The 72,089-nt window shown below is 38.9% G+C and overlaps 1 protein-coding gene and 2 long non-coding RNA genes across 5 annotated transcripts; 1 reads left to right on the forward strand and 2 right to left on the reverse strand.

Annotated features, from left to right (window-relative positions):
* Positions 1-1,577: 1,577 nt before the first annotated feature.
* On the reverse strand, positions 1,578-58,775 carry dtx3lb.2 (deltex E3 ubiquitin ligase 3L b, tandem duplicate 2). Of its 3 annotated transcripts, XM_055183803.2 has the most exons (7): positions 58,655-58,775; positions 54,890-54,953; positions 22,166-22,412; positions 12,437-12,561; positions 10,851-12,353; positions 7,650-7,867; positions 1,578-6,299 (listed from the first exon to the last, which is right to left on the reverse strand). In XM_055183803.2, exons 2-7 carry the CDS (start codon positions 54,917-54,919, stop codon positions 6,227-6,229), a joined length of 2,196 nt encoding a protein of 731 aa, XP_055039778.1. In that variant the 5' UTR covers positions 54,920-54,953; positions 58,655-58,775; the 3' UTR covers positions 1,578-6,226. The 3 variants fall into 3 exon arrangements, with proteins under 3 accessions (XP_055039778.1, XP_055039780.1, XP_055039779.1); XM_055183805.2 differs by lacking the exon at positions 22,166-22,412 and having other exon boundaries at positions 58,655-58,734; XM_055183804.2 differs by lacking the exons at positions 54,890-54,953; positions 58,655-58,775 and having other exon boundaries at positions 21,409-22,307.
* LOC129427375 (uncharacterized) lies at positions 13,452-19,501 on the reverse strand. Its single transcript, XR_008638603.2, has 2 exons — positions 13,932-19,501; positions 13,452-13,770 (listed from the first exon to the last, which is right to left on the reverse strand). It is a non-coding gene; the product is annotated as an uncharacterized lncRNA (long non-coding RNA).
* Positions 45,588-51,886, forward strand: LOC129427374 (uncharacterized). Its single transcript, XR_008638602.2, has 5 exons — positions 45,588-45,753; positions 46,990-47,114; positions 47,197-47,258; positions 48,161-48,223; positions 51,793-51,886. It is a non-coding gene; the product is annotated as an uncharacterized lncRNA (long non-coding RNA).
* Positions 58,776-72,089: the final 13,314 nt, after the last annotated feature.

Consider the following 72,089-nt stretch of genomic DNA (forward strand, 5'->3'; position numbering starts at 1 on the left):
TTCTTTCACCTATGCTATAATACCCGCTGTGTTGTGTCTAGAGTGAGGGAGGAAAAAGTAAAGCTAAGAGTCATACCTACCTGAAGAACCTGTGGAATTCGAACCTAAAGTAAAAGTATACGTACCTGTACTGTCCTGAGTAACCTTACCTGAGTAAACCGTAGGTCCAGTCTTGCATGCCGAGCAAAGTCCCCGTCCACCTGGCACGTCCTCCGGCTCAGGCGAGTGACGCCCTTGAGGTAACCTACAGGTAAAGTAGAGTGGTGGTCACTACAACAATCTGCCCTCCAAACCAACGAGAGGCCTTGACACACAGTGAGTCTCCCTCTAACCTGTTTCTTATGTGCCTATGACCATAGTTGATACCTGGTACAGGAGTGGACTTCAGCCAGCTGCGGAAGGAGAGGAGTGGCCTCGGCGCCCTGCGGAAAAAGGAGCCGAAGAAAAGGAGAGTAGTTCATGGACACGGAGCAAGCCCTTATACTTACGGGAAGTCGCGGGAACAAGTCGTGAGACGACCGAAGGAAAACCGAGCAGGTAGTTGTCACAAAAACCCTGTTAAATCCTCTAACCACTGTCTGATCTGACTCCAGGAGAAAAGGAGCGCGCCACAGGTAGAAGGACCAAGGAGTGAAACTCCGCCCCCTCCCCCCTTCATTTTAAATAATTTTTCTCAAATTAAGAAAAAAACTTTATTACAATTTACCAGATTGTCCAACGTCCTCACTCACTTTCTTCCAAGAAAGATTCTTTTAATTTCTGTTTCTGTAAAAGTATGAAAATGTGTCGTACAGCTGCGTGTGCTCACATACAGTGATGATAATTATGTTCTCCATTGTTGTTTTCTATTTCTGCCTCAGCTCGCTACGTCGTAATTACGTCACGCCGCCAGATGTCTAATCGCACCTTTGCATTAACTTAACATGTAAATTACTCGTACTTAACGCTTCATACAGATACACCATTATAGCTACAGACATGGTAGGTCTCTGACTAAATACTGATAATAATAATAAAAATCAGTGCACCACTTTTAAAATGTACTCACTACAGTGGCATTGTAATGGTGCACCATTTCTGAGATTGAATTCTAAGACACAGTGCCATTACAATGTTTCTTCTATTAAAATTTGATAAATAAAGTGCTTTTGCCATTCTGACACCAAACACTACTGACCTAAAACTGGTACTTGCTTTTTCGTATTTTGCTCTATGAACTGCACCTGTGCCATTGTTTGATTGCCAGGTGCGATCATTGCTCTAGGCTTGGGGTGGTTGTAATGTAATGCCTCATCAATGTATATATCTCCCCAAATAAAGGATCCCTCAACCCTGCCCCAAGCAAATTGCACCCTGCCTATCAGTGTAGAGATTCTAGGATGTAACCTGCATGTGGCCCACCCCCAAGGCCAAGCTAGAACAGCATATGGACTGATGTTTCCTATGCCACATGCTTATTAGAGAGATAAAAATTCTTAACACAAGCTTTTATTTTTGTCTCATTTTTATTGTTATTTAAATGATTGCATTAAAATAGCTGACAACTTTACACTTAGTCTATTAAAATTTGACATATATTTCTTAACATTATATTTATTGAGTTTTATAATAGAATAACAATACAACTTACAAGGTAATTCAAACATATCTTATTTTTTCTATACTTGATACATATCTCAAACCATGTCCCTTGTCAGTCCCATATTTGACCATGTTATACATTTCTATTTCTATTTAACTTATATTCATATTTTCAACAGATGTTAGGGTCATAAAACAATGAATATTTTAAGAAAACATTTTAATTATTAAACATTAACAGCTAGAATAAAACTACACCTAAAATTGAATAATTATATATGTATTACATACTTTATTCAAGGCATTCTGTAATCAAACTGTTTTTCAAAAAAAAAAAAAAAATCAATTTTATATAATCAGCACTAAATTGTAATTAACAAGTTGATAAGTGATCTTGGTCAATTTTGTGTTAATCACAAACTGACTACAGTCCTGGGGTCTCATTTATAAAACGTAGGATCCTGCATAGGATCCTTACTAAAAGTCTACGTATGCACAAAAGCCAAAAAATATTAAGACTTGTAAAACAAAGCAATGTTCCTTTTATAAATCACAGATCACCTGCAAGTTGTGCGTACATCCTCAGATCCCACCCTGCAAGCCTATTCTCCCATTAATTTTGTTTTTTATAGATCACAACCTTTGCGTGGGAACTGGCATACACACAAAATGGGTCTGGAAATGTGCTTTATAAATGAGACCCCTGGTCAGAATTTAAAATCTTTTCATTGAAGAAAAACAGCAAAACATTTTATTGAGTTAAAACAACATTAAAGCTCCACTGTGTCCTTTTTTTTAGTTAATTCTTAGCAAAAACCCATGTTTTCTTTCAAAAGTATGTGCTCATTCATGTGTAATTACTTCCACTCCACTAATCAAAGTATTCTCGTAAGTGTAGAATCTGCTATTTAAAATACATACTGTCGAATCGCTCTCTGGCTGAATCCATGTTGTGCCTCCATCTTTGAAATACATTCGCCGACGAGGGACATTCCTGAAATTCAAGCTCTTTCAGACTACACTCACGCTGGCCGCTAGCTGAAGTCTCCGGAGGTTGCATGTGTAGGCGGTATACATCATCAAGACAGTCTTATTTCAGAATATTAACAATTATAAAGCTGACAATTATTCTTATTTAATTGTAAATTGATGTAATATGCTTATGACTTGCAAATGTAATGCTCAGTTAATTTAAATAAACCAGGCTTGATGACGTATGCAGCCTGCGACCTGCGTAGACTGAATCCTTCGGAATTTACAACAGCCGCACGCCGTGATAAACCTGCAATCTATTGCTTTGATTTGAAAGCCTGTTGAAGACATATTCTCGAGGACATTAAAACAAGTCGCCAAGGAAGCGAAACTGGGATTTTAAACGACAACGCAACAGGAAAAACATCAAGACCAAAGTCAATATTGGAGTTAGTTTTCCAAGATGGGGCTCAATGGACACTGAAGTTGCTACTTTCTATCTTCTCTACAGGTAATTCAGCATATTCGTTTACATCTATACAGTCTATGTTGTAAACTTGAAGTTTTATAGTTCCTTGGCTAACTATAGCATGGTTATGCAGTTAGTGTAAACACGCATGTGGTTTAATGTGTTCGAACAGCCACACACCGTCTCTCTGCCCATTTATGTAATCTGAGGTACTGAGATAAATGTTTTTCATCTTTTCTGACCTCTAACACAAACACACGGTGACAGCCCTATTTTTAGCCTTTCATTGATAAACCGCCGCTGATCTGCGCGTCTTTTGTTTCATTTTACAAGCGTGTGAAAGTTGAGCGATCATATTTCACCAATATCAGAGAAAGCTCTTACATATACAGTGGGGCAAAAAAGCATCCAGTCAGCCACCAACTGTTCAAGCCCTCACACCCAAAAAGATGAGAGAGGCCTGCAACCCCCGTCAAAGGCACACGTCAACCACGAGAGACAAAATGAGAAAAAAAATCCAGAAAATCACACCGTCCGACTTCCCAAGAATTCATCTGCAAACCATGGTGAAAAATAAGCATTTGGTCAACAACAAAAGTTTATGTCAATACTTTGTTATATACCCTTTGTTGGAAATGACAGAGATCAAACGTTTTCTGTAAGTCTCCACAAGGTTTTTACATATTGTTGCTGGTAGTTTGGCCCATTCCTCCATGCAGATCTCCTCTAGAGCAGTGATGTTTTAGGGCTGTCGCTGGGCAACTCAGATTTTCAACTCCCTCCAAAGATTTTCTATGGGGTTGAGATCTGGAGACTGGCTAGGCCACTCCAGGACCTTGAAATTATTCTTACAAAACCACTCCTTCTTTGCCCGGGCGGTATGTTTGGGATCACTGCTATACTGAAAGATCCAGCCACGTTTCATCTTCAATGCCCTTGCTGACGAAAGGAGGTTTTGAGTCAAAATCTCACGATACATGGCCCCATTCATTCTTTCCTTAACTCGGATCAGTTGTCCTGGTCCCTTTGCAAAAAAACAGACCCAAAGCATGAGGTTTCCACCCCCATGCTTCACAGTAGGTATGGTGTTCTTTGAATGCAACTCAGCATCTTTCTCCTCCAAACACAAGAAGTTGAGTTTCTACCTAAAAGTTATGTTTTGGTTTCATCTGACCATATGACATTCTCCCACTCTTCTTCTGGATCATCCAAATGCTCTCTAGCAAACTTCAGACGGGTCCGAACATGTACTGGCTTAAGCAGGTGGACACATCTGGCACTGCAGGAATTGAGTCCCTGGCTGCATAGTGTGTTACTGATGGTAGCCTTTGTTACTTTGGTCCCAGCTCTCTGCAGGTCATTCACTAGGTTCCCCCATGTGGTTCTGGGATTTTTGCTCACCATTCTGGTGATAATTTTTACCCTACGGGATGAGATCTTGCGTGGAGCCCCAGATCGAGGGAGATTATCAGTGTTCTTGTATGTCTTTCATTTTCTAATAATTGCTCTCACAGTTGATTTCTTCACACCAAGCTGCTTACCTATTGCAGATTCAGTCTTCCCAGCCTGGTGCAGGTCTACAATTTTGTTTCTGGTGTCCTTTGACAGCTCTTTGGTCTTGGCCATAGTTGAGTTTGCATTCTGACTGTTTTAGGTTGTGGACAGGTGTCTTTTATACTGCTAACAAGTTCAAACAGGTGCCATTAATACAGGTAACAAGTGGAGGACAGAGGATCCTCTTAAAGAAGAAGTTACAGGTCTGTGAGAGAAAGAAATCTTACTTTTTTGTTATTGACCAAATACTTATTTTCCACCATAAATCGCAAACAAATTCCCAAAAAATCAGACAATGTGATTCTCTGGACCCCCTTCCCCACTTTGTCTCTCACAGTTGAAGTGCACCCATGACGAAAACCACAGGCCTCTCCCATCTCCCCAAGTGGGAGAACTTGCACAATTGGCGGCCGACCAAACACTTTTTTGCCCCACTGTACATGGACATGTAACGTTTACTTAAAACATAAGCATTGGACTCTGACATAATATTAGTTCTCGTCCATTTAAACCCGTCATTACTCCTGCTCATGATTAAATGACAGGAGAGGGACTCGTCCACAGACCATCTCCTCAGTAATCTGGAGTGAAGCGGTCGAAAATGGACAAAAAGAGACGGATTTAAACACCAAGTGTAAACGTGATGTGTCTCTCTCGTCCACTTGTGATCCGATCGATGAAAACACATCTAAATACCATGTGTAACAGCCCCTGGGATATTTTTCCTCGCGTGGATGAAAAAGGAGTGTCTTAGCTACGTATATGGTTGCTTTTTGTATGTGATTTTAAGTGGACATATCATGACAATCAGACTTTTTACATGTTTAACATACATCTGTGTGCTTTGACGGATCACAGGCAAAGTACATTGCAAATTGTTTATTTTTTTCATTGCTTTTGCTTTGTAGCTACTGGAAGCCATGTTAACCTTGGCATGACAGGGCCACCGTACTAGTTAAAACGCATTCCGAATTTTATATAGAATTTTACCGCTAGATGGGAGTAGATCCTACACAGTGGAGCTTTAAGTTAAACATACTCATTATAAAATTGTTTCTTTCCAAGATACGTTGGCCACAGTTATTAGCTTCCTAGAAAATAGCTCTAGATTATTTAAGATTATTTCCATTCATATTTCCATTTTTCTTAAGCACACCAGGATGACTGAAAACATTGACTTTTGATTTTTTCCTGTTTTACAGTAGGTAAATCCAGAGAACATATTTCTGATGTGCAGCAAACACATAAGATGGTTGTGGTGCACACAGATACCCACACCTACAATTAAATATACTGCTTTCTATGTTGTGGGATTTTTTTATAGTGAAAGTCAGGGAATCTTGTTAGGAATACACGGTATTATGAATTCTATCAAATACAATATCAAAACATGACTTTCTCCAGTAGAAATCTTACAATAGGCTGTTTTGATCTTCAATCTTAATTAATAGTAAATATCAAAATAAGCACAAATAAATGAGCCACAGAAAATTTAGGTCCTGTCATGGTCATTAAATAAAAAAGGGGCAATCACTGTGTCCAATATGTTTTGGAGAAAATATTTATTTCATAATGAGATAATATAATGCCAATAATTCTTACAGCATATGTATATACCAGGTTCATTTTCATACAGAAATACAGCATGCATCATCCTTCAATGCCTTTGGCCTTTAACTCATCCTTCACTCTCTTCAGATAATCTGCATCTGGGTAACCATACCTGTGGATATCAAATAATAACACAGTAAAATCAAATCCAACAGATACACAAAAAGTTTAAGGTCACAGACTAATTCTTTATTCAAATGTTTTCCATATTTAAGACTAACAGGAAGTTCTTAAAATTATAAAACAAACGTGACTATGGAAATTATTTTAACTAGAAAATTGAATACATGCTTTTTAAAGCATGTTAAATGTACTGTAGGATGTTCACTCCTGCTTAGAAATTTTTAAAAAGTACTTAAAGGCTCTCTATGCGAATTCACACGTTTTAGACCATAAAACATTTTTTGTTACATACAGCAAACATCTCCTCACTATCTGCTTGCTGCCTGTCCGCTGATCAAACTGTGAAAAAAAAGGCGATCTCTGTAGACAGCCCCGGCTCTACAAACTTCAATAAAAACACAGTGGCCAAACCTGCACCACAAAACAAAGTGTTCCAGCCAATAAACGCCAAGAAGGATTTGGGGGTTGAGTTTGGGCGCGTTCATGACAGCACAGAAGGGAGGGGGAGGAGTTTACTACGCTCAGATGTTTAAAAACAAATTTCAAAAATCAACACACCGATTCGCTTAGAGATCCTTTAACATCCTTATGCTGAAGGAGTTCCCATGTAGTGTGGGATCTTATTGACTGCTTTTTTCTTTATTATTCAGTGCAGCTCATTCATTTAAAAAATATTTCTGAAAGTTCTGTGGTAATATAAAATTTTAGCATGATTATATGAAGATGTGGGATCACAACTTAAATAAAAGGGTGACAAAACAGCAATGGCAGCTCGTGACTCCTCATCCGAGGATGCGCTAATTTAAAATAAGTGTTCGGAGTATCATGTGTGGTTCCCTTTTCCAAAATATGTGTCCTGCGTGTCCAGAGATCCTGTGTGCATCACTTGTTTTGTGTAAATTATGAAACACACACATGACGGGCTACATACATGTTGTGACGAACTTCGCATCGAAGAATGGAAGAATGATGTAAAGTGGCCTTGTATAACGTATGGGAGCATTTTAAGCTATTTTTAGTTTCTGTGAAGGTGCTGAGCAATATGAACAGCTCAGACATCTCATAATGACATCTCACATACATTTTTGCAACTTTACAAAGTAAACAATGTTCCCAAAGACGCTTAGCCTCTATGCTAATTTACCATTGGTATATAACCTCTGTCACCTCACCCGAAGTTGTACCCACATTCTTTTTTACAGTAGTGCAACCCCCGCCCCCCTCCATCAGAAACTTGTGGATAGCTACAAGCAATATTACACATATTATCACAGACTTTGTAGGACATAAATGATCACCGGTTAGATTTGCTCACAGAGGATATTTAATTATCTCTTACTTTTCAGGCCCTCCGTGCGTATTGGTCTTATGATGAATATCATTCCAAGTCACAGCATTGTTTACACCAGAGGTTGTAGAGGTTCCAACTGTAAAAATCAGTTTCTGATCAAAAGCCTTTTGCAGGAGTTTTAGTATGTTATTTCCTTCTTGGTTATCTGGCAGATAAGCAGTGCGATGTGTACCATGATAATGCTTTCCAGGATTTGGATGCTTACTCTAAAAAAAACAAACATTTGATTTGATGAATTGCCCTCAAGAAAAGTGTGAAGTCATATAAAATGATACAAAACATTGTTAATTTAAAACATGATATTTTAGGAAATCATATCCAATTGTGATATAAAACATTTAACATTTAAGTCAAAGATATCTAATGCTATTTCATCCATTTTGACTTATTTACACTATTGAATTTGCTGATCATTTAAAACTGAAAGATGGAGTGGTTTGAGTGATGAAAGATCCCGTCATAAGTCAGAACCGTAGATGATACAGATGTTTTTTACTACTTTTATTCAGGAGCAAAAATCTGCTTTTAAATTTGACAGAAATAAAGATTTGTCATTTACAATTTTCGATCTCGACTGGTATGGGGTGGGGGGATTCTTGCCATATCGCCCAGCCCTCCATGTGTATGACATCAAAGTACTGCCAAAGCACTGAGAATCCCTGGTTTCATGTTAATGTAATGTCATACATTATGTCCAGTCAGTTTACGCAGCGCAGCATAAAGTCAATCACACATTTTGTCGTCAGTACAGCCTACATGAAACATGACTGCCATCTACAGGTTTGGGATTTTCTGTGCCAGACAGTTAATCCTCATTCTGCAGAATCCCGGAGAATGCTGGAAGTGCTCGCACAATTCCTGTCTGTGTGCATTTTTAAAGGCCACATCTGTAAAACTACACAAACGTCTGTTTTGTTGGCAATTGGCGCGTAAGTGCTTATAAATGTAAACAACATGAAAGTTTAGGTAATCAAAAGTTTAAAAAAAAGTGCAATAATCTATTGTGTTTGTTTAAATGCATTTGATTAGCTGACCTCCATATTGTCCATTTCCGTCTTTTTCTGTTTTTTATCAATCTGATAAAACTAAAGACTCTTTATAGTGATGTACACTATAGACTTCTTTATAGTGGGGTAACTACTTAAGATTAACATTAACAAAAACTGTGTGTGTGTGTGTGTGTGTGTTGGTGTTGGTTTATGTGGTTTACGGGGACATGAATAGTGTATAATGACATGTTTATTATGCTATAAACGTGGTTTACGGGGACACAGAGAGTGTCCCCATAAACGGAAAAGCTAAAAAAAACATACTAAATGGTAGTTTATCATAGATTAAAGACTGCCAACTGGTTTGGGGTTAGGGACTGGGGTAGGTTAGGGCTACAGAATATAACAGTTTGTACAGTATAAAATGCATTGCGTCTATGGAAATGTAAACCACATACACCCAGGGCCAGATTAACACTTTGATATACCCTGGGCAACAATATTCAAGGGCCCCATCATCACGACCCCAGGATCACCATAATAAGGTCATATACAGAATATATTAATGTATTATACAGTACATATACTCAATACTTCAAATTCTAACTGTCATCAGGTGTACTTTGATTTACAAATATTTAAATGCTCATACAAATGCACTACTATGTCCCCTATCAAAGACATTCACTCACATATGATGCTATGAAAACTAAACACATCAGCATCTATATAATCTCCGGGCTGTAAACGTAAGCTGGCGGTGTAGAAAAGTCCTGGCTAATTTAGCTGAGTTGTCCTCGTCGTTGACGGAAGCTCACTTAACAGAACTTTTTAATTAATACACATTTAAGATGACCATGGATAAACTCTAATTTGCATAGTCATTAATATAAAAAGCTTATTTTTGCATATACAAGCATTGTCTAAAAATGAAAATAGGCTTTTACTTAATTATTATTACAAAACCATCATATAGCCTAATATTAGACACCCAAACCAAAGTAAAGAAAATGATCTTTAATTTGCAAGTCTGAACATCAACGCAGACATTATTTTCCTCACAGAAGTTTAAGATCATATAGGCTACATCTTGAACGTAGATATATAAATGAACACAGGGAAAGGAAGTTTAACACTGTGAAGCACAAGCAAACATGCTGGAAGGCAGCTAAAAAACATCAGGACATAAACACCGGCTTATTTTATTCTATTGGAGCCTTACCTCCATATAAAGTAATAAACTGGGTTGATGATTTAAATGTTGTTTAAGTTACTCACATGTGCGTTGTACTCTCCGGATTTTATGTTGTGCACTTCTCGTTCATTTCTCCACATAGTCTGTGTCTGTTTGTTTACAGTGTCATGTAGGCAGCTACACTGTCTGCAGGTTCGAGTTCATTTGGCACTAAGCAGACCTCTTGATGATGTCAAAGTAACAGCAAGAGCGATTCAAAGCAGATTTCTCCATGTGATAACTGGAATCGCTCTCGCGCTACTTAGCTGTCACTCGCCTGTGGGATCTCTGCTCCCCAGTTACTTTCGCGCCGCTATAGTAATTTGATTTCATACGCCGATCGGATCGCGCAGATACCTGCGTATGACGTAGACTACACCACTGTTTATACTTTACATTTTCTGCGTTTCTGATTTTCTTCTTCGCGCTCCCACTTAGCTTCTCCGTGTCTCGTTTTTTTTTCTGTTGTACCAACGCCTTGCGTCACGTAATGGTCGGCGAACCTTTGACCCACCTCATGCGGACTGACCAATGAGGAGAGGGTCTTAACCTGAGGCCCTCTCTTTATTGGTCAGTCCGCATGAGACTCAACCGCCCTCAACTCACGTTCAATGTAATAGGCAGCGCAGCGTCTCTCTTTGCAGCGCATTGAGCGCAAAAGCCCATGTTGACAGTTTGTTTAATATAAAGCGGCCAGCGGGAGATTACAGTAATTTGCTCGTGCCCTTGCTGCCCTGGGCCCATTGGAGGTCTTGGGCCCCTGGGCAATTGCCCAGTTGCCCGTATGGTTAATCCAGCCCTGCATACACCAACATGTGTGTGTGTGTGTGTGCTCATATGACTGTCATGTACAGTAAAATCTTTATAGACAGTAATTTATTGAAATACTTATTCACAAACTTATCATCACAACCTTCCAAAATCAAACTGTGGTTTTCTGGCCAATTCTATTTATTATATTCTTACCGTTTGAACACCTGATGGTATATCATAAAAAATTTCAATTGTGCCATCATTTGGATATCCAGGAAGTCTATCGTGTTGCCTCATAACCCTCATTGTTCCATCAGGCTGGTTTCCTTCTAACTTTCCAAAGACGTCTTTACACACAGGACAGATGGATCCCATAATCTTCACTGACTGCTTTATACAGTGCCGACAGAATTCATGGCCACATTTCAGTTTTTCCTTGTTGTTGATCTTGTCCATGCAGATAACACACTGCTCCTCTTCACCATGTGCACCTTTAATGTCATGTCTAGAATCTTTATCTGTGTTTTCTTGTGATTGTCTATTGAAACCAGTATCTGTCCCATCTTGTTTTCTTGAGCTTATTCCCTCATCTTGTAAAGGGCTACCTGCTGCTTCTTGTCTATAAGTAGGTTTGTTTTCCCATGTGATTCCTCTTCCCTGAGGAATATCCCCTGAGTAGCCAATTAATTTCTTTGTCTCATCATCAAACACTTTCTTCATAATTTTATTCTCAATATCTTCAATGCAAGGGCCAAGGTGCTCTGGAAGTCCAACAAGCTTCCAGGGACCGTAAACATCAACTGCCGCAACACAATATTGTTGTTTGTCAAATATGTCTTTGATCTGTGCCACAATACTTGCATCTTTGGGGTCTTTAGGTCCACAGCTCACAAGAGCTGTGGCAAATTTTTGGTAGCATTGCATTAAAGCTCCGAGGGCATGATTTTTAAGATCAGTATGTTGTCCTTCTTTGGTCTGAGCTCTAACCTTAATGGTTAAATTGTCCTGCTGTTCTTCAGTGCTAAAAGACACTCCAAACTTTGATTCAAGTTTTGATATTTGTTCTGTATAAGAAAGTTTCATCAGATCCCAATGAACCTTATCCATCTTAAGTTGGGTTGGAAGGTCTTTAGTGTCCATGTCTAAGAAAGACCAACTCTGTGGAAAAACACTGCCTTCCACTTCCATTGTACTTGCTTTGTCAGTAAATTGGTTTTCCAGTCTTGTAGCATTTACTTTTTTGCTTATCATACGTGTAAGTTGTTTTGGTCCAAAGACCTGAAAATTACTGGCAGATGTGGTCATCATTACCCTTTGCTCCGGTCTCTGACTGAGAAACATGGTTTCCTTCACAATATCTGAATCTATATGAGTATAGGGAATTTTGACTGCATCATAATTATCCATACATCCTTGAACAAGCTTCTGAAGCTCATTGGAGGCTTTAGACACAGAATCAGGGGTTCTGTTCGAGTTAAATGACACTGACACTTCTTCAGAAATTTTAACTCCATGCTGTTTTTCAATTAGCTCCAACTCATTTTTGTAAGCATGAAGAATGTACCAATACAAACAGAGGGGAACCGTAAATCCAGCTGAATTTGTTTCAGTTGTCATTTCAGCAGTTTTTGTGGTCTCAGTGCCATTTAAAGTACTATTTAGTGTAGAAATGTCCACACTATGGTTTGCTTCGGTCAAGTTCTTAGTTTCATTCACCTGAAAAGAGAATGTAATATTTAGCATTAGGGGTCTGGCAGGACAAAACGGTGGCCATTATCCTAAACAGAGTAACATGTTACCTGTTGTTCTTTCTCCTCTAGCATCTTTTCAGCCAGTAAAATATGTGCAGTCACTTCCTTAACATGAGAATTTTGATCCTTGAACTTCAGTGTGATAGCTGTATTACTTTGTATAACTTCGAGAGCTTTAAAGAAATGGGGGGGGGGGGCACATATCTTTATTTACTTTATTTTTATAAATATCATATCAACAATTCAACAATTACAAGTTGTTTTTCTAAGTGAGGTCAACTTATCACAAGTAAAAACCTAAAAAAGTAGGTTGAACTGACTTGCATAATTAAGTTGTTTAACCCCCGGAGTTTGACCATTTTGGGACACTGGCAGAGGTTTTGACATGGTCTTATATTTAGTTTTTTTTTCAGTTGCTTAAAACACATTAGTGGCTAATATCACTTAACAATGTATTTAGCACAAACCGCTAAAATAATATGCAAGTACATGCATGTACCTGTTTGTATTTTTAAGGTAATGATGTTTATGCTTGGTTAGTAAAAATATTTTAAAAGATGTTGAAATAAGGCCAAGGAACACATACTAAACATTTCTTTACAAACAAAAAAGTACTGGATTTTGTAGAGTTGGGAGTTTGCTACAAAAGAATGTAAAAAAATGTACCCACTCATTCATATGAAAGAGACATGTTTTGATATGTAAAGTCAATATGCAAGGGAGGGTTAAAGGTTAAAGTCCATGATGTTTGAAAGCAAATGTTGATATTTGAAATCCCCTTAACAAACACGCCCCTACCCCAATAGAATCTGGACCTTCTGTTGATAGACCCGCCCCACACGTACGCAACCCGGCAAGGATGTCGGTTAGTAGACACGCTCCTTACTGCTGATTGGCTATAAGTGTGTTTTGGTAGTCGGTCCGTCTCCTTTTCCAAAGCGTTTTTCAAACATCGTGGACTCCGCCTTTAATGGCCATGAATATTGAGGAGATAAAGACTCAACCCCGTAATGACTCAATGAGGAATGTTGTGCTAGAATGAATTTGAGGAGACTTCAGAGAAAATTTTTGCTTGTAGTTTAATAATTAAATAGTGTGCAATAAAATCTAAATTATAAATATCAAATTTACATTTTGTACACATACATTTTAGCAGACAACTTTGTGTCCATTTGAAAAAACTGTCATGACTGGCATTTCCAAAGTCTTAATACAAGAAACTGAAACTTTGAGTGACACAACAGAGCTTTGCTATGAGCTGTTACATAAACTTCACGTGGTTCATGTAACTTTAATGTTCAACAAGTGTAAATATTTCTTTCAACTTCATGGTTTTGTATTGTGTGCAGTGTAGTACTGCAACAGCTGATAGGGATGCAGACCTGTAAGAAAGTTAAACAGCTGTTAGCATATACTGTCCACAGAAGTACCACCTCAGCCTACATACATAACTGATGGGTAAATATCACTGATAACACTAAATTCAGATAAACTACTAAATTCAGATAAACTATCATGTACATCAGGGCTATTCAAATCTTACCCTGGAGGACCGAGCACTGCATAGTTTATCTCCAACCCTAATCAAACTTAACCACCCGTGATTGTCTAGTGCAGGGGTTTTCAAACCTGTCCTGGAGGACCACCAGCACTGCACATCCTGGACGTCTCCCTCCTGAGACACACCTCATTCAGTTACCTTACACACCCAGGTCAGGTCTTGCAGTCTCTACTAATGAGCTGAAGATTTAAACCAGGTGTGTCTAATGAGGGAGACATGCAAACTGTGCAGTACTAGTGGTCCTCCAGGACAGGCCCGAAAACCTGTGGGCCGTTTCTCAATATGTTTTTGTCTGTACTTGCGTTCTTGTGGACTTGTAAAACGTCATCAGTCGCGGCCCAAGTACTGTTCCAAATCAAAGTTCGCATCAAGCCAAGTTCACATAAGATCCCCGGATGTGTTCTTGATCCGCCCATTTTATCGAGGATGCATTAGGTGGAGACTTGTGCGGACTTCTGACAGCCAAGTTTCCCAGAATGCATTTCGCGGCAACTGCAATGTTTTACATTTTTACAAAATTCCACCAGGTATTGATAGACCATACTTGTGAGTTATTGACCAGGGCGAAAATATATCTCTCTCTATAACATTATTTTTTTAAATTACGTTTTTCTGAAAAATGGTACTTTGGCCCCCTCTCTCCCCTACATAAACTAAATTCAGAACATCTTCAGAGATGAACATCTGCAGTGATTAGTTACAGTATATAAAAAGCTGTTTTCAGATTACTGTTTTCAGATGCCCATCAACTTCTGTATTTAACAATGTTTTGTGTTTCTGTAAGTCATATAAACTGTTGAAAAACAGGTTGCATATGACATTGCGACAGTACCTGGTAGGCTAAACAATTGCGTTGCATGTAAACAATATCGCAATGTATGGAATCATATTACACAGTACACACTTAAAATAAACTGTAGTGCAGCCTTACTGATAGTTGCCATCAAGACTACATAGCAAATGTAACTGAGAATTACTGTGTCTAAACTAAGGCTATGTTTACATTAATGCGTTTATCCTTTAAAACGCGTTACTTTTGCTACGTTTATGCCTTTCATCTACACTACATCACCATTTTCAACCCTCATAAACGGATTCGTTCGCAAACACTGCAGACCCTGTTTTAGTTTGAGAACTCAGACGTTGCTCTGAGTGTAAATGAACGTAGATGGAGTCTTATGTAAACTAACAGCTGATGTTAACGTGACAGCGCATCATTTTCAAAGTAAAAATTATTTTATTCAGGTAAATGGAGGTTTGCAACGGAGGTTTTGCCAAAAATAGTAAACATCTACCAACCAGCTATTATAAACGCTATATCGGATTGTTTTAACATTTATCCTTATAGATAATCTCTGTTTTATATTTACGTTTGAGTATTGTTGGGTTTGAATATTGTTGTAATGTTGTTTATTTTTTGTTTAAATTTAGTTAGCTTATTACGAAAGATAGACTGTAATTTTAAACGCCATATAGGGCGTTGTAAAGGCCAATATGAAGGGAGAATTATAATGGGTCAGACATTATTTTCGAGTTTAATTTAAGTTTTGGTTTCTACTTTAAAATGAATTTAGTTTCAGAAAATTTGTCTCTTAATTTTAATCGATGTTTTGTTGATAAGTTTTGTGAATATAAATAAATAAAAACAATAAACTCAACGTCATTAATATTTAATGCTCGTTTAGCCGCTTGCGCTTTTAGCTATTTCTGTGTTGCTAGCGGAGGACGTGCACGAACCTCGCACACTTTTAAAAATTAATGCAATAAGCATTTCTGTAGGCTAAAGCAATACTTGATCTCTTACTATGTGTGATTGAAGTTTGCATTTGCTGAAATTTATTTTTGCTTCAAGTTCGTTTAGTACTGTTCACTTAATGCTTTTTTTTAAATCATAAAGACCTTTCTATTAAGTTATAAAATCAAAATTAACCTATTAATCATATTAATATGTTGTAGGGGGGAGCTAGAACAGTATAAGACTTTCCCAAACACATTTTTTAAAGGTTCAAAAATAGTGTCTGTTATAGTTGCCAGCAAAGGACCCAGGTATGCCTAGTTCAATAGTTAAAATATCATTGAAATCTCATTTGTTATAACTACGAATTTAACTCATTCACCGCCATTGACGAGTTATCTCCTCATTTATGAGTTCATATTTAACTAATAAATATGCATTTCTGGACGAATTTCAAAGTGAAAGTGTAATACCGCTTTTATCCGCCAAACCGAATTTATCAAAAACGGAAGTTAAAAAGATTTAATGATTTATTTTAACTGCCTTTATGTTTGATAGTCATTCTGAGTCTGATCTCTAACATAAATTCCTTTACAAAAACGCAATTTTTTAAGCTTCTTGCTCAAAATGTTGTATTTTTGAAGAGAAATATCCATATTTCAGTGGTTAAATTAAGTAGAAAAAGTAAATATATAATGAAACGTTTTTTCCCCATTTTGTTAGTTTGTTTGTTTGTTTATTGTTTGTTTGAAAGCAGAGGGTGTGTTCTTTAATTTTATATAATTTGTATGTTTATATATTTATAGAAAAAAATTTCCTGCAAGGAATTTTGTGAAAATTTTGTTAAAATCACAAAAATGCAGGTGGGCAACTTTTCTCAAAAAGGCTGGCGGTAAATGAGTTAAAAACGAGGATAACACTTTTTTAATGTCTTTGTCTTTTTATTGTTTTTGGGTTTCTAATATAATTAATTTCTATAAATCTAATTCTTTGTTTTCCTTTTTACAATGCACAGATGCACATTAAATGTCATTAAAGTTACTTCTAAGTTATTACTTCAGCTGATTTCATAGCCTTATAAACGTGGAAAAGAAGGAATAATGGAAAATATAAACAGAATTACACAAAACTAAATGCTCAGTGTCATGACAACTGTAATGGTTTTTTCTTGTGTTCTGTTGTTTGGGTCTTTTTAATTTTAAAGTCATGTTTTTTGGTCTTTTATTTTGATCTCATGTCATGTCTCACTTTACGATTCACTTCCTGTTTGTCTGTATAAAGCCTGTTCAGTCACTCTCACCATTGCTATGCATTACACCTGCCTTACCAAGTGTTCCTGTATCCTGTGTTCTTATCTTGTATTCTGTATTCATGTTCATGGTTTTGACCCTTGCCCCCTGAACATGGTACTGAGCATTTTTTTTTTGTGTAAATGCATTTATATTTACTAATATTTACTAGTTATAGAATTATAATTCTAATAACGAGTTCTTCAGTCACAGTATTAACTGATAGTTCCATAGTTTTAATCAATTTGCTATTATAGTAATATGTGGAAAATATTAATAAATAGCCTAAGTAAAGGTGACATTAAAGCTTTTGAATGGTGGTACACTATTAATATTACATTAAATAGTTGGACAGAAAAATTTATATTAAAGCTTTATTTGTAATTGCATAGCAATCTACATAACGATTCAGTTCAATTCAATTTTATTTATTTTCACAATTGATAATTGTTGCAAAGCAGCTTTACATGAGTAGATGTAAAGGAGAACACAGAAAATCAATAGATAATATAAGAAGTAGAATAACCGCTGCTAAGGTTAAACCATACAAGCAAGCGTATCAATAATGTAACGTATACAGTAAAGTGCTAAATTAAGCCAAAGTTGGCTCCCTGGGACGAAAAAACCCCTAGGAGAAAACCCGGTGGGAAGAACTCCTAGAAGGACAAAAACCCTTGGGAGAAATTAATATATTTATATATACAGATAGGGTAGGGATAGGAAGCGGGTAAGCGACTTAAACTGGTTTAGCCGGTGGTCGTTGGTCAAGCATTGGCTAGGCATCACGTTGAAGGACAGCCAGTAGATCAGTGGCGCAATGACCTTCACAGCCACAGGAACTGGGTCTGCTTGTCTAAATTGATCGACTGTGTCCGATACGCGAACATTATTTGGTAAATCATTCCAAAGCTTAGGGGCCAAGTATGAAAGGATCTACCACCTTTAGACACTTTTGATATTCTAGGGATAATTAAGTGACCAGAATTTTGTGATCGCAGTTTACGTGGTGGATTGTATTCTGATAGTAGTTCTTTAATATACGAGGGCACTAGGCCATTTAGGGCTTTGTAGGTGATTAGTAATATTTTAAATTGTATTTGATATTTAACTGGTAGCCAATGTAAAGATGCCAGAATTGGACTAATGTGGTCATACTTTTTAGATCGAGTAAGCACTCTTGCGGCGGCGTTTTGAACCAGCTGGAGCTGGTGAAATGATACATTAGACACTAGCATACTAAATTATATTTAAGTTTGCAAATTTTGATTTAAAGGCTTGGGAAAGAAGACAAGCTAGGCTATTTAATTAGATTTAATTTTGATCTGAGTTGGACTAATAAAAAAGAATACAGGGATGTATGATTATATATACATGCTGGAACCTGAATAAGGGTATTTTGTATATTTATGTTGTATATTAATTCTTTAAATTTTGTATATTAATGCTGGTGTCTTGTAAGCCCATGAGGGCTGAGTGTAATTTTCCGTATGACACAATAATAAAACTTCATTCATTATATTATACTCATAACTAGACGAATGTCATAGCTGCATACATACTTTTGCACATTTCTCATTTTTCCCCTTTTCTAACATGGACACCTTATGGTTAAACCTATTTTTCTCATCCGTAATTCAGTTTGTGTTGCATTACATCTTCCGTTATCTTGCCCTATATGGTTTCATCATTGAAAGCAGTGACTTGACGCAAACTAACCACACACTTCTGAGTGACTGCTCTTCTCTAGGCAAACACTCCAAGTCCCATCCGGATTCATTGATTGCATAATATCAATGATATGATTTGACGCAAGGTACAGATGAGCGATTTAAATCCAATCAGGCATTACATTTCCCCACTGTCCCGGTAAGCGGCGCTTGGTTGCTTAGCTACAAAACACGCCACAAGAGCATGCTTTGGAAGGAAAAAGCACATTGACCCGCGTTTAACATTATGTTTTTAGACGTGACATGCAAACGGCCACAGGACGCTGTAATGTATATCAAAGTATCGGAGATGTGTTTAGAAACCATACCACCGTTATTGAAAAAATATATATACCAAAATATATTAATATTGAATTATTGTCCAGCCCTACTTGCATGAAATACAAACTGATTTTAGACAAAACTCTAATTTTCTTATGTTGTGAATCTCATGTCACGTGTGTGTTGTGAGAGGCATCATACAGTACAGTATACAGCCAATCAGACATCAATCTAGGGCTGCACGATTCGGAGAAAAAATCTAATTGCGATTTTTCTGATCAAAATTGCGATTAGCGATTTAAAGTGCGATTCATTGGTATATAATAAAAGAGCTACATCCAGGTTTGTTGTGGTGGTTTTAATAGCATCAAAGAAAGATGCTGTGCTACTGTTTATTTAAAACCTCTTAAACATTGTGCCAAGTTGTCTGCAGGACTTTGCTCTTCTGCAGACAAACTTTTTTTTAATCTAAGAACATTAAAAAAAAATTCAATTTAAAAAAAATTTTTTTGAAAGTTTTATTTAAAATAACATATAGGCCAATGTATTTTGGCTGTCACTACAACAATGCTTCTGACAAGCAAGTGTTTAGTTTTTTCTTTTAATCTTAAGACTATACTCATCATGTTCTTTTTTTTTCAGGCATCTGTAATAAATGTAAATATATTAGTTATTAGAATCTATGATTTAACATAAGCAAAAAATACAAATAAAACACTGCACAGTCCTCACTGTAGGATTTTAAATGTGGAGCTGCAGAAGCTTGTTCAGTTAAGAGTAAGGAGTGATTTTTATTTTTGGTGTGTAATAAACATTTCTGACACAGAAAGCACCAGGTTACTGTCACTTTAAGACACAAGACAGCTTTAAAACTGCTCTGCTTCAATATACTGATAAACATCCAGCTGTTTATGTTCACTTAGACAAGAAAGGAAACTTAAGTTTAGTGATCACGCATGTGCTGACTGCTCTCTGTGTGCGCGCTTCATGAACCCTCGTGCCCGTAAATATTCAAAGCGGTGCAGATGTGAGCGTGCAAGAAAGTATAATGTACCTCTTTCGTCTGCTGTGTTCCGGGCTTTAATGAAACCTGCTTATAGTCTGATGAGGCGCTTGTCATTGTTTGCGATGCATGACGAGAAACGGACGTATATACACCTTTCTTTAAGTCCAACATTACACAAAAGGGAAATGTTTCCGCGCATTTCTGTCCTTTCATTTGCCGGTTAATGAGTTATAATGGGTTTTTAAAATGACTGAATCCAAAATCTGCCAACTTCATGACATTCCGCGTCGTGCAGTTAATTCCATTTGTATGCATTTCGCGATTCTGTCCGTGTTTTCCGCGTCGCGGAAATCATATGGCCGTACACTTTGTTGAGGAGTTGAACTGCTGCTCGCTCATGTTTTCCAAATGGTGTTATGTGACGTGTTGTCAGCACCTCAGTGTTAATGCACTCTATTGGTTTAAACTGCATCAAACGTAAAATGCGCATGAAGCGAACTGTCAAAAACTGCGTACTAGATGATTGTTATATTTGATAGTTTTGAATCGAAATAATCGCATTTCTTGCGATTCGAAAATCGCATCCATTCACATCGCGATTTCGGTTTAAAAACGATTAATCGTGCAGCCCTACATCAATCATCGATGTATTTTCTTCATTCTGTGTTTTAAGATACAGTATTTATAGAGATTTTCCGCCACAAATAGATTTAGACCTTATACCCATTTACATTTAACTTTTACTATTTAAAACATCTTAATTCATTGTAGCGAGCACTCGTGCACCTCCCTCTCTCGTTGCGTGCAGTGCTTCAACAGCTTGCGCCCCTCCCCTCTCTCTCATGTTGCATGCAGCGCCTCTCTCACATAACAGTGAAAAGTATTTTAACTCTGCGTTCCTCCGTGTACTTTCTTTTTCGCGCAAGTGTCAACAGTCATGGATGTTACTGACAGAGAAGATGGCTGATCGAGTTTATCAAGAGTGACTTAACAAAAGGTTAGCAGTAGTGTTTCCTACAGATACCCGTTCTGGTGTGAGTCTGTGTCCGAGCTCTCTCCCTACCTATGATGCGGTATGCCCGTGCAAGTGTTCTGTAGTAAATGCAAATTCTCTCATATTTCTGAATTTGCAACAAATTTTCTGCGCTATACGCGATATACAATAAAACTACCACTCGTATTTAAAATAACACACTAATTGTTGATTGGGTTTTTACAGTGTATTGGTATTTAAACGGGGATGTCTGGTCACCTTAGTCTAAACTTCACACCATGTAGAGAATTATATGCCATGTAACTTAAGCAAGTACATGCGTCTTCTCGTTTGTAAACAATGTGTTTTTTAATCCGAAGCCTGCAGCCTCCAGAGGTCGCTTATGCAAGTGCATACAGTGCAAGTCATAAGCATGATAACAAATATAAATGAGAATACATTTCTTACTTGTCAGGAATAATATCCTCCTCCAGTCTGTCTTGATGCAGAAAGAGTTCCATTGCTTTTCTAAGGTGAACTCTTCTTTACTCTTCCTTATTGTTCAGACAAACTGAAGATCTTCCTCACATATGTCATCCAAACACAAAATAAAGTCTTTAAATCTGATAAAACTTTATGCATTGTTTCAAGTGGTCCCCTTCATTTTCAAATGAACAGTGGGTAACGCCTATGGACGTGACCTCAATACAGATAATGAGGTTAGCCAGGAAAAACGGTACCTCGCTTTACTTTAATACAGATTATATAAACAGTCAATATTGTTTTCTATTGTAATTATTTTGTGTAAAAGTAAACATTTCAGGCTTTTCTTTATGCATCATGTTTGTGTGACTTTTATTTGTGAGAGTTTCAATAGATTTTTGTAATGTGTTTTAAGAGACAGCTGGCAGAGACAGAGATGTCTGTAAGCGCACCCTGCTTTTTTATTGGAACAAAAACACAAAGATTTGTTGTTATTGTGAATGTACACAAATAAAAGTAGACAAATGATGTCTAACATGTAAATGCATGACTTTTAATGATGGATTATCTTAAGTTGATTCTGCTTTGATGAGGAGGACGCATGTCAAAACGCGGCACAGCATTTTTGGACCCCAGGGAGTTAAACTTCAAGCTGTTTTTTTACAGTGTGTGTAAAAAAAGTGGCACAATACAAAATAAAAAGATAGACTAGCACCTATAAGTGAGCTACAAAAGTTGTCACCTTTTAATGGTAGTATCTGCACGTCTGCAATGCGTGGGTCATGATCCATAAGAGTAATACGTTGCACTTCACATTTTCCAATGTCTTTGAAAAAATCCGAGCTACACCAGGACTGGAGTGCTTTATGTAATGAGTTTGTCCATCTATCTGAAATTGGTTCCATCCAGTCCACTTTGACTTTAACAGTAATCAGTGGTGCAGAGGGCGCAGAGGGTTGTGGTCTTTCATCATCTGCTGTATATATGTCCTGTTGTAGAGAAAACGTGTGCAAGTATAATTTTATAGTGGTTTCTCACACATATACTGCGATTTTATGACAACCATCTTAAAAGGCAGGGTGCATGATTTTTGAAAAACACTTTGGAAAAGGGAGTCGGGCCGACTACGAAAACACACTTGTGGCCAATCAGCAGTAAGGGGCGTGTCTACTAACTGACATCATTGCCTGAGTTGCATTTGTCTGGGTCCGGTCTGTCAAAAGAAGGTGCAGATTCTATTGGGGTAGGGGCGTGTTTGTTTAGATGATTTCAAATGTCAACATTGGCTTTTAGAGATCATGAACCCTGCCTGAAGGTATAGATTTTTTTGTTATGCTGGTTGAAAATCTCTTTACATCCTTTTACTGTGCCATGGACCAGTGTAAATATTCTGTGCCCCAGTATAAATCTCAAGTTTAAATTTTAATTGTCAATGTATTGATTTACATTGATAATCACGGCACAAAACAAAAACAAAAATGAATCTATATGCATTGCAACATAGTAACCCAATTCATGCTTGTTGAAGCGAAGCATTCACAGTTTAACAGAGAACACAAAAACTAATGCAGAAAAAAATTGGGCTACTTTTAAACTAATTTCTCAAGTAGATTTTTCAGTGGGTGAAAGATGGAAGGATTTTTTTCATCAGTTGTGGGTATTTAGGCAGTGAATTATCATTGAAATGCTTCTGGGCTAGTTTTCAATGGACTGTTTTTTTACACGGATAGGGCAACCCACTTAGCTGCGCACACAGAAGTCCAGGCGCAGGAACGTGATTAAGGTACACTATTCAAACATGATGAGACTAAAGTGAATTTTTAAATAATATCTTAATCTTATTTTGACTCATCATAGGCATGGCTCCTGTGTCTGGAAATCTGTTTTTTTTTGTGTGCAAAGCAGGGAAAGAGTAGCAGAAAGAAAACATGTTGAGTTTGAGGGAGCTCCAGAGTAAGATAAGTCCATACTAGGGGTGGGCGGAATGACAAAAATCTATTCCACGGAATGAGTCATTTTATTTCACGGAACGGTATATTTCACGGTATAAATGTTTTTCAGTTTAAATTGTTTTTTATTATAAAAATGCTTTTAACTAAATGCTCACTGCAGTTTTAAATTATGAGCAATTTTAAGTTAATAATGTTTAAGTGAAAATGCCCAAAAGATAACAACAGATTAAGTCTTGATAAGACAGAATCTTGTTTATAATCGAGTAATTAATTTTATAGACTATTAAAGCTATAGTATGCCTTCAGTGTATTTTGTATTTATGCATACATTACATTAAAAATAGGCAATATGTAAAATGAACAAGTATAAATATATGCAAAAACCTACAGACAGGATGAATACCTATAGCCTATATGAGAGACAAAGCTCTAGATATTATAAATTTGACAGGTGCTATGATATGATGTGATGATCATGAAGTCTGTTTTAAGGTCTTGACACCCTTTACTTTCTATTAGACCTTAACATTTGCATCTCTTTCTCGTATTTCCGATTAATATTTGTATTAGGGATGGGCATTCGATTAAGTTTTCTTTGTCGATCGTCGGGAGAATTAACGATCGACTATCGATTAATCATTAATATTTTTATAATAAAATTTGTTATTTAACTTTTATACTTAAAATATGCAATGAATACAAATATACAGCGTGTTTTTCCTCGATGAGACCTTTATGACAAGATCAACTTGTGGCAGACAGTTAAACTATGTTTCAAACATATATGTGCGTGCATGTGCGGTGCTCTAAAGCAGCGGAACCTGCAGCTGCCAGCCAGCGTTCTTAAACAGAGACCTCATTATTAGTTCCAAAATAATAAAAAAAACAGATTCATCTTTAACATTAAATTAAACAAAAAACATAATACTTAGATCTGAAAGGTTTTGTCAAAATGTAACTCAAAATTATTCAAGCCAGAAGAAAGTGCAAGATATTAGCCTTCCTAACATTTAGGCTATAACAAATTAGGCTACTTAAAGCCTCGTGAAAAATAACTAACTTTAGTAACTCGCATAAAACTTCTGCACCAGTCTACTGATTTGAGAAATAAAAGCATGTTTTGGGGTCAGACGCGACCGCAACCCATGGTGACCGTCAGTCCAGCCGCCGCCGAAAGCAGCCGCTCCGAGGAGACTGACCGGGATGCGCAGGTACCTCAGCGCTAACTTGGCTTATTCCGCATACAGAGTATGTGTGAAACAGCATGCGTTTTCTGAGCCTCATTTACCATTGTATAATTATACTAACATAGTCTTTTAGTTTTTATTTGTTGTAAAACAACAGTAGACACAAATGTACTATGGTCTCCAACTCCACAATATACCATAACCATGGTATTTGTAGTAAAATTGCGGAAATACAAATCGTTTTTAATCTGCAAAAAAAAAAAAAAACATTTTCACAATGATAAAATCATGGCTAATTTTCCTAAGGTAGTAATTACAAAATTATATATGTTTGAAAGACGGAGATGCGCACCTGTCAATCTATTACATAACAGAGCGAGGCCAGAGACAAACGTGCTCCTAAACGGGAGTAATATTAAATAATGTGTGAATCTTTGAATAACTGTAAGTATACATTTATTTAAAATATATTTTGTCATATAACGTTTTGAGACATGGCCTAATAATGCTTTTTTTCACATTTATTGCTCATTTAGGCTTATTGTGCGGGTAACAGCGTTTTTCACGCATTTACCTCAGAGATTATTTTAGCAATATTGCTTTTTTTCCGGTAATAATAATACAATTTATATTTCAATCCTGTTTCATTGTCTGTTTATTCATTTCATTATGCTGTTATGTTAATGTGAGGATATTTATTTGCCATATGAAACGTGCCGTTATATGAATACTTTTGTATAATATTCAAATTATATGCGGAATAATGTGTGCATCTTTGAATAACTGTAGGAATAGTGTTGCTTATTTTTGTCATACATTTTTGATAAATAATAATATTGTGAGGATTTATTACCACATGAGATGCTTTTTGTCGTTGAATACTCTCGTTTATTATATGGAAATCATATACATAGCAGGAAATATATAATGTGGAAGGGTAGACTTGCAAAGTTACTCTGCTTATTTTTATTTATGATATATGTGGAGATAAATAAACCATTGCAAAACTGCTGATTTGATCCATTCAGATCCTGACCACCAGGCTAGAGATTTTTAACATCCTTAATCCACACTTACTGGTCTGTCAAATAATATCTAAAATATATTGTTTTGTAAAAAAAATGATGCTTTGTTCTATTGTTTATGCGGAAAAGTGTTCACAGAAAGTGTCAATCACATGAACGTTTCATATGCAGAATAAGCGGTCAGCAGCGCACTGCAACGGGTGCTTGACGGATTCGCCGCACACATACGCAAACACACTGCATACGGAGTATTTGTGAAACAGGAGTTAGATAAAAAAAATGCATTTGATTAATTGATAACAAATTACGAAATCGACGAAATTCTTAACAATCAATTATCGATCGTCGATTAATTATGCCCATCCCTAATTTGTATAACAAATGACGCGTCAAACTACATCGCTCCAGCAGCGCACGTGTCACTGATATAAACGCGAGTTTTGTCTTAGCTTGCTTAAAGTTGAGAAAACTTTACCACTATTAGCATTATGTGCGAGAAGAACCCTTCCTTGCGCATGCCTAGAGACAGACCTCTGCACGCGAGAGACCGGCCGGCCACTGCATGAGCACAGATCAAGAGAGAGAGTGAGAGAGAGAGTCTCGCTGCAAGACCCGCGGTTGATTCACTGGCAGTTATTATAAAAATTACAGAAATAACTTGTTCATTTTTTATGAGTGAATTATTTTACATGTTTCTCTGTCACACTAAGTCTAACATGGAATAGAAAAATCTGTTACGTCTGACATTTTATTCCGCGGTAACAGAATATACCGTCATACCGCCCAGCCCTAGTCCATACATACTTTTATCATCTCTGTGCATCCCGTAACTCTGTCTGACGCACCCACCGCTAGCGTAGCTTAGCACAAAGTCTGGAAGTAAATGGCTCTAGCTAGCATACTGCTCCCAATAAGTGACAAAATAACGCCAATATTTTCCTATTTATATGTTGTAATGTGTATAGTCACAAGTGTACAAATAACACAGTCATATGAGACACTGCCATCTTTTAACCGTATACATACTGGGAACTATATTCTCAGAAGGCGAGGCACTGCTTCTTAGGCGGAGTGATTTGCTCGCAGCAATTGAGAAGCCCCGTGGTAAGGAGCAGAGAGTTTGCGCAAGTGTCACATGTAAATGTAATGCATGTGTACTTTAAGTCAGACTTGTGACTGCAGCGCCTGAACTCTATGCTCTGATTTGAAGATCGCTTTCTGCAATAAAGACTACTGTGTGAGAAAATCCAAGTCTCCTGGTCTTCCAACAGAAAGCAGAAGAAATTATGCATAAATGATAATAAATAATAATCTCTTTAAAACTAATCGCTCAAATATGCATCAGTCAGAAGTTTATAGAATTATTTATAGAAAGTTTATCATTTGCATGCGGTTTTAAACCTTGCAAATGTTAAAGGTATAGCGGAAGATTTCAGTTTTCCGGGTGGATCATCAAGACTATTGGTCATCCCAGATGTCAATCATTCTGATTATATGTTGACGTATAACCGTCGTACGTGCTCGCCTCTAGGTTCGCTTGCTGCACACACGCACTTTCACGTGTATGTGTGTTGTGCTACGGTTTCAACCATTCATTGAAGCTTGCGTTCTCGCTGTGTTTTTTTTCAAAATGTCTGAGGGTCGCAAGAGAAAAAGTGTCTACGAATTGTATGACAAGAAGAGAAAGACTATAAAGAAAGAAACAAGACCAGAATGTTTATGGGAGACTATTTCACACCCTGGCGTGAGCTAAAAGGACAGGTTGAGCTTCCCACGCGAAGTTTCTACTGGAAAGGTACATTTTGTCATGCTATTTGGAGAATACATTTAAAATCACTGCTAGTAAAAGTTGATGTAAGCTATGATTAGCGATGCTAGCCCTGGCACAAGTCACGAACCGCTCAGACACGGTAAACATGCCGACAGAAACTTGTAAACAGAGCGAAGAGAAGAACTGAGCTCCTGCATGCTCTCTCTCTCTCTCTCTCTGTCTCGTGCACGCGTTTAACGCGTTTTTCTTTGTGCTATGCACTGCTGTCTTGTCCTTTCTGTATCGCAACGACATGGTCTGTAAAAAATTACACTACAAACAGTAAAAGCATAAATCTGAATCTTGTCCAGTCTCTTGCAGTCTAACTCTCAATTACATTAAAGTGCCCATATTATTTTGAGTCTCTGATGCTCCCACACGCATACAAACTTGGAAAAAAATCCATCCATGCTGTTTTGAGTGAGATACAGGTTTCTGAATGTCCTCTGCCTTGAGTCTCAGATTGCACAAGTTCAAACTCTGCTCCGTTGTGACGTAACTAGCCGTTTCGTCACATTACGTTTGAGCACAGAGCAGTCAGTCATTTCGCTGATACCCTGCTGTTATCATGTCTCACTGAAATAACAGCACTATTTGGATATTATGGATTATACTCCTGCCTACTTTTAAAAACAAAGTTTTAACGCGTGGTTATTGGAACCCGGAGTAATCTTATATACAGTGTGTTACGACGCAAATAGTCATCAGATTGTAGGCGATAAGACCTTCATGCGAAATCTGATGTAAACAACAGACTATGTATCTATATTTCACGGATTATACGCATTTGTGGACAAAAATGGTCATTGGATGTATTTTTTTTATTTTTATTTTTTTATTGGAGAAACAATAAAGTACAGATAATTTTACAAGAAGAAACAAAAGATCCTCCATATTTCTGTATGCATATATATATATATAAAGCAAAATAAGGTATACTGTCGCCTGCATAGTTAGGTACAGTACATACATATTCACATACACAATATATACACATTTGCAACACAATTAGACAATTAGCCCACTATGCGAGCTTACCGTCTGGTATACTTTCAATCAAATACACATATATGCATATATACTACAACCCAAATATTTTAATAAGAACATAGAACAGTTCCCCGCCAATTTCCCACCCGCTTTCCCGTCTGTTTGGTACACACTGTAAGAGGAAGACTGCTACAGATAAGATCCAACTCAACTTAAATCATCCATTTCTGCCAAGTCTTTTCTGCCTTCTCCCTCTAAATATCCTATAAAGGGCTCCCATGTTTTAGCAAACTGTTGTCTCTTATTCCCTAAAAGAAGCCGTATACGTTCCAGGTGAAGTGTCTTTGTGAGTTCGTTAAGCCAAAGCTGAAAAGAGGGAGGCAGTTTATTTTTCCAAAATAATAAAATAAGATTTTTGGCTGTTAGGAGTCCGTAGGAAAGGAACTGCTGTTGAGGCTTGGACAAACCAAGCTCACCTCTTGAGACCCCGAATACAATTAGAAACTCATCAGGTTCAATAGTTTGGTTAGTGATTTCAGAGATGACGCTGAAAATCTTACACCAAAAGTCATGCAGACTAGGGCATAATGCATAACTGTGAAGTAGGGTTGCCTCAGTTGTATTGCATTTATCGCATTTTGGAGAAACTCCTGGAAATATTCTGGCTAGTTTTGTTTTAGAGTAATGTAGTCTATGTAAGATTTTGAATTGAATAAGACAGTGTCTGGAATTTATAGAACACCTGTTAATTTCTTCCAGACAATCTGCCCATAACTCATCTGAAATCTCTGATCCTAGTTCTTCTTCCCATACCTTTTTAATTGATGAGGTATCAGGTAATTGGCAAGCCTGGAGTATACTGTAGATACAAGAAATATTTTTCACCTTCCCAAAACTGACTTCCAAGCAGGTATCAAGACATGAAGGAGTAATTGTTGCAAGCCTCTTTAAATGTGATTGTACGTAGTTCCTGACTTGCAAGAACCTAAAAAAATTACTTTTATGAAGTTTATATTTTCCTGAATTTTTTCAAAAGAACCAAAAGTTCCATCCTGATAAAGGTCTCTTATTGTGTAGATTCCTACATCTCTCCATTGGTAAAAACCTTTATCTAAAATGGAAGGTATGAAAGAAGGGTTGCCAGCAATGGGAATTGATAGAGGTAGCAACTCTACCCCAAAATGAGTTCTCATTTGTTTCCAAATACAAATAGAGCTACTAATGACAGGACTGCTTCTGTAGATTTCTTTTTACAGCGTGCTGGTGAAATTATTACAGCGCCAAGATCGTGGGGGGCACATTCATCCTGTTCTAGTCTGAGCCAGTCTAGTCTACCACTTTTGTCATTTAATATTATTGACATAATTCTGAGGTTGGCGGCCCAATAATAGCAGCGGAAGTTTGGGAAGGTAAGACCTCCCTCGCTTCTTGTTTTGGAAAGGTGCTGTTGTTTAATTCTATGGTTTTTATAGTTCCAGATAAATGGTAAGATGATTTTGTCGAGTTGCTTAAAAAAAGACTTGGATAGGAATAAGGGAGTATTTTGAAAAAGATATAATAGTTGCGGGAGAAAAACCATCTTAATGGCATTAATTTTGCCTATTAGTGAAATGGGGAGAGTTTTCCAGAATTGAATTATTATTATTTTTTCTAAAAGAGGGGTGTAGTTAGCTTCTCTTAAAGAGCTAAACTTTCTGGTTATAACTATTCCTAGATAAGTAAATCTATCTTTAGCGATTTTAAATCGGATTGGGTAAATTTGTGAGAGATCCTTAAGGCCAATTGGCATGAGTTCACTTTTATTTAGATTAATTCTATAACCTGAAAATGAGCCAAATTTTTCTATAATTTCTAATATTGCGGGAATACTAGTTGCAGGTTTAGGCACATATAAAAGGACGTCATCTGCATAGAGAGAAATTGTATTTACAGTGGATTTGGTGCAAAGCCCTTGAATTCTCTCATCTGAGCGAATGGCTTCTGCCAGAGGTTCAATGGCTAGTGCAAAAAGAAGAGGGGAGAGCGGGCAGCCTTGACGCGTACCCCTAAATAAGTCAAAGGGAGGTGATATAATTTTATTTGTGAGTATTCGCGCTCTGGGGTTTTTATATAGAATTTTAAGCCAGGAAATAAATCTTTCCCCTAACTGGAATTTCTGTAGCAGAGTAAAAAGATAAGACCATTCTACCTGATCAAATGCCTTTTCAGCATCTAGGGACAAGATCACCGGGTCAGACTGATCAGTCTGAGAAGAGTATAGAATGTCAAATAGACGACGAAGATTGTTAAAAGAACTGCGACCCGAAACAAAGGCAGTTTGATCAGGTTACACCAGTTTTCCCAACAATGTACTGAGTCTATTGGCTAATATCTTGGACAAAATTTTTTTTAATATTAAGAAGAGTTATCGGCATTGAAAATATTTCTCCCGCAACTATGATAAAACGTCCCTTTTTATCTGTAGTTGTAGACCTATGTTTAAAAGGGACCCCTTTTTTTTATTAAGATAGCAGTACCCCTGGCCTTAGATGAAAAGGAAGAGAAGACATTGGATGTATTTTATTGGACTTTCATGGATCATTCACACATGTGAAGCAGACTGGATTCGATTCGCGATCGTTGTATCAACACAAAAGGTAAGAAGTCACGTTATATTTTGCATGTTGTCATCTTCTGTCACAAAATACTACATTTATGATGCTAGAGCATCTGTATCTCAAAACAGAGATCATAAATTGATGCTAATCCCGTAAATTATACCTTTTAAAGGCGGAGTCCATGATGTTTGAAAGCCAATGTTGATATTTGAAATCACCTAAACAAACACGCCCCTACCCCAATAGAATCTGGACCTTCTGTTGATAGACCCGCCCCACACATACGCAACCCGGTATTTGATTTGATTTGATTGGCTATAAGTGTGTTTTGGTAGTCGGCCCGTCTCCTTTTCCAACGCGTTTTTCAAACATCGTGGACTCCGCCTTTAAATGTATAGTGATGATAAAATTGTTTGTAAACAGTAGGCTATATAGATAAGCAGTATACATCCCCCGCCGGGTCTTAATTTCTGTAATTTGCGAAAATAATGCGTTTGAAAATGTTTTATAACGGGAATATGTTAGTATTGTCCAGGGAAAACGAGTGTATTGTTAAGACTGCTACATCACAATTTACGCTGGAATGTTTGTGTGTCATGATGAGTTGACACGCGGAGACCGGGCCTTACCGCCCCGGGTTTTCTGACGAGGCTAACCCCCGAGCCTCTTATAACTTTACAGTCCGGACCTCCCGCTAGCTTCTAGCAATTAGCACGCGGTCCACAAGCAGTATACATCCCCCGCCGGGTCTTAATTTCTTTAATTTGAGAAAATAATGCGTTTGAAAATGTTTTATAACGGGAATATGTTAGCATTGTCCAGGGAAAACGAGTTTATTGTTGAGACTGCTACATCACAATTGACTCTGGAATCATTGTGTGTCATGAGTTTCTTCTCCTGTAGTGTACTTATTAGTGATACTTTTCTGCATGATTTGTCTGTTGGCAACATAAACCGTAAATAATAATAATAAATAAAATAATAACACAGTATGGTCTGTACTGCTCACGATATCACTATGCACGCGCTCATGACGTTAGTAGTGGGGCGTGATCAAAGGAACAGCAGCTTATAAATATGTAATGACTAGCTCAAAACGGCAAATCTGAAATGCCCTGAAACAGAGGCTCCTAGAGATGGGTAACAATCTTTTCCTACAAGCTATTTCGAGCAAACAACTTTTGAAACATGCTTTATGGAACTCATACACCTATTTAACTTGTGGAAAAGCAGTCATAAGATGGGCACTTTAAGCTGTAACCTACAATTTACAATAATTGTCATCAAAAATGTTCCCATAGTTTACAACAGAACAACCCTCCAGATTAAACTGTTATATTGACTACATGACTTAGAAATTTGACTGTCTTATCTATACACAATGACAGAAGGACTTGACATTCTGATGGCACCGACATGTTCATTGACACAAATGAACTAAGGATTTTGAGCAAGAGACGGCTACTTTGCATACTATATAGTATGGAAGTAGGCGGTTAGGGATTCAGCCTGACTTTTGCATCTAATCCATGGTGTTTTGCTATGTGTAGGAATTGTTTTGAAAAATGCACTTACTGTTTTGTAAATGTTGAGGAGGATTTGAAAAATGCACCAAAGGGACTGGGGAAAAACAAAATATTTCCCTGCCAATGCTGCTTTACGGTAATCTGTAATCCCGCAATTATCCACTAGATCCACTAAAATCCCGCTCTTATCAAATAAAATAAAGCAAAAACTAATTTAATACATTTTAAACTCTGTGTATGTTTTAATAATCATTCTGAATCTTATTGTTAACAAAATTCCTTTACAAAAATGCAATTATTTCAGCTTTTTTTCTCAAAATTCGGTATCTTTAAAGAAACCTATACCCCGTTTTAAGAGATTATGAAAAGAGAAGAAATGAAGAAAGGATGAAACTTTTTTTTAATTGAAAACAGAGGGTCTGTTCTTTCATTTGATATATTGTATGTTTCTATATTTATAGAAGAGAATTATCCTGGAAGGCATTTTGTGAAACTTTTGTAAAAATCGGAAAAAAGGCTGGCAGGCAACTTTTAAAAAAAGGCTGGAGGGGAATGAGTTAAAGTCTTGGTACGTATTCTCATAAAAACAGTCAGTTATATCTTAAAGTGGACGCAAACAGTTTAAAAAGAAATCAGATGTGTGTGTCAGTGGTCCTAAAGTGGCAGTGCCTGAGTGCCCCACAAGAAATCTGCTTATGTTTGTGTCATTATATTAATTAAACAACAAAAGACAAAAGGAAAATTACTTTTGTAGCTAAAAAATATTAATTATATTTAATTTATACAATGAAGAAGACAGTGTTTTTATTCATTGAATCTATTTATTTACTTAAATACTACTGTTTGATCTTACTTTATTTGTAACTTTGTTCTTTTCTATTATTATATGCTTGTAATTTTTTAATTTGTTCTCATTTTATTTCCCACCCCTTGTTTTGCTGATCCAAAAATTATTCGATTTATGACTAAAAAACATAATGTAATCCATTTAACCACTATTATATTGTAAAATTATGTAATTTGAGAGTAGGCATTGAGGTCCATCCTATTTAACCAATGTCCACTCAATTAAAAATATCACACTCATTTAAGGGGTAGAAAGGGTTTGAGTTAAAGATGCAGTCGGCAAGATTTTTTTGATCATATTAACGGAAACCAACACTATGCTCCGATAGAACAACATAAATTAGACTGTTTAAGAAAAAACCCTGTGCTTCTACCTCCACCTAGAGCCTGCTATTTGTTTTGCATAAATCCACTGCTTCCGGTTCATCTGGTCCAATCAGCGCAGGCCAGTTCATCTGGTCCAATCAGTTACTGTTACTGTACTAAAGTAGTTTTTTGGCGTATCTGTACTTTACTCAAGTACTTTTATTTTGGGAGACTTACTTTACTTCATTTTAAAGTCAAATATCTTACTTTTTACTCTACTTCATTTTGAAAAATCAGTCATTCCTTTTTATTTATCAGTGGATAAAAAATCTTAACTGGGCAAACTAAGATGCACGCGTGACGCGTCAAACCACCAATCAGGGTACAGCACGTGCTTCGTTTTGAACTTGTTTTGGTTGCCGCGGTAACTGTATACATTGTTTGTGTAAGCGACTCGAGTGCAGCAGCCAGCCAGCCAGCGTATCGTTTGGAGAATGAAACTGCATTCATAAACAACGGAGGAAATAACTGACTTGCCAAAACAACTATGGGCTTATTTATGCAAGTTTGAATAAAAGTCCTTGAATAAAAGAACAAGGCTGCGTTTCCCGATAACGTTGTCATTTAGCGCAATACGAAGACTCTTAAGTTAACTTTTTCCCCGCCATTGACGAGATATCTCGTCAATCAAGAGAAAACGCTTCCCCGCCAATGACCAGATTTTCCGTCTTTCCGCAATACCGCTATTATCCACCAAGTGGCGCCCTTCCGCAACTTTTATACCTGGAAGTATTGCCCTATGGCAAGCGGCTGCATGTCCGTGTTTGTTTTAAAGATCGCTCTGAATGGGATCTCTATGAAAAGTCCGTTACAAAAATTGAATTCTCTCTGCTTTTTGCTCAAAATGTGGTGTTTTTGCAGAAACCTACCCATATTCAAAAGCTGGTTACAAAAGGAACTACTGAAGTTAGTAGTAGATGAAACTGGTTTTTTTGTTTGAAAGCAGAGGGTCTGTTCTTTCATTTGGTATATTGTATGTTTATATATCTGAAGAAGAACATTTTCTGGAAGGCATTAAACTTTGGTGAAAATCATGAAAACGCTGGCGCTGGCTGGCAACTTTTTTTTAAATGCTGGCGGTGAAAGAGTTAAACCTTAACTACAGGTATACCTTACAGGTGTGCATTAAAATTTAAATATATCTATAAAAACAAACCGTCGTTCATTAGTTCACACGTTTATTGTGCTTGGACACTGGATGCGCAAGCGTGGTTACAATGCGGATAAGACGCATTTCTGAAGCCCCGCCTGTTTAATATAACATAAAAATATATATTATATTATATATAAATATATATTATGATTGCATTAGATTTAAGCTTTGATTAGTTTTAATGTGGAAATTTTGTTGAACTTAGGAGACTATCCAAGACAGTAATCAAGTGGAGCAGTTTCTTTTGAATGTTTATAAAGAATATGGAATGCAGTTGCCTCAAAGTTATAAAACATTAAAAAAACTTCGATGCAAAGTCGAATTAACGTCAATAATAATATTTAGGAAAATCAACAATTATGATTTCGTGATGAATGTGCTCCTGTGGCATGCGTTTTTTTTTACTTGATTTGTTTTTTTGCAGCTAAAATAGCCGGTAAACAAGATTTAACGGATATGAAATGCACAAATGAAATAGTGAAATTCGCTGTATAACTGCCATAGTTTCACCAAGTCCTCCACCCAAAATATATTTTTTAAATAGTTTCTTAAGTCTGTAGCATTTAATAGTTCGAAGCTGATGTTCATTTCGGAAACATGATTAAAATTCTAACAACCATCAGTGTAATGATGTCTAATTATGTGAATGTTTTATTCTTTAAATATAAAAATATTTGCCTAATTGAATACGGAGTGTATTGCAACTTTTTTATTTTTTACAAATATTTACCCTACTGAAAAATCCAGCTAAAACCAGCATAAGCTGGTAGCTGGTTTTAGCTGGTTGTAGCTGGTTTAAGGTGGTTTATGCTGGACCTCCCAGCCTGACAAAGCTGGTCATGCTGGTGGGCCAGCTGGTATTCCAGCATGACCAGCTAAGTCCAGCTAGACCAGCTTAAAATGTGACCAAAACACAGCTAGACCAGCTTGCTACACCAGCAAAACCAGCTTCCTACACCAGCAAAACCAGCTAAAACCAAGCTGGGGACCAGCTAAAACTAGCTCACCAGCTTATGCTGGTCTTAGCTGGATTTTTCAGTAGGGTAGTTATATAGACTGCAATGTAAGCCTTTATCACAGTGATGGCCCTTAGTGGAGTCAAGTGGGATAAGGTATAGCTAAGAGTGCTTCAGACCAACCTTCCGAAAATATGACTTACAGAAGTAATACGTAACTAAGAACGTTTCGTGAAACACGTATTAACGATAAGGTACAGCTTAAGGTACAACTTAAAGGGAAATTCCGCCTTGAAATGATCCCAGGGTTAACAACAAACGTGCACCGAGTTCGACCGTTCACTCGAGTTTGTTTTCATGCTAGTCTAACGTGACCAGTGTTATTGCTAAATGCAAATTAGCATGTTATGGTAGCCTTCGGGGCATCGGTGCATTAAAATCGAAATTGCTATGTCTATACTACTAATAATGCTCAAAATAACACCACACTTACACTGTAGCACAATGAGGGTCTCTATATGTAAACCGAAGCATTGAGAACTTTGCAAGTGTACAGGCAGTTTATTAAAAAGGAACACTTACCGTTCACGTCTGGATCAAATATCCATGCGGGCGCCATCTTGGGAAAACTGAACTCTCGCGTGAAACGTTGTTGCCCGGAACAGGCGTTGTGCTTTCACGCGAGAGTTCAGTTTTCCCAAGATGGCGCCCGCATGGATATGTGATCCAGACGTGAACGGTAAATGTTTCTTTTTAATAAACTGCCTGTACACTTGCAAAGTTCTCAATGCTTCGGTTTACATATAGAGACCCTCATTGTGCTACAGTGTAAGTGTGGGGTTATTTTGAGCATTATTAGTAGTATAGACATAGCGATTTCGTTTTTAATGCACTGATGCCCCGAAGGCTACCATAACATGCTAATTTGCGTTTAGCAATAACACTGGTCACGTTAGACTAGCATGAAAACAAACTCCAGTGAACGGTCGAACTCGGTACACGTTTGTTATTAACCCTAGGATCATTTCAAGGCGGAATTTCCCTTTAAGAACGACGTAGAGCTAAGAAGGTTTCGGGGAAATCAGCCTTTGTGTCTTCTCAGCCTGCCGTGAAACTGTGGTATTTCTTTTTACAAGAATATTCCTTCAAATCTAAGGAAACCTGTAGAGGTAAGCCATTTTTATTCTGGATATATTTTTAAATAAGCAATCTTAACAGTAGCTTGCAGAAAATGGTTTCATTGTGTTGTTCAAATATATACTACGTTATCATGAATGAACTTTTAAGTTAGCTATGCAGGCTGGAGCTATTTTAGCGGTATAGTTAGCTGTTTCACTTAATTTCATTGTATTTGAAGCTCAGATTTCTGTTATTTCCTTAAATAAAGGAAATTGTTTGGCTTTAAGGTTTTAGGCATATGATAATTTTAATAGACATCAGTGTCTGATTAACTAATGTCCTTCTATTCATAGATTGGTGAGCCAAGAGAGTTTTTCACATAATATGAGATACAGACATAATAAATCACAGTACTTTTGTACTTTTACTCAAAAAAAATTTAAGCAAGTACACTGTAAATGATTTCTGTTGTTTTCACAACAGGTGCGTATATAAGGAGCACGTGCAAATAGGGAAATCAGCTTCTGTTCGCTGAGAAAGCCGGAAAGGTGACCGGCCGTAACAGCAGGTGGCAGCCCTGTGGCGACGAGACGTGACGTCTCCGTTCCCTCCTTCAGGGAACGAGGGTTACATCCGTAACCGAGACGTTCCCTTTCAGTCGGTAACTACAACGTCACGTCGTGACCGACGAATTGGGAATCCTTACCAAAACGCCACTAGGGGCTGACTTCTTCCAGTGTCTGCAAAAAGCACTCCAAATCCCCTTAAGGGAATGGAGAAATAGGATAAGGCAGAAAGGCCGGGCACTAGATGTTCCTTTAACCCCACAGTAGTGCCAGCGACTGGGAAGCGCCCTACCAGAGCGGGATAGGAACGCTGCGGAAGCCACCGCCCCTCTTAAGGGCTAATGGTGGGCGAAAGTCAACCGTAGTTGAGGTAAATGACAGCCGTGGCTGTGTCAGCAAAGCAGTGCTCTGCTAAGGGAAACGTGGGCTGGTAGGATTAACCCCACGGAAAAATACTCACAAAGGAACCCGTTGGGACACAATGTGGAGCCCAAGCCAAACACGTAGGTTCGCAAGAATACAGCTAGTGAAAGGCTGACAGCCAATGCTCCGCAACAAAGGCTGCCAAGGCAGCGGAGGAAGAGCAATTCAAACCATTTTTGGCTGTACCACAATTCAAGTAGGTACAGCTATATCATCAAACATTATTACCAACACTGGAGCCCCTCAGGGCTGCGTTCTCAGTCCATTTCTGTATACCCTCTACACAAATGACTGCAGCAGTACATCCCCTATCACCACATACTACAAATATGCGGACGACACAGCCATAGTAGGCCTACTCAGTGATAACAATTCCATTACAGCATACCAGCAGTCAATAACACAGTTTTCACATTGGTGTACCGACAACTACCTCCAATTAAACACTGACAAAACAAAGGAAATGGTCATACACACATCCAAAACACCACCTACACTCAATTGCACACTCATCAGAGGAAAAACAGTTGAACGGATCAACAGTTTAAAATATCTTGGACTCACCATAGACAATAAACTCAACTTCAATGAACATGCAATTACCACACACAAACGTGCACAGCAAAGGCTTTATATCATCCGCATATTGCAAGCACTCTCCTTGGCCCCCCATCTCCTTTTACTACTCTATAAAAGCATCATCCAACCCATTCTAATGTACTGTTCCCCCTGTTTCTTCACCCTGCTTACTGTCACCAGTAAAAACAGACTACTCAAAATCTCACACACAGCATCCAAGATAATCAACCTCCCCACCCCTTGCCGGTCAGAAATAAATGATCTAGCTATGACACGCCTGGCACGTGTCATAGTTAGCAGCCCGGACCACCCCCTTAACCAATTCTTCACTTTACTTCCATCTGGCCGCAGATATAAAGTACTGAACTGGAAAAAGGCCCATTTCAAAAAAAGTTTTGTCCCCACAGCTATCATAGCACTAAATAAGAATATGTAGATTTCACTGGTATTTCTGTATATTGCCCATGTCATGTTTATTCTTGTCTAGATGTCTATGTTTTCCATATGTTTTTCTATATGTGTGAGGATGGGTTATTTGTTATCTGTCATGTGTGGGAAGAGGGTTTATTTGTTATCTGTTGTACAAGTGGGAATAAGGGTTTATTTGTCATCTGCTGTATAAGGGTGTATTATTTGTAATGTATGCTGTCCTGGACAACCTGACTGTGTGAAAACAATTATCCCTCTGGGGAGAATAAAGAATCTAATCATTACGCATTTTTGCTCTGATGGCCTTCCATACTGAAACTCAATTTGGAGCCTCAGTCGGAGGCTGCAAGCCGACTTGCGAGTCTGCTCTCCATGCCCTCCCTGGTGAGGAAAGAACACGAGAGGATACAGGCTCGATACGAACATTGTAAAATCTAATGAACGTTTTAGGTGTCGCCCAACCAGCAGCTCTAGAGATGTCTGTTAGCGAGGAACCACGAGCGATATCCCAAAATGAGGCATCACTCCGTGTGGAGTGCGCTCTCAAATTAAAGGGGCAAGAATACCCTGAAGATTATAAGCCAGGGCGATAGTATCAACTATCCAATGAGACATCCTCTGCTTAGTGACAGCTTTCCCTTTCTGCTGGCCACCATAACAAACAAAGAGCTGGTCTGAGGTCCTGAGGCTTTGCGTGCGGGCCACGTAGAATCGCAGTGCGCGTACGGGGCACAACAAAGCCTCGGTTGGGTTTGCCTGCTCCAAAGGCAACGCTTGCAAGCTCACCACCTTATCTCTGAAGGGAGTGGTGGGAACTTTGGGCACGTAGCCTGGTCTGGGTCTTCAGTGAGACAGCAGGACCAAACTAAAAGCATGAATCGTCAACAGAGAATGCATGTAAATCCCCTACTCTCTTCATGGAGGCCAATGCTAGCAGGGTCAGAGTTTTCATTGATAAAAACTTCAGACTCGCAGACTGCAAAGGCTAAAATAGGAGACCTGAAGGCTTCAGCACCATGGACAGGTCTCAGGAGGAAAGAGGGAGGGCGCGAGGGGTTTAGCCTGCGAGCGCCTCTTAAAATGTAATAATAAAATCATGCTGGCCAACTGATCTGCCGTAGATAAGTGAGTGAAGAGCAGAAATAGCGGCGATATCAACTTTAATGGCGGAGGGACAGCCTACCATCTAACCTATGTTAAAGATATAAAAGCACAATGTTAAAAGCATTCTCTGGGGTCCTCGCGTTGCGAATAGCACCAGGTGACGAGAAGGTTTCATTAAGCGCGTAAGCCCGTCTTGTGGACGGTGCTCGAACCACGTCGATGGTGTTAGATACCGCTTGCGATAAATCACCTAAACCTTGCGCGCGCTCAACGACCATACATGGATATCCACAGGTCGGGGCGCGAGTGCCAAATGTGCCCCTTCCTAAAGAAAGAAAGTCCTTCCTCAGGGGAATCCGCCAGACAATGTTATCGGTATCTACTAATACATCCTTCCCTCGCATCTCCATAGCGGAGCGTACAAGTCCCAGATATACAGCGCACCGCTCGCGGCAGTTGGGGTGCTATGCACACCCCAGAGACTGCAAGCCCGTCATACATGGCTGATCATCCCGTGCTTAGGGCATCGCATGCTACAGAATGCCAGGAGACCCCTCAGAGGCATATCTTGCTATCAGAAATGCTGGGTCTACTACGGGGAAATTTAAATAACACGCAGGTGTAGAGTTTACACAATGTATGCCGGTGCGCCACGCTCTCCTCGAGACTCGATCGTAAAGCCAACGCTGAAGCGGTCTCATATGACGCAGCTCGAGCAGTGTCACAGCCGCAGCATGCTGTCATATGTCCAGGAGCTTCTGAAATTGTTTCAGAGGGACCGCCTACTTCCCTCGAATTAAACCGAGGCAAGTCAGAACTGACAAGTTGCGCGCTCTTGTAAAACACGCCAATTAGTCGATCGAGTCTAATTCCATACTGAGAAAAAGGATCTTCTGCACGGGGCAAAGTTGCTCTTTCCCAGTCGACCTGATGACTTAAACGAGCGAGATGCCGAAGCATTAACTCTGTGTTCGCGCACGTCTGCCAAAAACGGGCTATTATAAGTCGACGTAAATAAAAGCAGAATGCGAACAACGCTCTCTCTCTGATATTTTAATGCTGTGACTAGCACTTTCATGGAGACACGGAGAGAGAGAGACAGCTCGAATGGTGTACTTAATATTAATATGCCCACCCCACGACGCAGAGCGAAAAAACGGTCTAAAGCGAGGGGAGATGGACACATAAAGTACACGTCTTACAGGTCTAAGGCTGCAAACCGATCTGAATATTGAAATACGAGCCTCGGCGTTATCATCCAAAAAAAGACCACCTTTGTAGAGCCGGTGCGTAAATCAAATCGATCGTAACCCAGCGCGTATTTTGGGTACTATGAGATAAAGGCTGGAAAAACCCGATCATCATATCATCATCTCGGTAAGAGGGACCGGCTCGATACATCCTTCGCCAGCAGGACATCGACTTATGCACGCAGTACATGTGCATCGGACACTTTCACTATAGTGAAACGAAAGCCAGAGAATTTTGGGGTTGTGCCGGTAATTGTATTTCGTAACCGAGGCGGATCGTGCGTAAAACCCAACGAAACGGGCTGGGAACTGAAGCCAAGCACCCAGGCACCGTACGAGGAGAATTAACGACACTACCGAAGTACCCGCGGTGGGGCAGCGAAGCGAGACAGGTGAGACTGCCGGTGCGTCTGCTTTGACAGCATAAGCATCTACAGTATGTGTGTGAGACACTGACCTGAGCCCGCTGAAGGTGACGGTCGTCTGGTCTCCTCTGCGGAGAGCACAGACTCCGATGAGGGTGCTGGTGGTCCGGTCTCCTCAGTGGAGGGCTCGGACTCCTCAGAACACCCGCTGGCGATAGAGGAGAGGTAGGGTGAGCTGGTGTGTGCCCGCTCACGGCTCTCTCGATCCTCTGGAGACCTGGAGAGGGAAGAGGAATGCACTCTATGTGTGGTTAAGTGGGTACCGGCTAAACAGCCGGTGGAACACATGCAAACCAAGAATTTTCCACCCGACCCTCTATCGGGGGAAGGAGTGAATCACCGTCTCCTGAAGAGTGATCCTCTGCCAATCCGGGTCGCCCGCTTACTGGCCACTTAAACTCCCGATTTCACGGGAAGCGGCTAAGCGGGCGGAGCGAGCTGCTGACGACCGGTTCCCCCGCGCTGCCGAGATGGGGTCCGAGGAGGGGAACGGAGGTGGTCGCCGCAGGACGCCGACGGCGAGAGGGAGACTGAGGAGCCGGCGAGGTGGTTTTTACCAAGGGCAGCTCTTCTTCGCCGGGGCATGACCTCAGAGATCGCCTCAGTCTGCGCAGCGGAGCTGTACGACTCCACGGCCTCGCCCAAGAGGCCGGTCTGTGAGACAAGAGCATTCAAGAAGTTGTTCTCGCCTGCGTCCGTCAGCTAGACACAGCCAAAGGTGGCGATCTTGAACCACTGTGGTGGACATCGCACGACTGAAGGTCGCGGCCTCCCTCGTAAATCCATGGTGAACCGGTAGCAACGTTATTGCGTGCAGGGCTGAAGCCGCCTCTCCGCATGCCTGACGGACAGCGCCCGTAACCGGACGACTGTCTACAAACACGGGAGGGAAGGGTTGGGTGGTCCCTCCAGGAACGCAGCTGCATCGCAACCCCCCGCTCCACTGAAGGGGTCCCCGCCCTTAGCGGCTCCAGTGGTGAGGGAGGTGAGGGGTGAAAGCTGAAGCTGAACGGCCGTATGGCCGCAAATCACGTCAGCTCTTCGTGCCGTCGGGAAAGAAAGGCACAGGAGAAGAGGACCGAGAGGCCAGAGCAGCTCCGAAATACCAATCACGTGGGCGGTACGGTTCGGGCGGAGAGGGGTTAACCTCTCCAACTCTACCGTTTCTGCCGCTCGAGCGGGCACGGCCGCCATCTCCGGAACGACTCCACTTCGGAGGAAAAATTGGACACTCCTCTGATGCTGCAGAAGTGAATGGGACCAGAAGGAGGTCCAATGGATTCGGCAGAAATCGTCGAACACGACTCTGCAGTCTCCACCTGAGCCTCAACCGGCTGAGCATGAAAGGCCGGTAGGTGGGGGACGCATCCTCCGTCCTACTCAGCGTAGTGATGCGAAGAGTGTCCTGCGAGCGCTTGACAGCCGCACCACGGCGGCGTCAGCACTGCAAAGGCGCGGACAGCATTCCCGTAGAAACGTCAGTCGTCTCCGCAATCCAAGAGGGTTATGCTCTCACAGAGAGAACAAAAACTCTCCACGAACGCAGCCTCAGAGTGCTTGATGCCCAAGGACGAAGACAGCGCTCGTGACCGTAACTGGAACCCTTATACCTCTCGCATCCAAGATCGCACGGACGAAAAGCAATCCTGAAAAGGACGCTGATCTCCGAATATACGAGAGAGTGGCTGTCTTTAAAAAGACACAGAGCTCTCACGTATCACTCTTTAGGGAAATCACTCTTTAGGTGCTCAGCTGATGATGCGCACAGGGAAAGGCAACGCACACACTAAACTCAAACAAAAAATATACAGAGCAGTGGAATACTGCGAGCGTCCGCTGTATTCCACTGCTTGTCAATCAACTTCAGCAACCATTCCCAGAAGAGCAGAGAGTAGCTTCTTAGTCAGATAAAGCCGGCTTTCGAAGCGATAAAAAGCTGATTTCCCTATTTGCACGTGCTCCTTATATACGCACCTGGCGGGGCGGCGCCAGCATTATGCAAATATCTCAATGCCAAGTTCATTGGCGTTTTAGTAGTATTCGAAGCAGATTGGTCTCTCTAAGCGAGTTCCCAATTCGTCGGTCACGACGTGACGTCGTAGTGACCGACTGAAAGGGAACTCCTCCCTTCCCCCCACACAGATGCGTCAGACTCCTGCCACAGCAACAACAGTTACCTGACGCGGGAATTTACTCACCTCAGGATTCATGAACGGTTTTTAATCGACTTATCTTTGATTTGTATTCTTGTTTTTAATCTATTAAACTATTTCTGAATGCAAATGTATGCAAAACGATGGTTCACATGACATAGCTTCCGTTGGCTAGTCTGTAATGCCCAGTAACTTAAATCTAAACTATGTTAATGCTTGCTTTTAAATTATTTAAATATTTTTTTTTTTTTTTTTTTTGTTTGACAGGGACCATGCATAAAATAGGCTCTATACCAGGGTTAGCTAAATAGCTAATTTGCACCTGTAGTCCCTGGGCAAGATGTTCATGCACAATTAAAAACACAAACAGGATAAAAAACCAACAAAATTAACATTACAAGTATAAGAAAAAGACTAAAAAAAAAAAAAAAAATCAAATAAAAGAAAAACAAAAAATCAATTAATGATCACAAACTTGATTAATTTTCAGCCATATCTTCAGAGACTTTTTAAAACTTTTAAAACTCAAAGAGTCTCTGATATGGAGTGGGATTACATTCCATTTTCTAATTGCTTGATATGAAAATGCTGATTGACCAAAAGTGGTCTTTTTAAATGTGGAGTAACAATCACCTCTCGTTGAAGCCCTAGATAACCTTACATTGTCTCTACAGAATGACACACATTGCTTAAGTGGTGGAGGTGCAAGATCATGGGTTAATTTGTACATAAGACACATGTCAGAGAACAAAATAAAACTGTCAAATGTTAACAGGCAATGTTTTTTTATAATATTACAGTGATGATAATGTCTTGGTTTTTTATCAAGCACTTTCACAGTCTGTTTGTATAGAGAGTACAGGGGTTTCAAAATGGTCACCCCTGCCTGAGACCAACTTGTAGCACAATAAGACAAATGGCAGAAAATCATTGAGTGCACAAACAATTTAGCAGCATGTAAGGGTAATTGATGTCTAATATTTCTAAAAGTAATCAAACTCGCTCTAGCATTTCTAGATATCTTCTTAATGTGCTTTTTAAAACTTAAATTAGAATCAATGATTAGGCCCAAATATTTAAAATTGTCAACAATTTTAATCACCTCTCCTTTGACCAAGACGTCAGGTTGTTGCCGTGCATTTCTATTTTTGGAGAAATACATAACAACAGTTTTACTTACATTAAGAGTCAAACAGTTTATAGTTAGCCAATCCGACACTTTATTTAGGGCTGCAGTAAGTTTTAAAGCAGCCTGTTCTCTATTTTTGGCATGCGTATAAATCACTGCATCGTCTGCGTACATTTGGATATTGACGTCTGGGCAAACCAGAGGCAGGTCATTAATATATAAACTAAATAAAATTGGTCCCAAAATTGATCCCTGTGGGACTCCAACAGTACTATTGGCAAAGGAAGAACATACATCATTTCGTTTAATCAAAAGTTTTATGAAATATGTTTAAAACATGGCTTGTTTTATTTATTTAAAAAAACGTAATTTAACGTAGGTAAAGAATGTAACATATTCTAATGGTTTAGAAATCCAGTTTAAAACGGATAAAGTTAATATGAGGAAGAAACGTGTACGTTTTAAATAAATAATCGTTTGTTGTAAAAGTTGAAATCAAACTGATGTTTTTAATCTCATGTTTAGATTATGAAACTTTAGCTTTGAGTTCACAGACAGGGTCAAATATTGTGAACTCTCATTTGGTCCAAGTTACAGACATTGTCTTTTTTAAATGTTTTTATTTCTGAAAATTGATGCCCAATTAAGTCACACTGGCTCTTTTTCCACAGACCCTGTAGAGACGGAGATGGATAATTGTGCCCTGGAGAAGCTCTGATACCAGCTTTTACCAAGTTCTTAACAGGTAACATGAAAATGCACTTGTTTGTCTTTTATTATTCAAAGTTATATCTTGATATTACAATAAGGCATATCAAAGCATTTCTTTATTAATCATCCCTGCTTATTTTTCTGTGAATATGTCATTTTCAAAAGTGGTATGTAAGGTTGCACGATTAAAGGAATAGTTCGGCCAAAAATGATACCAAACCCATGACCCACTCACCCCCAAACCATTCAATTCCATTCAATTTCAATTCAATTTTATTTATATAGCGCTTTTCACAATTTGGTAATTGTATCAAAGCAGCTTTACATAATAGATGCAGTGAAAAGCACAGAAAATCGACAGATAGCACAACATAATAAATGATAGCACAAGCAGTTAAATTTGCTATGGCTATACATCAACATTATAAGCAAACATATTACTAATGTAACGTATAGAAGTTAAGCCCAAAAAGGCTGCCTCCCCGGGTTGAAAAACCCCCTAGGAGAAAAACCCCCCGGAATTTTAGCCGGGGAAGTAAAAAAAGTCATAGGAGGAAAAAACCCTTGGGAGTTATATATATACACATTGAAACGGAAGGAGATTAAGCGGAGATTAAGTGGAGATTAAGCGGAGATTAAGCGGGTTCTGCCGGTGGTCTTTGGTCAGGCATCAGCTGGACATCACGTTGAAGAACAGCTAGTATTCAAGGTGCATATGTCCATCATTTTTCAGACAAACACATTTTCAGTTATTTTAGAAAATGTCTTAGATCTTTCAGTTAATAAAATGTAAAGTTACCGGGTCCACTCCTTCACATCCAAAAAATGTGCATCCATCCTTCACAAAAGAAATCCAAACGGCTCCACAATGATAAACAAAGGCCTTCCGGGGGAAATCCGTGCCGTTTTGTTGTAGAAATATCCATATTTAAATTTTATAAACAAAAATAACTAGCTTCCGTAACGCCACTGAAAATGTGTTAGTCTGAAAAAGTTATGGACATATGCATCTCGGACGGCTTGGAGGTGAGAAAATCATGGGTTTAATATCATTTTTGGCCAAACTATCCCTTTAATTGTATAAAGTGCATCTCATCGGTAAAGCCAGCTCTGTGATTAGTAGTAAATTGCCATCACTTGTTTTCAGATGAAGCACAATTTACTACACACAGCCGTAGTTCACTGACAAGCTAAGCCATATAGTGTTCATTATCACATAAATTAACATTGACGTTTTATGGAAAATTAATGCATGATTTGTCATTTTCAGAGTTCACAAGACTTCTCTGTGTTAATCCCTGACCATGCCGAAAAGCTATTTGAAACTTGGGCATTGCATTTTACAGACAGAATCCTGCAACTTCCCAGCCAGGAACATCAACAAATTGCCTCCAGGTACACTTGGGAATACAATAGTTGTTTGCTGAGTATTATGACAATTAAGTTACTAATTTAAACTAAACATTAATCTCTACAGAACCCCATGATGATATTCCAACTCCTGTCTACAAAAGTTGGAAGAAAATCTTAAGTCTACATGTAAGTAACGAAAGTTTTGCACACTTTGCTTTGCAAGCAATCTAAAACATTATATATTTATTGGTGAACTAGCAAGTAGACATGTACAAGTAGAAATAGAGTTAAAACTCTAAAGTAAAATTGTCTTTCACTTGAACATCTAAAACATTAACTTTAGGGACAAACTTTAATGTCCAGCCCTGTATTTGTTACATAATATATGCTAATAAAGTGTTGGCTATAATAAATAATAAGGGCAAGTATGCAGGTTTTTGCGAAATCTGAAAATTGGGCTTACTTTTGTGTGTATGAAATATGAATTGTTTGGTTTTGTACACTAATGTTATGCACGAATTGAAGGGACAACCACAGTGTTTTTAGTCATAATAAACATTTATTACGTGAGTACAACCGATGTAAGTTTCACTTAAAGTAAACGCACAGGCAGTGAAAGTCGCGCTAAATGAATTCCAGAGTCTCTGCCTCCACAGTCCTTCAGCAGGGCTCTCAGGTCTCACGCATTCGCGTGAAACACACTTATTTCAGTTCACATGGCACACCTTGTATTTCTTACGCAATATATAATTAATAGACGAGGCGCATGCATACACCGGTAAGTTCTCTGCCGAGTTTATAACTGTTTTGCATTTTTAATGTGGGCTCTACTTTACACAGCAACGCAAGAACTGACAAGCAGATGACATCAGAGCACCGCAAGAACGATTCAATAAGTCATACGGATGAGTCTGATTTCGGGTCGCTCTCGTGGTGCTCGGATGTCATCCGCCTGTCGGTTCTTGCGGCACTGCAGTAATATTCATAAAATGAGAGCTGGTTTTAGCTTTGTAACATGGATCGAGGAGATCAATGAATATTTCTGTATAGGTCTATGCTGTGTTGAATATGTTTTTCATTTCTTTCAGTGTGTATATACAGATCGACATTGCAGCGTGCTGATGTGTATCTCTCTTTCGATTAATAAAGAGGTAAGTCATTTTCAGCTATTGAAGAACGCAGTAACATTCATAAAATGAGAGCGGGTTTTAGCTTTGTAACATGGATCGAGGATATCAGGATCTTAGAAGTACAACCAAGTAGGGGTGTAATGGTACGTGTATTCGTACCGGACCGTTTCGGTACAGGGCTTTCGGTACGATGCACATGTGCACCGAATGGCCGAATGCAATCTTTTGTGTGTGGGTTTCCACACGAACGTATTAAGTGGCGGAAGTCTCTGCGTTCAGTGCAAGTCTTCTGTCAAACATATAACATAATTCGGCCCGTAGAAAGATTTTTATTTACTTAGTTGTATATTCGTTTGATTATTGATGTAAAAGTTTACGGGGCCGCTTACGTGACGCGTCTAAAAGCGTGTGTTAAAGCGTTTTGTTCTTTCAAAAGTGTGTGAGAGGTTGCGCGTCTTTTGTTGCTACGCATTCATGAGACGCACTTTCTGTGACAGCTAGAATAAGGAATGCGTGATCAGATTTTTCATCTGCACCTCACGTTAGTGATGGTCAACCCAGATCTTTTTAAGGATTCGGGTTATTCTGAGTCACTCACTAATATGATCCGGGTTGTGCGAGTCACTTGAGTCACTTGAATCACTTGGTCAAAATCTCCCAGTTCCAATCGCTAATACTAATGCAACCAAGCAACTCAGATCACGCATGCAGCTACGAGTCTACGACTCCTCTGCTCTCAAAAAAGGGCTCATGTGACCTGAGGAACTGAGGAAGCATGCATGTCCGTGGTAACATTATCAATAACATAATTGTAAAAGTTCGGTGTGTGTGTTTAGTTTCATTTCATAACGACAAATATATCAACACCACGTTTAAAAGATGTGAGGCTTTGTTGAATGGGACGTGAGAGGAACGTGTCCTGTTTCAGATTGACTTACAAGATCCACGATAGGCTTCCGTTAATGCAGCCACATGCAGTCACTCATCCGGGCAAGAACATGATCTTGTGAGTGAGTCCCAGACAGAGTCGCTCGCCCGCTCCTGCACGGGTCCTGTGAGTGAACCACTCACGTCACTCTGAGTGACTCAGTCAACAAGAGGAGCCGTGTACGTCCGGCGGTGGCGGATCTTTACAGCAGCACTGCTGCAACAGTCCTCGTATTTAAAAATTGTAAACATTTGCAGCTTCTACCCAAAACATTGTGCTAGTCAAATATTGTCAACTTATGTAGAGTTATGTGTTGTAATTCTGTTGTAAACATTTGAAGAGCTTTGTGTTTGATCCAATTTCTCATTTAAAGCAAAATCTGAGAGGACTCAACTGACTCGGGTTAATGGTCACTAAGGACTCATGGTTCTCGAGTCATTTTAGGGATCGGGTTAAATGATCCGAGTTTCGAGTGACTCGCTCATCACTACCTCACGTCAATCATATCACTGTTACAATGCGATCAGCTGGTCAGGAAAGAGAAGAGCTGTAACCCGGGCTTACTCAGCTGTTACTCAGCTGCGGAGGGGTTCGTTACTTTAAGTCACAGCTTACATTGACGACACAAGCAAAGGTTAGGAGAAACGTGCAAAAAATAAAAGATGGCTATGTATGCAACTGTATAATAAGTATCATCATGTTGCTTGCTATGCAGTTACACATAGAGCAGTTATATTATTTTTATGCAGAGATGGTACATAGCCAATTCAATACTGTGAGTTAAACAATCCAAAATAAATCAAAACAGAAAAAAATTTTGGTGGCAAAAATGTAGGCTAATAGTTCATAAATGTGTTCAGGAATAGAATTTGTTAGTTTAGTGCAAGGTTTTAGTAGAAAAGTTTAAGAGAAGGTTAAGAAAAGTTACCTATTGTTATAAAATAATGTAAAAAAAATGTTATTTAGTGGAGAACTTTGCAGTAGTATTTTATATATTCTTTTTTTAATTTGATATATTTTTTATATATTATATTTTAATAAAAAGTGTTTAAAAAAAAAGTGTAAACAAATTGTAAAAAAAAGTTTATAGTAATAAACAACCTGCAGTTTAATGTTTGCATTTTTCCCTTACTGTACCGAAAATTGACCGAACCGTGACTTCAAAACCGAGGTACGCACCGAACCGCGATTTTTGCGTACCGTTACACCCCTACAACCAAGTACAACCATGTATTCACCCTCACATAGTTTCATTCTCATTAACTCATTCACCGCCAGCCTTTTTGAGAAAAGTTGCCCACCTGCATTTTTGTGATTTTAACAAAATTTTCACAAAATTCCTTGCAGGAAAAATTATTTTCTATAAATATATAAACATAAAAATTATATCAAATTAAAGAACACGCCCTCTGCTTTCAAACAAACAATAAACAAACAAATAAACAAACAAACAAACAAAATGGGGAAAAAACGTTTCATTATATATTTACTTTTTCTACTTAATTTACCACTGAAATATGGATATTTCTCTTCAAAAATACAACATTTTGAGCAAAAAGCTTAAAAAAAAATGCGTTTTTTTAAAGGAATTTATGTTAGAGATCAGACTCAGAATGACTATCAAACATAAAGGCCTTTAAAATAAATCTTAAAATCTTTTTAACATCCGTTTTTGATAAATTTTTATTTTTATTTTGGCGCCATCTGGTGGATACACTTTAACTTTGAAATTCGTCCAGAAAGGCATTTTTATTAGTTAAATATGAACTCATAAATGACGAGATAACTCGTCAATGGCGGTGAATGAGTTAAAAGTAGGGCTGGGCATAGATTAATCTAGATTAATTTCATACAAAATAAAAGTAATTTTTGGCATAACATATGAGTTTGTGATGTGTGTAAATATTATGTATATTTAAACACACACACATACATATATATACATTTAAGAAATGTTTTATTTAAATATAATTTTTTCATTTATATATAATTTAAAATATATAAAAATATAAATAAATATATATACACATGTAAATGTTTCTTAAATACATACATGAATGTGTGTGTGTTTATATATACATAATAATTACACACAGCACAAACTCATATGTTATGCAAAAAAATACTTTTATTTTGTATGAGATTAATCTAGATTAATCTATGCCCAGCTCTAGTTAAAAGGTATTAAAGGCTCTCTAAGCGATTTCACGCGTTTTAGACCATAAAACATTTTTTGTTACATACAGCAAACATCTCCTACCTATCTGCTTGCTGCCTGTCTGCTGATCAAGCTGTAAAAAACGCGATCTCTGTAGACAGCCCAGGCTCTACAAACTTCAATGTAAACACAGTGGCCAAACCTGCACCACAAAGCAAAACAAAGTGTTCCAGCCAATAAACGCCAAGAAGGATTTGGGTGTTGGGTTTGGGTGCGTTCATGAAAGCATGGAAGGGAGGGGGAGAAGTTAACTACGCTCAGTTTGTTTGAAAACACATTTCAAAAATCAACACACGATTCGCTTAGAGAGCCTTTAAGTTTTGGCACATCTACTGGATGAAGGCATTGTGGTTCAATATACTGTAAATTAAATGAAAGCTGTTTATCACAGTGATGTCTGTCAAACTGTAGTGCCACTAAATTGTTGTGTTTATTTCTCTATAGGCAGCAAAAACTTGGGATCTACATTGGCCCTGCCACGTCTGGAGAGTATTTTTACTGTTTAATTAATTAAATTGTAATAAAAATTTTAAATGGACTTCTGAGTGTTGTCATAATTTACATGACATCTAATAATCAGCAATATAACTGTGTGAAATACATTACTTTTTGCATACAAGCCTTTATATTTCATTCTTTAAGCATGTAACAGATTGTAGTTAGTTATATTTTGTGTATATATGTGTATATATGTGAATATAAAAACTACCGTAATCAATTATACTGCATAGTAATTTTACAGTATTTTAAAACACAGTGCAAAAATATGAACTATAATTCATTTTACAGTAAAAATATACTGTAAGTTATTAAACAGTATGCTGTGAACTACTGTAGTCAGATTTACAGTAATTTTACCGTGGAATAAAAAACTGAAGCTTGCTGGCTATTTGTTGCCAGTAAGTTACTGTTGATTTTACGTTAAATTTTTTACAGTGTACTACTTTTACTTGAGTAATATTATACCCTGGGTATCTTTAGTTTTACTCAAGTACATGAATTGTGTACTTCGTCCACCACTGAATCTAAGTATGCTTGCCTAAATGGGTTGGTTTGGGGGGGTCAGGTTCGTCGTTATCTTTGTTTGCATGTTCAGATGCAGAGACGATTGGCAAGAAGCAAGAAGCTCTTTGCAAGAAGCAATGCTACCCTAGCTTTCTTACGAGATTTACTGATTTGTTAGCTACTGTTAATGTGTGTACTAGCTCTGTTATATAAACAGTAGTATAGTAATGTGCAATGATACTTAAGCAATATCGCTCGAGTAGGAGTGTGATATAGCTCTATCTCATCACGGCTGTGATTAGGCCAGACTCCGAGAGCGATATTGCTTTTATACAACAGTTCGACGGCACACGTTTGAAAACTAGAAAACCACAACGGAGTAATTTTAAAAGCCTCTTTGTTTGAGAACTACTTCTTCCGCCACGGATTTGAGAGCGGCCAGAATGACAGGTAACACTTTCGGCTGCTTTGAATCTCATATTAACTCAATGGACGGATTCGCCGTTTTTAAATATTACAATTTCTTGGTCACAAAGTGTAGTTTTAAGATTAGTTCAGTCGAGAATATATATGTATTATATTTAAATCTACAGTCGATTAGTAAAGATAGCGCCTGTTTGAACGTTTGCTTAGTGAGATTCGGTACGTATGAGAACCAAAGCATGAGCGGACGTCCGTGTTCACTCGCCCCGCTGACCACCGCCCTCTCTGGGCTACATCTCTGACAGGGATTCCCTGGCTCTCATGTTGGCCTGATGGTCAAAATTTAGATCAAATCAGCAGTATTTGGTGTCATGGTGAAAATATTACTTGTTTTCTTATTCATATTTTTGTCTTTTGTGTTGTTATTGTTTTGGCGCGAGGTAAAAGTTAATAAAACTATACTTCTATAATGTTACTATTGGTTTACCATTTCATCTTAACGCGATACGAGCACTCGGTTATTATTAGACTTCGTTCTTGTCAGTACTATATAAAACTGTTTTTTATAAGTGTGAGAGAGATGTTTTTGCATGCTTATAAATATACCAGTGGCGATATCTCATAACATGTTTTAATAGTCACGTCGTGATTAAATAAATGATCAATGTCCACATTTAAAAGCTGCGGTGCTTACCTGCAGTTCCACTGTGTTTTCACGTTGTGATAAGAGATATAGCTCCAGAAAAAAAAGAGTGTTTACATTCCTCTTTCCAAGTGTTAATCGTCCACACGATGTGACAAGACATTACTCCCATTAACTTTAACGTAACATCCAAGAGCGCTGATCTTTGACGGAATAATAACTTCCGAATGGGGATTCACAGACTGATTTATGAGCTTGTGAACTAATGAGACACATGGAGAGTGTTTAAAAACAGCGCGTCTGTGTTTTTCCATTCAGAGATGAGCCTGTTTAGGACCTCCATTCACTAGGTGGCGGAATGATACGAAAGGTGAAGCGGTTACTGTGCCGTTATCAGTACAATATCGTATTGCTCTTAGCCAATCAGATTCGAGAACCAGAAAGAACTGTTGTATAATGGTGCACACGCACTGACGAGCTCGATGGGAGGTAGCACGGTGGTAGTGTGGAAAGGCATGAAAATTGTAAACATTTGAAATCATCTCAATCCTCCAGAGTTGCTGACAGCAGCTTTAAAGGAACAGTATGTAAGAAATTTATATCAATTAATCATAAAATGGCCCTGATATGTCACTAGACATTAAGAAATAATTTTCATTTCAAATATTTATATCACTGACAACAGTGGTCTGGCCAGGATATTGTCATTTAAAAAGTGGAGTTGCAGCCCTCAACTGTATTTATGTTGTCATTTTGTGTATTGGCCACAAGTTGTGTGATTGCAGTACCAGTTTTAGCCACAAGTTTTGTTATTGCAATACCAGTTTTGGCCACAATCCTACATACTGTTCCTTTAAGGGTAATTTGTGGGTTTCTTTAAAACCATGATCAGATGATTGTCAGTGAACTACGGCTTTGTGTAGTAAATGCTGCTCCATCTGAAAGCAGCTGATGGCAATTTACTTCTAATCAAGGAAACGGCTTTACTGACGAGATGAGCAATGACAATCACATGCAAATTATCACCCATCCCTAATATACATATACGCATAATTAAAAGGAATTCAGGAAATTTCTTGATGTTTTTTTAAGTGCGAGACTTTCGACATGATAGACACCAAAATACATGCTTTTTGGCTATAGGAGAGCTAGGGGAGGTACCAGGTATGGATATTGGCCTCATATGTCACTGCTTACATTATAGAGCTCCATTAAAGTGATAATTTGAGGTCAGCTAAATTATACGAAATTTGTTTTTATCATACATATCAGAAATTTATTTGGATTATTCAGAACAACAACTAAACCAAATTGAAGGTGGATGAACTTTAAATATAGGCTAAGAAGTGAAACAAAGAATTTCAGATATGTTATGGATGTGATATCGTTCAAAGACTTTAGACATTGTGTGAATTTAATATTTTTTTTCTTTAAATCACCACTGTGGTTATAGAACACTATGGTACTCACCACATCCATTGGCTCAACATCTGACATCATGAATCCTCAGCAGAGAACAGCAACTGAAACCAAACTGACAGAATAATCAATGAATACACAAATAAGTAATAAAAGCAACCGTTTTCATGGCTGTTTACTTCACAAACAACTTTGAATTGATTTATAGACGGGTTGCACGACGACGTCATTACCTGGTTGCGCGCGCAACCGAGAGGCAGAAAGAAGAGACGTGCATTGTGTTGTAGGCTAGTAGCTGTGTCTGTAAGTCAAAATGCCAAGGAGTTGTTACGTGGAAAATAGTACCAACAGAGTCAGTGCTGGGTGCCTGATGTTAACATACCAGTAACGTTAGATGCGACTACTAGCCTAACATTATAATTCATACATGTATCCAGGGTGCGATTTGTGAAAAAAACAGAGGGGGGGATGTTTTCATAGGCGTCGATTTCGGCGACGGTGGGTACCCACCATATTTCGTCATGAGTCATTTTGTACCCACCACTAGTTTTAACTTTTTTGATTGTTTTCAGTGGTTGTGAAGAGCAATATGAGAGAGAAATTTGGTAATTATTGTCCGACCTAAACAAAAATCCATTATAATATTATTATTATTTTAAATATTTTTCTAATTTAAATATTTCTAATATTCAGAAATGCGCTCTCCGCTCACGAGCTCTGATCGGAACAAACCCGAACCTCACTGTCTGCTGAACTTGCGCAGAAACATAAAAATATAACCAGCTTTTCAAAATAGTTTTAAAACTAAAGATTTATACTATTTTAGCACAAATTATGAGCTTATTGACAATTTTTTATAATTCTTGACATAATGCGTCTCTGTCCACAGCACATTTTTAAACATTTTAATTCATAAAATAAATCATGAGAACATGAACTCATCACTGCATTTGCAGGAATTGTAAAATCTTTTTTCTCATTAACTCATGAAGCAGCCTAACGCAATATTTTTACTGTAATAGCTTTTTTTCCCCACACATATGAACTGTGATCATGCACAACGAAAAAACACGCAATAATTAAATCTTGAATGGCAAAACTATATGGCACAATGTAGTGTCAACTTAAACATAAATATGAACAATGTATTGATTGCAAAGTTAAACCATTACAGTAGAAACCGTTTTAATGCTGCTTTTAAAGTAATAACATTAACTTTACACCGCGATGCTTTACAGTGATTTACAGTGAAATTATAGAAAAGTCAGATGCATTATGTGTTAGTCACTTAGCCTCATTTGCGCAAGCTGGACGCGCCCGCGCCTCGCTAAACGCCTCATCGGCATTTATCATGTGTGTAACTTCTGCCATTCTCAATGGTGTGACTGGGACACTAACTCTGCTTGTCATCATAAACAGATAATCAGATTGTGATCTTTATTCCCGCTTTATTAATATGCGGCTGAATATGCTGCATTTCATCTTTTCGACACACAGCTCCATAACCATCTCGCAAGTGTTGATAGGCTATTACTCGTGAGATGTAACCTGGGCTGCGTTCAGCCCCGACAAAACGTTGCACAACGTTGCACAATGTTTATTAAACAGAAACGGTGATGTGTTGAACGCCCTGTTGTGATGACGCAAGAGTTGCAACTACGGTAGCTGAGAGGCCATTCTTTGTGTTCTTTTTTAAATGTTTCTGAAGCCTGATGAAATCGTTATAAATGTGTGTTTAATACTGTAAAATACCCTCGATGTTACAGTCACTGACCTTGCCGTCCAGAATGAAAGACAACATTCCAACTTGAACCCATTGAGCGAGCTGTCTCTTTACTATCGCGTGGTTTTATACATCTTGCCGCTGATTGGACTGCAGTTCTGACACACCCACCAAACAGGAGAAAACGCTTCTAAAACCTGTTGCATTCCGTTGCACGCCGTTTCCAGGAAGCGTGTTGTTCAGCCCGGAGGCCGTGGCGGAACGTTGTGCACCGGTGTGAGATTGAACGTGCCCCTGGTATGTAACCAATCAGATGGCGCCGTGGGCGGGACATTGATCAAGTCTTCAGAGTGGTGAATACAGAGATGCTGCGCGGCAGCTGTATCAGAGCCAGCCAAAGTAGCGCATTTTAAAACAAAATTGACTTTAATCAAACCACGGATCCGTGATAAGTTTTGTGATCCGTCTCGCCACTAGTGTAGTAGCACTGATCACTTTGAGAGGGGGATAAATTTATCCCCATCGGGGATAAAAATAATTAAGCAGAGGCAGGGATACATTGACCAGAAAGGGGGAAATCCACGCATCCCCCCCGGCAAATCGCACCCTGCGTGTATCACAGTAACACTGCAAAAATAAAGACAGAAAAACAGATCCAACTAAAATCAAGTTTTATTTATATACAAATAATAAAGAACGCTTCAATACTTAGGTTGTTGCAGTAGCGGATCAGCTTACCAGGCAGGCTTTCTGCCTCCTGGATGCGCGCGCACCCTGTAATATTTGTAAACTTGCAACCCTTCTATACGCACAACCGGCGCAACGTCATAGAATGTCTCTGAACAGGTTCACGCCCACTTTTGGGGGAAATCGCACTAGACGTTCCATTGACTTCCATTCAAGGTGGCGGAGCGGGGCGGCCTTCGTGCACAGCCGGCAGGCGCAAACAACTTGTGAAATCACTCAGATTGAACACGTTGAGTGGTTGTCTGTCCACCCTGCCGGCCATAGAGCGCGAAAGACACACCAACACATCCAATTTGGTCAATACAAAAACATGTCTCTTTCATTCTCCCAGCGTCAAATTTGTGTAACAACGCTCCCTATTGGCCAGAGGTGTCTTACCCGGACATTAAACACGTACCTCATCAAGTCAACAGGGAAGCAAGTGAATGATTTTACTTCGTATTTGAAAGTTACTTCGTATTTATTTATTATGTCTTTATATTTAGAGTAATGAGTGCACTTTTCCGTCGAGTCATACAACTAACTGGCTTAGCGATATTTCCAGCAATCACTGGATGGCGTTGTTACACAAATTTGATGCTGTGAGAATGAAAAGGACATGTTTTTATATTGACCAAATTAAATGTGTTAATGTATCTTTCGCGCTCTATGGCAGGCAGGATGGACAGATAAATACTCGACATGTTTAATCTGAGTGATTTCATAAGTTATTTACGCCTGCCGGCTGTGTAAAAACGTTGCTTTGTTACGCTATTTTGAATGGAAGCCAATGGAGGCGCTGCTTTTTTAACCCCCGAAAAGGGGCGGTGACGAAATTTACAGTCAAGTTCCCGGATGTGCCGGTAGTCCGTATAGGTATGTCACAAATTGTCACGAAGCCATGGACACGTAGACAAAATGAAATTTTGAAGATAATAAACAGTAATTTTGTGATTATGCTTTGCGTGTTTTCTGTTTGAATTGTTTCATATTTTATTCTCCGACAGCATGTAAACAAAACATTTTTATCGAAAGTTAAGTGTTAACTTTCATTTTCGTTTTGTAGTTACAGATGCATTTATTTGTGACGTTGAGAAACACGCATTAAACCTTTCGTTTCAATTGTATCGTTTTCAAATACTGTTTTGAAGCCAGACTTATTTAATGATAAATTGTAGTGATTTTTATAATTATTTTTGATAGACTGCAAATGTAGGTGTGTCTCGGTGAAATTACTTCTTAAAAGAATCGTCATATGTTCAGAGCGCAGTTTGAGCGAATTTAATTTGTAACTGAAGACAGCAGTGCTAAAATGTCAAATATAATAGGAAATGCTTTTAATGATTTCTTTTCAATTTTGTACTTACCGAAGATCGTAAGCTGTGTAAAGTATCACGAGCAGTAAACCTCTGAACTGAAGGTGGTTCAACTGCTTTTGGCTTTGAAAAACGAAAGTGAAAGACCCACTGCAGGCAGCGCGTCAAACTGCAATCCAATAGAGACAGAGCGCAGCGCGTCATAACCTGAAAACCACGCCCACCGGGGGGGGAAACAATCCAAACGTCTCCATTGACTTTGTTTTGAGGCCGCCTCCTTGTCATTTCTGGCTTATAACAAAAACAGAATAATGCCTTAAATCTGCTGTGTGACAATATGTACAGCTAACAAGCCAAAGAACCCAGAAATAAGTTTTTATAAGCTGTCGAGCTCAAAAAACGAGCGTTTACAGACAGAAAAGTGGAAACAGGCAACTTTTCATAGTTCTCATATTAGTAGAACTGCGTCCACTAGGGGGAAACGTAGTCGCCGATCCACTTTTTTCTCCTCAAAGGCAGGGTTTTACGGCTCGACAGTTTATAAAAATGTGTTTCTGGGTTCTTTGTCTTGTTAGCTGTACATATTGTCACACAGCAGCTTTTAGGCATTATTCTGTTTTTTGTTATAAGCCAGAAATGACAAGGAGGTTATAAGCTATAGAGACAGAGCGCAGTTATGCAAATTTGAAAACCACGCCCACCAGGGGAAAAACAATCCAACCGTCCATTGACTTTGTATTGAGAGAGGCCGCCTCCTTGTCATTTCTGGCTTATAACAAAAACAGAATAATACCAAAGAGTATAGAAGAACAAGAAGCGAAACTCAGTAGTTTAGTGCGGCCGCCATTTTGGAGTGAAAATTCTCACAGCCAATTCATGCATTCTCAGCGAATCTCACAGCCAAATCAGAAGCACAGTAGTAAGTTTCTTAAATTATAATTTTGTTCACTTGCTACACCTACACGAAACGCTGTATTGTCTTGTATGTATGTGTTGTGTTGTTGTTGTTATCAGTTGTGGAATCCAATCATTATATAAATACACATTTGAGGTAGTTTTTTTCTTGCTTTATTATGTAATTCTAATTTATGCAACTTTACACATTTATTATTAGTTACCAACTCCACTAGGTATAAAATATATTTTGTACATATTAATCCCCTGGATTCCTCTACAAACATGATAATGTTATAGAACATGATGCATTGCTCTCTCTGTTATCCTATAATCGCCACTTTTGGACAGTGGCTGTTTTTTTTTTTTACTTAAAGGGGACATATTATGAAAATCTGACTTTTTCCATGTTTAACTGCTATAATTGTGTCCCCAGTATCAATCTAGAAAATGTGAAAAAGACCAACCCAGTAACTTAGTTTTGGTAAACCATTCTCTGCAAGCATGTGAAAAAATAGGTCATTGTAATTTGGCTCCTGTTGTGATGTCAGAATAAGGTAATACCGCCCCCTTTATCTGCACTACCCAACCACAGCACAGACATTTAGTACAGAGAGAGAGAGAGAGAGAGAGTAATTCACAGCACAATTGAGTTTCAATTGCAAAAATTGAATTCAATTGAATTCAATTCATCCGCTCATTTGCATTTTAAATGACACACCCAAAACGTCTAATTTTTGCTCAGACCTAGATTAAGATTTAGTTTACATCTTAAAAAATCTCATAATATGTCCCCTTTATGTGTATGTATATGGAGCCAAAATATTATGTGTGGATGAGTTTATGTCGGTATGTATGTAAAGTTAGCCTATATAAAAGTGGAAGACTTAATATCTAAATATCTCTAAATATCTGAAAATAAGCTGTAAAAAGGGATGAATGATCACTGGTGATTGTATGTTATTCTGTGTTATCATCATTCAGTTTAAATTTGATATTTTAATGTACAAAGTAGCTGATATTGCCATCACTTCTAGTGACTCCCGAGTAGTCTCGCGTAGCCAGACCTTCAATACTGAAGGTCTGGTGTTTTCGCTGCTTTTTCTGGACAAAGCCCGCCCACGAGCTGTTTGATCGACATGTCAAACAACCAATCACAGTTTGTTTCGTCTAGCGTCACGTTTCGGACTCCCCACAATATCCCCAACAGCCATATCACCTTGTAGCCCAAGACAGCTTGCCCCCAAAGCTAAGCAGGGTTGAGCCTGGTCAGTACTTAGATGGGAGACCACCTGGGAAAGTCAGGTTGCTGCTGGTAGAGGTGTTAGGGGGCCCAGTAGGGGGTGCTCACCCTGTGGTTGGTGTGGGTCCTAACACCCGAGTATAGTGACGGGGACACTATACTGTCAAAAAGCACCGTCTTTCGGATGAGACGTTAAACCGAGGTCCTGACTCTCTGTGGTCATTAAAAATCCCAGGATGTCATTTGAAAAAGAGTAGGGGTGTGCCCCGGTACCTGGCCAAACTTGCCCATTGGCCTACTAATCATCCCCATATCTACTAATTGCCTATATCACTCAGTCTCCTCTCCACTGATAAGCTTGTGTGTGGTGGACGTTCTGGCGCAATACGGCTGCCGTCGCATCATCCAGGTGGTGGTTGAGGAGATTCCCCCATTCATATGTAAAGCGCTTTGAGGTCTGCAGAAAAGCGCTATATAAATGTAACAAATTATTATTAATTAATTATTAATTCACAATAACGAGCCGGCTGGCAATAAGTCAGTTATTGAAATAACCAGCTGCAACCGAATAGCATCTAAATAATCAACATTACTCACCATAGAACAACGTTGTGCACTTCATCAACAGCCATACCAATGAGACATCTTGTTAAACATCTGTTTGAAGCATATCTCTCCACTTTTTAACACATACAAGCAATTCAGGAGAACCAAACTTTTTGACTCCACTAACTGCCTCAAGCAAAACTCTTGGATGTCTTTTATAGAGTCTATGCTGGAAACTTTGCATATCACAGGTCGGGACGGACCCGAGATAGCTAAAGGGTCACGCCCCTTCCTAGTTTCCACCTCGAGGAGGTCCCAATGCCACCCCAATGACCAGACACACAAGGTAAGAATGAAATTTAAAATAAACTTTATTTAAATTATTTAAAATAGTAAATTGGGAAGGGGAAGGGGACTTAAAACAATAAAAGCCTCTTCTAGCCTCCAGGCAGGACTTCCTTTAAAGGGGAGGAGATGGGGCCTTTTGGGGTTTCTTCTATCCGTGGCGCCCTCCGTTATCCTGGAGGCAGAACCTCAAAGGGAATGGATTACAAGTATGGTCCGTACTCCTTATTCCACCGGTGCACGTCTGCAACACAGAATGGTTTCTTTGTGATTAATTGTAACTTTTCTCTCTCTCTTACAGTCAGCTGATGACAGTGGATCCGGTACGTATTCGTCGGAGGTCGAGCCCGTGGTCTTCTCCTCCTTTCAAAGGTGGTTGCTAACCATGGATGTGGTGAGTAGCTTTCAGGTAACTGTGCAGTCATTTTCCTCTTTTAGGGGGAGGGGGCTCAGAGCTGTAACACAAGATCACACTTCTCCTTTAACTGTAATTATTCCTTACTTGCAGGAGGCGGCAGCAGTGGGTACGGTAAGTACATTTACAGGTAACTGACTCGTCGTTTTCTTCCTGTAGGGGGCTGGGGGCTGTAACACAAGATCACACTGCACCTTTAACTGTAATGTTTCTTACTTGCAGGAGGCGGCAGCAGTGGGTACGATAAGTACGCCTACGGGTAACTGACTCGTCGTTCTCCTTCTTTAGAGGGCTGGGGGCTGTAACACAAGATCACACTGCACCTTTAACTGTAATGTTTCTTTCTTGCAGGAGGCGGCAGCAGTGGGTACGGTAAGTATGTCTACGGGTAACTGACTCGTTGTTCTCCTCCTTTAGAGGGCTGGGGGCTGTAACACAAGATCACACTTCACCTTTAACTGAAATTTCTCTTGCTTGCAGGAGGCGGCAGCAGGGGGTACGGTAAGTACGTCTACGGGTAACTGACTCGTCGTTCTCCTCCTTTAGAGGGCTGGGGGCTGTAACACAAGATCACACTGCACCTTTAACTGTAATGTTTCTTACTTGCAGGAGGCGGCAGCAGTGGATACGGTAGGTTCTTTTACAGGTGGCTGGCTCGTTGTTTTCCTACTTTAGAGGGCTCGGGGCTGTAACACAAGTTCACACTTCACCTTTAACTATAATTTCTCTTACTTGCGGGTGGTGAATAAGCGGTGGGTAAGGTGAGTACGTGTGTAGTCTTCCTTTCCCAGGGCCTTAGTTGGGCCCGGGGGAAAATGGGTACCGTCACTGTCGAGCCGAACGATGCCCTCTCCTTCCCACACGTGGGATTTACTGGACTCGGGACAGGGGCGCACCTTTGAAGAGGCTCCGTGACAGGCAGTTAATAACCCTCTCAGCTTCAGCAGTGCAATAACTTCACTCACAGGTAAACCAACACTCTGAATTGTACTCACATACGATCTTTACTTCCTGTACCCTCTTCCACCGTCACCACCGTGATACACGTTGTTCGGACCGGAGACCCCGCAGTGTCTCACCGGCCTCCACACTGGGCTGTTGGACAGCGTATGATAGACTGGCACTTCGCCCGCCACACAGCGTCCTCTTCGTTCTGATATAGCCGACTCCGACCGATGATTGCTTCTGACAACAAGTACACAGCACTTCACTGCAATACAATCACGTGAACACACTCACTCTGTAAATCCAGACTCACCCACGACACACTTGGTGAACAATAAGGTCAGGCCAGGGTCTTTCGTGGAGTCGGTTGAAGAATCCGCGGGGCGCTATAGTGAAGCAGCCAGAGGTTGAAAAGTAGCTGGTACACTACTCCCAGTGGTGTTGCGTTCCCGGCTCTCCCACCGCTCAATTCCGTGATGGGGTCGCTACGTCAGTTGCTACAACTCACACATACGTCAAAACTGGTATATTTGATGCACACGTATCACTTTATACTTTCAGTACTCACGAGTGATGATCACACTTCCTCTCTTCGTCTCTTCGATTCCCCCACTGTTTGGTTTTCCTTCAACACGTAATCCAATAGCTGTCATCGAATCATACTCAGCCAAGCGAAATAGTCCTCCGTCTTGGTGTCCAAAACACCCGCTTCACTGCTCCAATGCAACGTTCCTACTGCACCGCCACAATACACAGCCCAACTTCACAGCCACACACGTGACCAAAACTCAACGACTAACCTTTGCTTTCACGTCCTCTTTATCCTCCTTCTATTCCTTTCATCCTCCAATCACAGATCGCTGCCTTTTTCCCGGAAGTTCCGGTGTTTCCACTTTACCTTCCGTGCGGGAACGTCTCCGGGCGGAGCCAATCTTCAGAATTTTGGTTCCGCCCCATGAAATCGTCACAGTGTGACCAATCCAATGTTTAGCTGATCATAATAACTGGTTATTATTATCCACGTGAACACAACTGATTCTCTTCCTCAATGGAACGTCAGAGCTTAGTTTTCCAGAGACCAAAACTAATCGCAACACTCACGTCTCCTGGAAATCCGGTTTATTTCAACCAATCAAAGACAACGTTGACATTCTCATATGGTTTCCAGAAAAGTGTACGAAAACATCAGACATTTAGCCAACAGTCTGTGGGCGTGACGTCTGAGGCTGAGACTAACTCCCAAGTTGCTCTCATTCCAAAATGGTGGATTCGTAGGGCTGCTGCGCGCTGGTGTTGCAATGGAACGTTCTATTGACTTTCACTTCTTGTCAATATAAGTTCTTTACTTCTGCTGTGTGACAAGATGTACAGCTAACAAACCAAAAATACAAAGAAATAAGTTTGTATAAGCTGTCGAGCCGTAAAACTTTTAAGGCAGGGGCATAGACAGCCAATTTTGCCGGGGCTTCAGCTCTGAATGTTTTGAGTCAAGCCCCGAATGTAATGCAGGGCTCTCAAGTGTCACGCATTCACAGTGAGAGACCCGCATTTCAGTCAGTTCATGCTCAGACACCAACGCCACACCTTGTATTTCTCACGCTGATAAGTAAGAGATAAATTGTCCTGCTATATTCAATTAATGGACGAGTAGCACGCTGCACGCATACGCAGGTCAGTTCTGTCGAGTTCAGCTTTTTCGATTTTTTTTAAGTGTGCTCAACTTTACGCACTGCCGCTAGAACTGACAAGCGGATGACATCAGAGTACTGCAAGAAACTTGGCGGTGGAGGCTGATTTCAAATCGCTCTCGCGTTACTCTGATGTCATCCAATTGTCGTTTCTCGCGCCTCATGACGTCGTACACACATTAATGCATCCTACCAGGCAATCAGAAAGAAATGAAAAGTTGTTTCTGGTGATGAGGGCTACTAGAGGCTTCCTGAAATTAATGTAATAGAGATGCATTTCATTATTGCCCTTTCATAATTAAATGTTCTGCATTACTGTATGTGTACAGTAAGCTCAAGTTAAAAAAGTACAATTCCATAAAAAAAGTACAATTCCATAATCTACTTAAATAAATTTGAACCCATTTTGTATGAAAGATGAGTATAAGTTTACTTCAAGTAGTATACATTTTTGTAATGTGAGATAGTATGTTAAATGCATTTCTGTTCATATTCATGACATCTCAAAATAACACAGATAAGGACACCTATGTTTTTAAGATTATCTTAAGTACTAAAGAAGAATTTTTGGTATATTATGTACAAAATTAGTGTGTGAGAATAGGGCATTTTAGAGGTTCACCCAAAAATAAAAATTCTGTCATTTTCTCGTTAGCACTTGTACTGGCATCTTCTAGTACCGAATCTCCTCTGGATAAAAACACAGAAGAAGAAGCTGAAATAAGTGATAGAAAATTGCTCACTTACTAAAATATAAAATAACGTGATAATCATCAAACATTAAACAGTGTGTAAAACACGCTTAATATTACCAAAGGGAAACCACCTGACGCGCATGAAGTTGGAAGAAATTTGAAGCTTTTGATTTGAAATGTGCAGAAAGCCATAAGCAGTGTGCCACTGTAGAGGAATGGAATTTAGTTGCCTAGTACTTTATTTTATTTATGTTCAGCAGATGTAAATATAAAGGATGTTTAGGTTTTTCACACTTGCTATTTGTGCATTTTAAAATATCATTGAGATCTGTGTGGGTTGGCGAGTGACGCTAGGGGGCGATAGAGATCAGCCTCATGCTTCATAAAACATATGAAGAAGTCACACTGCCAGCAGTATAGAAACATACAACAACTCACAAGCCGTTTCTCAATATGCGTTCTTCTCTGTACTTGCGTTCTTGTGGACTTGTGAAACGTCATCAGTCGCGGCCCAAGTACTGTTCCAATTCAAAGTTTGCATCAAGCCCAAGTTCACATAAAATCCCCGTAAAATGTGTTCTTGATCCGCTCATTTTATCGAGGATGCATCAGAGGAGACTTGTGTGGACTTATTAGAGCGAAGTTTCCCAGAATGCATTTCGTGTCAGGAGTTCGTTCTTCCGAGTCTGAACTTGCAAGTTTGAACTACGAAGGACACAAGTCCGAGTTTGGCGTACTTGGTATTGAGAAACGGCTACAGTTTTGCCTTTGTGTTTATTGTTTCTACAGGTGAGATCTGTGATATATATCTGCACAAGTCATGGTTGAGATAACGTTCATGTGTTTATATAATGTTTTACTGTGTATTAATATGTAAATTAGAGTGTAAATCTTCGCATCAGCGATTCAAAGCAATATCGCGTGTGAGTTGGCCACGAGCCAAGATCGCACGAGTGAGATGAAACAATGTAATTTGTTGGTATTTGAGAGTAAATATATATATGCAGTTCAGCTAAAATAAAAACTGCTTTATGTGACACCAGAAATCTCTCTTTTCTGTGTGGGTAACACCACATTTTAATTTTGTCCGCATCATTTTATTTAATCATCCTTTAAATTACAATTCAAATTTTTTATAAGAAAACACTGAACATGCGCAGCGCAGCTGTTATAATTGGTTCTAGGCTAGCTAGAGCGGGTGATCTAGGCTAGTGATCCCTGTATTTACATAAAATTGTCTGGGCTAAGCCCCGGATGTCCTTCAATGCTGGAAACGCCCCTGCTTTAACCCTCTGGGATCTGACCATTTTGGGACACTCTCAGAGGTTCTGACATGCTCTTACATTTGGTATTTTTTCAGTGGCTTTAAAACATAATAATGGCAAGTGTCTCATACCACTGTGTTCAGCACAAACTGGGCTAAAATATTATATGAGCTACATGTATGTACATGTTTGTATTTTTGAGAGAAAAAGGTTTATGTGTGGTTTTAAAAAAAGCAAAATTTTAAGTCACTGATATAAGTTCACAAAACCCATACTAAACATGTTTTAACAAAACTTTCCTAAACAGAATCTAGTAGTCTAGAGTTTTTTCTTTAAAATGATGTGACAATCATCCTGCCTACTGATTCACATAAACCAATATATTGATTTAGAAATTGTAAGACACTTTTTGTTTAGAGTGGCCGTATGCGAGAAGGATTGATTGACAGCTAGCAAACAAAGGCTCGCATAATGAGCTGCATAATGAGGCAGGAGGGAACTACAGTAAAGAATGTGAGGACAAATGTACATGTTTGTTTGAGGTTTATTAAGAAGTTAACAATATAATCAAAATAGAAATGAAGGTCAGTAGGACATTATCAGTTTATTTGGAAACGAACCCTATTCAAAAACTTAACTTGTATAAGAAACTGATAAACAACAGAGCTGTAAACTTCATGTGGCTCATGTTATCATATAACTTTATGTCCAAAGAGTGTGAATATGTTTGTCCACTTCATAGTTTTGTACTGATAGAGACAGAGCACAGTTATGCAAATTTGAAAACCACGCCCACCGGGGGGAAACGCAATCCAACCGTCTCCATTGACTTTGTATTGCAAGAAGCCGCCTCCTTGTCATTTCTGGCTTATAACAAAAAACTGAATAATGGCTAAAAGCTGCTGTGTGACAATATGTACAGTTAACAAGCCAAAGAACCCAGAAATAAGTTTTTATGAGCTGTCGAGCCGTAAAACTCAGTCTTTAAGGAGAATAAAGTGGATCGCCGACTACGTTTCCCCCTAGTGGACGCAGTTCTACTAATAGAAGTACTATGAAAAGTTGCCTGTATCCATTTTTGTGTCTTTAAACGCTGTTTTTTTTGGGTCGACAGCTTATAAAAACTTATTTACAGATTAAACTTAAAAACAGAATAATACCTAAAAGCTGCTGTGTGACAAGGTGTACATCCAACACGCCCCCCCCAAAAAAAATAAGTTTTTATAAGCTGTAGACTTCAAAAAACGAGCATTTAAAGACACAGAAATGGAAACAGGCAACTTTTCATTGTACTCCTATTAGTAAAACTGCATCCAATAGGGGGAAACGTAGTCAGCGATCCACTTTATTCTCCTGAAAGACTGGGTTTTACGGCTGGACAGCTTATAAAAACTTATTTCTGGGTTCTTTGACTTGTTAGCTGTACATATTGTCACAAAGCAGCTTTTAGGCATTATTCAGTTTTTTGTTATAAGCCAGAAATGACAAGGAGGCGGCCTCTTCCAATACAAAGTCAATGGAGACGGTTGGATTGTTTTCCCCCCCGGTGGGCGTGGTTTTCAGGTTATGACGCGCTGCGCTCTGTCTCTATGAGAGGGATGCAGACCAGCTGTAACAGAGTTATGAACAGCTGTCAGCATAAATTGTCCACAGAAATACCCTTACATACATAACCGATGGGTAAATGATAGCACTTCATTCAGATAAACTATCATAAGCTAAATTAGTATCTCAGATAAACATCTGCAATGATTAGTTATATAAAAAGCTGTTTTCAGATGACTGTTTTCAGATGCCCATCCCCTTATCGTCTAGCTTCTGTTTTAAACGCGTTTCTGTAAGCAAGTATGAACTTTAAAAACACATCGCATATGGCGTCCATGTGCACGAGCTCGCGTCTCCGTGTAAACAACGCGGACCTCATAATAAAAAGTTGTTGCGTGTAAAGCGCAATGTATGGAATGCGTTGCATGTAAACAATATCATATTACAACAGATCCCCCAGTGCAGAATTAATCAAAGCTGCCATGAATGACACGAAAGTGAATAACTGCGTCTAATACTGTACAGCATGTAACAATGAAATCCGCCATTACGTGATCACGCTTACTCGTTTGTAAATAAGCATGTAAACAAGGAATCATATTACAGCACACACTTAAAAGATACAGCAGTGCAGCATTACTCAAAGTTGCCATGAAGGATACTAAAGTGAATAACTGTGTCTAACACTGTCTGTACAGTATGTATCAATGAAATCCGCCATTACGTGAAATCACACGCCCTCGTTTGTAAACAATGCGAAAGTTTTTAAATCCGAAGCGTGCGGTCTGCTGAGGTTGCGTATGTAGGCTGAACTGCACAAGCCATAACATATTACATGATAGCAAAATGAAGACAAATGACTTACAGTTTCTTCAGGAATATATCCTTCTCCATTGCGTCTTCCATTGTTCTTCTTCTTAGGTAACAAACTTAGGAAAGTTCTTTGGAAACGCTTGCCTTCCTCAATGTCCAGACATAAATGAAGATATTCCTCACGTGTGTGTATAAAGTTTATAATCCAAACATGCGGTAAAGTTTTTAAATCTGATAAAACTTTACGCTTTGTTTATTATTGTTGAAACTGCTCGTCTCTTCATTACCATGTCAACAGCCTGAGGGCGTGACCGCATTAGAGATAATGAGCTCAGCCAGGAAAAACGGTACTCTCTTTACTTCAATGCCGATTATATAAACAGGAAATATTTGTTTTTGATTATAATTAGCTTGTTTAAAAGTAGACATTTCAGGCTTTCTTTGGATATGTGTATCATGTTTGTGTGACGAGTATTCGCGGAGTTTCAACTGATTTTTTTAACGTGATTTGAGAGACAGCTGGCGGAGACAGAAATGTCTGAATGCCCACCCTGTTTATTTTCTTTATTTGACAAAAACACAAAGATCTCTTGTTATTGTGAATGTACACTAATTAAAGAGGACCCTTCAGAGTTTCAAATGATGTCAAACACGTAAGTGTTTGATTATTAATGATGGAGTATTTTAAGTTGATTCTGCTATGATAAGGAGAAAACACGTCAAAACGCGTCCCCGCGTTTTTGGACCCCTGGGGGTTAAGGAGAAAAAAGTGGATCGCCGACTACGTTTCCTTAGGGCTGGGTATCGATTTAGATGTTCTGGATCCATTCGATTTCGATTCATAAGCTATCGGATCGATTCTCTTTCGATTCTCGGTTCGTTTACGATTCTCGAACTGAATATGAAGTGAATATTTTTATACTCGATCCTCGATTCAATTCAACGAATATAGATTTAATACAAATACTTTATTTATTAAAAAAACAGTGAACATAAGTTTACAAGTGGGTAATTAATAAAAAGAAATTAAGAGCCACCAACCTGAATATTATTTTAGGAACACTTGGGTACATTAATCTCCCATTCTGTCTGTGATTTTGAAGCTTTGATTGTGTTTATAGTGGGCAATATACTGTAACATGTGTTCGTGTTTCATGTGTAAAAAAACACGGTATTTTTCACACAATTTACTTATCTGTATAGCGCTGTTTTCACTGTCCTCAAAACAGCCTTATGTCTTCCTTGTTATGTCAAGTCCCTCCTTCAGAAATATGTAACAAGTTCTGATTGTGTAGTTTGTTTAGTGTGCTGTGATTCGATAGCGGCTTAGGTTAGCAGAGCTGTTTGAGCCAAAGCTGGTGACTGACGTATTCCTGTGGGCGGAGTTTAGTCAACTAACTGTTTTACTAGCCATGTTTCCATCCACATGTTTTTATCTGAATTAAGTGATATCGAATGAAAAATGCCTTATGGAAACAGTAAAATTCGATTGAATTTCATGAATATCGACTCATGAATATCGATCTCATCGGATTTTATCTTGATCGATATATGGCTTATGCGATAAACGCTGATGGAAACGTTATTTGTCGAATAAATAATGATTTGCGAAAAGGTTTAGGTCATTTTATGGTTGCAACCCACACACAAAACAAAGAAGAAAAAGTTTTAGGTCTGCTCTGGTGGCACACATGGCGTGTGTCAACAAAATCAGATGTAAGTGGACAAACGACAAGACGAGATTCATTTTAAATTTAATTTACCAGAGAAAATAACGGCTATTTTAGAACTGAAGATTTTTGCCCAAACCAGATGGGTTCGGTCGGATTCGGGCTTCATTTCTAACATTTTACACGGGCTTGTGCTCCACCTTTGCACGGTAAATGAGCGGTCAAGTTCAATGTACTGGATGCCCTATCAGTAAGCACAGGACCACGCTAAAGCCATTTACAGTGGATTTAATAATTTCCTCAACAAAAATGTAGCCTAATCTTGGTGAGTAAAGGTTTTTTAATGTATAACTAAATACATAATTTAGACAGAGGATATAGACTAATTTTGGCATTAAAGATACAATTTGTAAAATGCGCCGAAAGATGGCGCCAGATCAAACAAAAACAATGATGTTGTTTACTGACGCTCTGGAGCAGCGTGGAATTATGGGATTTGTAGTCTTTAACTTTAGCCATATCAGACGAGAACGAGAAATCACGTTGATGGATAAGGTAATCAAGTCTTATAAATGTTGCGTTTGATGACATCGTTTATTTCATTATGTAAGTTTATATGTGATGTTCAAAACGAAATTGTTAGTCATATTGATATTACAGTATTAGTCCAAATTCGATGGTAAACACAGCTCAGAATTAAGTTTTCAACTTACAATCTACAATGATTTTTCACATAATGTATTGATATTGCTGTACAATACCTTTTGATGTGCATATCCTCCGCGGGAAGACGCGCTGATTACAATCTACACACTAATGTTGTGATTAATATAATAGCATACGTTTTTTGAAGGGTTACGAATCAAAACACCTCACCCATCGCGTAAAACACAAGCAGGATCAGAATCTCGGTCTAGTTAAATGTTGTCGTGAAGCTCTCTCTATCCAGATAATGCAACACCAAACTGATCCTCTCTCGTTTTGTTCCAAACTCTTCTTGGGTCGTTTGGTTGGCCCGTACGCTTACAGGAGCTGACACAACCAGCGGCAGACGGTACAGAGATATCCATAAGTTCATAAGCAAGCGCATAGTTCCGCATTTGTCCACGACACTGGCTGCGTCCGAAACCTCAAGGCAGTGAGGACTGTGAGGACTTGTGGCCTCGCTGCCTCATGAGGACATGACTTCGGACTCGGAGGCCTGAAGGCCGCTCAGAGAAAGGCTTTCCGACGCACTTCCAAGGCAGCGTGTTTGAAATATAAACAGAGAGCGCCTTTGTGATAACTAATCACATATTTGAAAACTACAATACTAATTTCTCGCTAGAAATGAAATTAGTAAAATAAAAATATACGTTTATTTTCACTAAATTTGTGCTCCAGCCGCTTCCTTGGCCGCCATTTTATTTTTTCATTTCGGTG

This window comes from Misgurnus anguillicaudatus, chromosome 14, assembly GCF_027580225.2.
Source record: "Misgurnus anguillicaudatus chromosome 14, ASM2758022v2, whole genome shotgun sequence".
Classification (NCBI taxonomy): Eukaryota; Metazoa; Chordata; class Actinopteri; order Cypriniformes; family Cobitidae; genus Misgurnus; species Misgurnus anguillicaudatus.

Coding starts and splice junctions, on each gene's coding strand:
- dtx3lb.2 (XM_055183803.2), bottom strand. CDS start 54,919: ATGATGTCAGATGTTGAGCCAATGGATGTG. Junction 22,413..54,889: donor ATGTTGAGCCAATGGATGTG/GTGAGTACCATA, acceptor TCTCTACAACAG/GACATATATACAGCAGATGA. Junction 12,562..22,165: donor GCAGATACTACCATTAAAAG/GTGACAACTTTT, acceptor ATTTCTTTAAAG/CTCTCGAAGTTATACAAAGT.